Source organism: Cajanus cajan, chromosome 9 (genome assembly GCF_000230855.2).
Source record: "Cajanus cajan strain Asha chromosome 9, NIPB_CcT2T_4, whole genome shotgun sequence".
Lineage (NCBI taxonomy): Eukaryota > Viridiplantae > Streptophyta > Magnoliopsida > Fabales > Fabaceae > Cajanus > Cajanus cajan.
Window position 1 is genome coordinate 17,117,997 of NC_138525.1, and position 72,089 is coordinate 17,190,085.

Consider the following 72,089-nt stretch of genomic DNA (forward strand, 5'->3'; position numbering starts at 1 on the left):
ATTATTATTTTTGTGATTTATGGTCCCTTAAAAAAATTTAAAAAAATAAGAAAAAAAAGTGGTTGAACCGGTTTGACCCATCGGTTCATCGGTTGAACCGAAAAATTGACCGGTTCAATCCTGTTTGAAACGGGTCGACTGCATAACCGATCCAACTTCAGATTCGAACCGGTGGTCCAACCGGTCCGACCGGCCGGGTCGGTCCGGGTTTTAAAACATTGCTTCTATGTACTTCTTCCATCCTCACCTACCCATTCCTCCCTACATTTTCACAAAGAGACAAAGTTGGGATCGATGCCCTTTTTATTTTCTCTATTTTGTGAAACAGATGATTTTTTATGAAAAATTTGTTATATTTTTATTCACGAGTTTAATATACAAAAATTCAACTATGTTATTATCTTAAACTTACCTTATATGAATAACATCTTTACTATTACCTAAATAATATTTTAAAATTTTTAAAATATGCAAACTTTTTAAAAACTAAATTATCTTCTTTCTTCTTCTTCTTTTTTTCAAAGTAAAGATGCTTAAACGAAGTTTCGTCCATGATGAAATACAAAGTTGAGCCAATACTTTGTTATTATTGTGAATGTTTACAAATTGTATTGCTTATAAATTGTATTTATAAGTAACAGGCATATCAAGAAACACACACTTTATATGAATATAGAATCCAAATTATATTTACTTACTTGTTAAAGACATAATAAATCCCAAAATTTCTTATGCATTACACAAATCTTCGTGATTGAGAAACTAAGCTTTCTTTCACTCGGTGACATGCTCTCAAATTAGTTCACAATGAGATAAATCTAGTGAGTAAATTATATGTAGTGAAAGTAAAGAGGTTTGGTCATATTATTCATTAATTACAAGTATCTCTTCCTATGGGTCCAAAGATTAGACTCCCGTTATTCTAACCCAAATTCATATTAGCCTAAATCTAAAATCTTTTAGCATGACTTTACAAATTTAGCTCTTCAAAAGTTAAGGAGTGTACTTTAGAGATTAAAATGTACTCATAGTTGTTGATTATAAAATCAATAATTAATAATTATGACAAAATTATATATATATATATATATATATAATAAAATCTAAAATTAATTATAATATTTATTATTATTTTTTAATCAACAATTATTGTGAGATCCTATTTTTATTTTCCCATTTCACCCTTACTCACTTTTAGCCTCACTCACTTTTCCTCATACAAGACACTCTTTCCCCCAAAACTCTCACTTTTTCTCTCAAATTTCCGGATGGTGAATCTGGGTGGCCGTAGGTGCAATGTGAGAGCTGATTCCTTGTTCGTGAACTGATTCCTCAAGCTAGTTCTTCCTCTCCGTTCAAGTTCTTTTTCACTCTTCTTCTTCTTTCAAGCTCCCGGAAGCTCGGAAATTTTTGCCCGAGGTAAGGGAAGCTAGACTTTTGTGTACTTTGGGTTGAAATTGAGTCTTAGTACTCATTGAATGACTGTGAATAACTGATTCTTAACAGAAATTCGAAGGAAGTTGTTTTCGGGGTTATTCGGAGATTTGAGGAAAAATTTGGGGATTTCTTGATTTGTTGTTGCATGTTGAAAAAGATGGTATTTTTGAGATGTTTGATGGAAATGTGATACCTGGAACGGATTGCATGTGGAGTTTCCTGGTTGTTTTGCAGGTTTTGAAGAAATTTTCAAAAATAGGGGGTCTGTAGCTGAGCTCACGCTTAGAGCAGTTCTTCGCGCCGGGCGCATGGCCACCCGAGGGCAGCATTTAGGCAAGCCGCCGGGCGCAAAGATGTGTGCGTCGGGCGGGCTTGAGGATGTTAGCCTCTGGATGGCCCACGTCGGGTGGGACTTGAACCGCGCCAGGCGCGATATCGGTTGTGACTTGTTTTTGTACTTCTGGTGTGGCGCTGAGCGCGATCCTTGTCGCGCTGGGCGTGAGACTCTTTGGGAGTCTCTGCCTTGTGGGCGCTGGGCGCAATTTGAATTGCGCTGGGCGCGAGACCTAGGGAGGTCTCTGCCTTCCCCGCGCTGGGCGTGAGTTGGGCACGTCAGGCGCGTGAGACTCCTTGGAGTCTCTGCCTGGCATGCGCTAGGCGCAATTGGTTATTGCGCCAGGCGCGTGAGAGCCTGGGGCTCTCTGGTTGAGTCCCGCCGGGCACGGGCATGCTTGCGCTGGGCGCGATGACCCCCTGGTGCTCTCGGGTTGTACCGCGCTGGGCGCAACCACGAATGCGCCGGGCGTGAGGATGTGATTTCACTAAATATTGTTAGAAGTTGTTTTATGCTGAGTTTAAGTTGAAATTGATGATCATGAAGTGATGACTAGTAGATAATGTTGCATGATGATGTTGAGTTGTATCAGATGAATATTGTTGTAAGATGATATGTTGTGCTGTAAAGTTGTGTTGTGTTGTATGATGATATGAGTTGATTGTAGGCCGCAAGGCTGAGTTGATTGTAGGCCGCAAGGCTGAGTTGATTGTAGGCCACAAGGCTGAGTTGATTGTAGGCCGCAAGGCTGAGTTGTTGTAGGCCGAAAGGCTGAGTTGTTGTAGGAGATCTCCGAGATGATATGCGTGACGACGCATTGTGTGCTTATTGATGATTATGCTGTACAACTGATGAGATGTATACTGGCGAAATGTTGATAATTGTAGTTGTCCTTAATGCTTAAAAATTTTCTTTATGCTATTTTTTTATACTAGCTTACCCTTTGTTGGTTTCCATGTGGTTTGGACTGCGATGATCATACTATGTATGAGAGCAGAGCAGGGATAGTTGGTGGCTAGTGGTGAGTCTGTAGCTGGCAGGCGGAGCTGACTCTTGTTGATGTTTTGGTTTATTTCAGCTACTTGGTATAGTGGCTTTGGTTGTATTTTTTGTATTGTACACCCTAACTCTAGTCGGATTGGGACATTGGTATATATTTATATTCTAGATCCTATATTTATATACTCGTTCTATTCTGTCTAGTGTTTCCGGTGCGCTGTGATTGTGAGTGTAGTGGCCAGCCGGGTCGTTACACTTTAGTGGTATCAGAGCAGGTCGAGTCTAGTTGACACTCTTTGGGGGTGGTTCCTTTAGGCTTTTGTTGTGTTAGCTCTGAGTTGTGCTGTCTTGTTGTGTTGTTTGCTGTGTTGATTGATGTGAAGAATTGTTGTGTTGTTAATTGTCGTTTGGTTGAGTGGTAGTATACTGAAGATGCTGTTATTTTTGTAGACGATGACTAGAACCAACGAACAAATAGCCCGTGCCATAGAGATGATGGCTACGGCTATGCAGCAGCAAAATGCTTATTTTGCTAGGATGGAAGCTGAAAGAGCTGCAGCTGGTGCAGCAAGGCCCACGGGTCACAGGAGAGCCGGGACCTAGCTGAGTTCCGGAAGTGTCATCCTCCACAGTTTGCGGGAGATTCAGATCCAGAGGCAGCTGACTGCTGGATATGTGAGTTGGAGAAGATTTTTGCCGTTCTGGGATGTTCTCCAGAGAAGAGGTTGGCATATGCTCTGTATATGCTTGTGGGAGAGGTCGAGCATTCGTGGAGGGGCACTTATCAGATGCTTGTGGCGAGAAGAGTTATAGTTGACTGGGAGTGCTTTAGGACAGTGTTCATGGAGAAGTATTTCCCGGAGAGCGTGAGGCACGCCAAGGAGGCTGAGTTCATGCGGTTACACCAGGGAGGGCTATCTGTATCGGAGTATGCGATGAGGTTCAAGCACTTGGCTCGTTTTTATTCACAGGCTACTTCTAAGGCCTAGAAGTGCAGAAAGTTTGCTGAAAGTCTGAAGTATGAGTTGAAGAAGGTGGTGGTGCCTATGGCCATCACCGAGTTTTTGGCCTTAGTAGAGAAGGCGAAGATTATGGAGAGGTTAGAAGGGGGTAACTGTGTGATCAGAGGTACTGCGGGACCAACTGGGTCCAAGAAAGGAGGTGGAAGTCAGAGGAAGCCGTATGATAGGCCCCAACCACAGCAAGGGGGTCCTGTCATTAGGCAACCTACTGAGACTACCAGAGGAGGAGGACAGGGTGGAGGTGCTGCCCTTAGGTGTTACAGGTGTGGTGGATCCCATTTGATCAGGGATTGTCCACACACTGAGAGCAGATGTTTCAGGTGTCAGCAGATGGGTCATGTGTCTTTCAACTGTCCCACCAGGAGTAGACCGGAGAGGAGTACTCAGAGGAGTGATGCGCTGAGAGCTGATACTCAGAGGAGTAGTGTGCAGAGGGCTGAGACTCAGAGGGGTGACAGACCCACTACAGCTGGTAGGGTGTTTGCTTTGATAGGTGTTGAGGCTTCGACTTCTTCTGACCTAGTGAAGGGAAAGGGCAAGGCTGCTGGTAAGGATGTGATGTTTTTGTTTGACTCTAGGGCTTCCCATTCATTTATATCTTATGCTTGTGTTGCTATGCTGGGTGTGCTTGTGTGTGACTTGGGGTTGAGACTGCTAGTGTCGACGCCCGCTTCTGCTTCAGTAGTTGCTTCTGAGTTGTGCGCTAACTGCCCTATTATTGTGAATGGGAAGAAGTACAAGGTAAACTTGATTTGTTTGCCTTTGGTTGATATTGACATAATCTTAGGGATGGATTGGTTATCTGCCAATCGTATCCTTATAGATTGTGCCAATAGGCGGTTGATCTTTCCACAGGAGGAGGATGAGTTGTTGATTTCAGCTGGTCAAGCTGAATCAATGCTAAGGGATGGAGCGGAGTGCTGCCTTCTGCTTGCTATGATGAGTGAGGAGACTGAGAGGGTCATTTCTGAGATGGATGTGGTGAGAGACTTTGCTGAGGTGTTTCCTGATGAGGTGCCTAGGTTGCCTCTTGTTAGGGAGATGGAGTTTAGCATTGATCTGGTTCCAGGTGCGGGGCCAGTGTCGGTGGCTCCCTATAGGATGGCTCCTGCCGAGCTGATTGAGTTGAAAGGTCAGTTGGAAGACCTATTGGAGAAGTAGTTGGTGCGGTCGAGTGTTTCGCCGTGGGGTGCTCCTGTGCTATTGGTGAAGAAGAAGGACGGAGGTAGTCGACTGTGTGTTGATTACCGACAGTTGAATAAGTTGACCATTAAGAACAAATATCCTCTTCCCCGGATAGATGACTTGATGGATCAGCTGAGGGGAGCATCGGTGTTTTCTAAGATCGACTTGAGATCAGGCTATCACCAGATTAGGGTGAAGGAGGGTGACATACTGAAGACTGCTTTCAGGACTAGGTATGGTCATTATGAGTATGTCGTGATGCTGTTTGGTGTGACCAACGCCCCTGCAGTGTTCATGGATTACATGAACAAAATTTTTCGGCTGTTCTTGGATAAATTCGTGGTGGTGTTCATTGATGATATCTTGATTTATTCAAGAATCCAGGAAGAGCATGGAGAGCACTTGAGGGTAGGGATGGCAACGGGGCGGGGCGGGTACGGGTTTTATGATACCCGTCCCCGTCCCCGTACCCGTCGGGTATGGGATTTTCATCCCCATCCCCGTCCCCGTCGGGTATCGGGTATACCCGTACCCGTACCCGTACCCGTTAATTTTTTTATTTTTTATTTTTTATAAAAAAAATGATATTTTTAAATTATTTTTTTATTATATTATAATTATAATTAAATTATTTATCTATCTCATATTATAATAAATAATCACACATAAAAAAATATTAATATTTTTTAATATAATTAAATTAAAAGTGGGTATTAAATTAAAAATGGGAACGGGGACGGGTACGGGTACGAGTATGGGCGGGTAAGTACATACCCGTACCCGTACCCGTACCCGATTTAATATATCAGGTTTTACCCGTACCCATACCCGGTCAAACCGGGTATTCCCCGTCAAAATTGGGACGGGTTCGGGTATTACCCGCGGGTACGGGTATAGTTGCCATCCCTACTTGAGAGTGGTGCTGGAGATTTTGAAGGCGAAGCAGCTGTATGCTAAGCTTTCAAAATGTGACTTCTGGTTGGATGAAGTGAAGTTCTTGGGCCACGTGATTTCAGCTGAGGGGATTGTTGTTGATCCGGCTAAGGTGGAGTCGGTGCTGCAGTGGGAACGTCCAAGGACTGTCACTGACATTCGGAGCTTTGTGGGTTTGGCAGGCTACTATCGTTGGTTCATTGAAGGATTCTCTAAGATAGTAGCGCCTCTGACCCAGCTGACAAGGAAGGAGCAGCCGTTCATCTGGACGGACGCCTGTGAGCGGAGTTTTGCAGAATTGAAGAGAAGGTTGACTACTTCTCCTGTGTTGGTGTCGCCGGATTCTGGTGAGCTCTTTGATGTGTATTGTGATGCTTCTCACTAGGGTCTTGGGTGTGTGCTGATGCAACACGGGAAAGTAGTGGCCTATGCTTCAAGGCAACTGAAGAACCATGAGAGGAATTATCCCACTCATGACTTGGAGTTGGCAGCTGTTGTTTTTGCCTTGAAGATATGGCGACATTATTTGTATGGTGCTCGGTTCAGCATCTTTAGTGATCATAAGAGAATGAAGTATCTGTTTGATCAGAAAGAGCTGAACATGAGACAAAGACGGTGGATGGAGTTTCTGAAGGACTATGATTTCCAGTTGATGTATCATCCTGGTAAGTCTAATGTTGTGGCGGACGCACTGAGTAGGAAATTCATCCACATGTCGAGTTTGACGGTGAGGGAGTTGGAACTGATTGAGAAATTCAAAGATTTGAACCTCGGTGTGGAGTTAGCTCAGGATCACATTAGTTGTGGGACGGTCACCATAACTAATGAGTTCTTGAGGCAGGTTGGACTTAAGCAGTTGCAAGATGCTGAGTTGGTGAAGCTTCTTGGTTTGCTGGGTACCGAGAAGGCAGTTGGCTTCGAACTGGGAGAAGATGGAATCTTGAGGTTCATGGGCAGAGTCTGCCTACCTCAGGATGCTGAGCTGCAGAAAGCTGTGTTGGAGGAAGGCCACAAGAGTAGACTTAGCATACATCCGGGTATGACTAAGATGTACTAGGACCTCAGGAAGACTTTCTGGTGGCCTGGCATGAAGAGGGAGATAGCTGAGTATGTGACGGCATGTCTGACCTGTCAGAAGGCAAAGGTCGAGCACCAGAAGCCGAGTGGGTTGATGCAGCAGATTGAAATTCTGGAGTGGAAGTGGGATAGCATTACTATGGATTTCATTGTTGGGTTGCCTAGGTCAGCTAGGAATAGTGATGCTATATGGGTGATTGTAGACCGGTTGACCAAGTGTGCGCATTTCTTGCTTGTCAACATCAAGTGGTCCTTGGAGAAGCTGACACAGTTGTATGTGAGGGAGATAGTACGGCTGCATGGGGTGCCTTCCAGTATTATTTCTGACAGAGATCCAAGGTTCACTTCTAGATTTTGGCAGAGTTTACACCAAGCCTTAGGCACGAAGTTGAAGATGAGTTCTGCTTATCATCCGCAGACGGATGGTCAGTCAGAAAGGACAATCCAGTCCTTGGAGGATCTACTTAGGGCTTGTGTGTTAGACCACTTGGGTAGCTGGGAGGAGGTCCTACCGTTGGTTGAGTTCACCTACAACAACAGTTTTCATGCAAGCATTGGGATGGCACCATTTGAAGCGTTGTATGGCAGAAGATGTAGGACTCCTCTGTGCTGGTATCAGGATGGTGAGTCAGTGGTGGTAGGTCCGGAGCTAATCCTACAGACCACTGAGAAAGTGAAGATGATTCAGGAAAGGATGAAAACTGCTTAAAGTAGGCAGAAGTCGTATGCTGACAAGAGGCGGAAGCCTTTGGAGTTTGCCGAAGGGGAGCATGTGTTTCTGAAGGTGACTCCGACTTCTGGAGTGGGTAGAGCACTGAAGGCAAGGAAGTTGACACCGAGGTTCGTGGGTCCCTATCAGATCATACAGCGTGTGGGTCCGGTTGCTTATCGGTTGGCCTTCCCACCGTCTCTTTCAAACCTACACGATGTGTTTCATGTCTCCCAGCTGAGAAAGTACGTTCATGACCCGAGTCATGTGGTGGAGCTAGATGATGTGCAGGTGAAGGAGAACCTGACTTTTGAGAAGTTGCCAGTAGCTGTAATTGATCGTAAACTGAAGGAGCTGAGGGGCAAGTCTATTGCTCTGGTAAAAGTATTGTGGGATGCAGCTACTGGTGAGGCTACTTGGGAGGTGGAGCAGCAGTTCAGGGAGCGTTACCCGTTTCTTTTCCCAAGTAAATCTGTTTTCGGGGACGAAAACTTTTGTTATTGGGGAGGTTGTGAGGACCCTACTTTTATTTTCCCATTTCACCCTTACTCACTTTCAGCCTCACTCACTTTTCCTCATACAAGACACTCTTTCCCCCAAAACTCTCACACTTTTTCTCTCAAATTTCCGGATGGTGAATCTGGGTGGCCGTAGGTGCAAGTGGTGTGAGAGCTGATTCCTTGTCCGTGAACTGATTCCTCAAGCTAGTTCTTCCTCTCCGTTCAAGTTCTTTTTCACTCTTCTTCTTCTTTCAAGCTCCCGGAAGCTCGGAAATCTTTGCCCGAGGTAAGGGAAGCTAGACTTTTGTGTACTTTGGGTTGAAATTGAGTCTTAGTACTCATTGAATGACTGTGAATAACTGATTCTTGACTGAAATTCGAAGGAAGTTGTTTTCAGGGTTATTCGGAGATTTGAGGAAAAATTAGGGGATTTCTTGATTTGTTATTGCATGTTGAAAAAGATGGTATTTTTGAGATGTTTGATGGAAATGTGATATCTGGAACGGATTGCATGTGGAGTTTCCTGGTTGTTTTGCAGGTTTTGAAGAAATTTTCAAAAATAGGGGGTCTGTTGCTGAGCTCGCGCTTAGCGCAGTTCTTCGCGCCGGGCGCATGGCCACCCGAGGGCAGCATTTAGGCAAGCCACCGGACGCAAAGATGTGTGCGTCGGGCGGGCTTGAGGATGTTAGCCTCTGGATGGCCCACGCCGGGCAGGACTTGAACCGCGCCAGGCGCGATATCGGTTGTGACTTGTTTTTGTACTTCTGGTGTGGCGCTGAGCGCGATCCTTGTCGCGCTGGGCGTGAGACTCTTTGGGAGTCTCTGCCTTGTGGGCGCTGGGCGCAATTTGAATTGCGCTGGGCGCGAGACCTAGGGAGGTCTCTGCCTTCCCCGCGCTGGGCGTGAGTTGGGCATGCCAGGCGCGTGAGACTCCTTGGAGTCTCTGCCTGGCATGCGCTGGGCGCAATTGGTTATTTTGCCAGGCGCGTGAGAGCCTGGGGCTCTCTGGTTGAGTCCCGCCGGGCACGGGCATGCTTGCGCTGGGCGCGATGACCCCCTGGTGCTCTCGGGTTGTACCGCGCTGGGCGCAACCACGAATGCGCCGGGCGTGAGGATGTGATTTCACTAAATATTGTTAGAAGTTGTTTTATGCTGAGTTTAAGTTGAAATTGATGATCATGAAGTGATGACTAGTACATAATGCTGCATGATGATGTTGAGTTGTATCAGATGAATATTGTTGTAAGATGATATGTTGTGCTGTAAAGTTGTGTTGTGTTGTATGATGATATGAGTTTATTGTAGGCTGCAAGGCTGAGTTGATTGTAGGCCGCAAGGCTGAGTTGATTATAGGCCGCAAGGTTGAGTTGATTGTAGGCCGCAAGGTTGAGTGGTTGTAGGCCGAAAGGCTGAGTTGTTGTAGGAGATCTCCGAGATGATATGCGTGACGACGCATTGTGTGCTTATTGATGATTATGCTGTACAACTGATGAGATGTATACTAGCGAAATGTTGATAATTGTAGCTGTCCTTAATGCTTAAAAATTTTCTTTATGCTGTTCTTTTTATACTAGCTTACCCTTTGTTGTTTTCCATGTGGTTTGGACTGCGATTGTAACATTGTTAAAAAAAAAAAAAAAAAGGCTGATTCAGTAGCCCAGAAAGGGCCGTTCCCAAACTGGAACGGGCCGTTCCAAGCTATTGAATTGAACTACATATTGTAGTTGAGAACGGGCCGTTCTGGGAGGGAGAACGGGCCGTTCTGGAGGGAGAACGGGCCGTTCCGGATGAGTCCCGGAACGGGCCGTTCTCGGCGAGAATTTTGTGCGTGATTTGGGAGTTCGGAACGGGCCGTTCCGAACTCGGTACGGGCCATTCTGGGCCAATCCGAAAGTCTATAAATAGGGGGTTGGGGGCCTTCAGGAGTTTTGGAGTTTTTAGAGAGATGTTTTAGAGAGAAGGTCTCTGGGTCAGTGAGCTCCTTTCTCTCCCAAATTTCTCTGTTTGACTCCTTTTATCCTCTAGATTACTAACTCCTTCTGACTTTTCTTGAAATTCAGATTAGAAAGCTTGCTTTGGGAGGATTGAAGTTCCGGGTTGAGTTTTGGAAAGGAATTCTTTTTCGTCACAGTTGTTGGCCATTCTTAGCCAACCTTCAGGTAAGGGAAGCTAGAATGTTTGTTATTTAAGTTGCATGTGAGTTTAGAAACTCAATTGATGCATGAAAGTTGAGGATCCATGGCTGGATCGGAGAATTCGCTAATTGTTCTAAGTCTTGGAAAAAAATGGGGTTTCTGGTGAATTTGATGCATCAGATGGGTACATGTTGATTCTAGGTTTATTTAAGTTGTATGGAGCCTATGCATTGTATTTTGTGTTTGCATGTGGCTGGATTTGTTGGTGTGGATGAGAGTTTGTGAACTCTGTTACTGGAATTTAGGCCGGGCGCAGGTTGAATGCGCTAGGAGTGAATGAGTCTTGGGACTCTCAGGCTGGGATTAGGTTGGGCGAGCTCGGGCTACGCCGAGCGTGAATAAGTTTATGAATGAATTGATGCTTATGCATGTTTAAAGTTGAAGTTTTAGATCATGTATGTATGATATATGATGTATGGTGAGGTGTGATTCATATGTATGCTTTGTGATGATACGTATGAATGTTTGAATATGATATGACATGCGTATATGTTCATATGAGTATGACTGTTGATCATAATGGTAGGCAGACCATTATGATGTATGATGCATTATTGCATGTGATGTCTTATGACATGTGTATGATTGTTGATCATGATTGTGGGCAGACCATTATGATGTATGATGCATGATTGCATGTGATGCCTATGGCATGAGTCTAGCCTAGGACTTGAGGAGAGGAAAAATATTTTCGAACTGGAAGAGCTCACATAGAGTCTCTTGAGAGTGGTGCTTGGATAGGCCACTGATATATAAGAGTGGTGCTCTGGGAGGCCACTGGATTTGGGAGAGTGGTGCTCAGATAGGCCACTGGGTTGGGTAAGTCTCCTCTAAGTCCTTAGCTAGTGTTGGAGCGGGGTATGAGGTCGAGGGTTATTCTCTTAACCAAGTACTCGGGAAGGTGCGTGGATCCTTGCGGATAGTCGGTGGGCTAACTCCACAATTGACTTGGTTAATGCATGCCAAGGTCGTGGTAAGCCCGTACCCAGCTTTGCTATACCTGACGGTGGATCTGGACTTCCAATTGTGTAAGTGACATCATCCGAGTAAACCCGAGGGAGGATTATATATCCTGTTTAGCTGTGACCGAGCGGGCGCATTGGGCGTGAAAACGGTTGGGGTGGTTTCGGTAGGATGGAATGTCACTTATACAGCTCTATTGTTGTGGAGATCTCCTAGGTGTATGCGTGACGACGCATTAGATGATTGATATGCATTGATATCTGTCATGAGATGCATTTATTGCATGATTATTAATATGATGAAGTGTGGTGTTTGACTTCATGATTGGTGGATTGTATTTTATGCATGAGTAGTATTGGATAGAGTGTATGGTGTGACTCTATGAATACGATTGTGTAGTATAGATTATTATGATTCATTTGTGAATTCTAGCTTACCCTTCTGTTTCCATGTGGTGGAACTGCGATGATCATACTTGGTATGGGAGCAGGTCAGGGCTAGCTTGGAGTCGAGGTGACCGCTGCGAGACGGGGAGTTTGATCCTCGTGTTAGGGTTACCATTTTGGGTAGCGATTTTTGTCTGTTTGACCGGCACTAGGGAATATTATTTTTGGGATGACTGTACATATATGACATTTTATTTTGTATTTAAAGAATTTGGTTATTTTTATTCTTATCTATACCTGTATGTATGAGTTATCCAATTTAATATTTTCCTTAGTTCACTAGTAGTAGTGCGATTCCACTAAGTATAGAGACCATGGCGGGTCGTTACAGCGATGATCATACTATGTATGGGAGCAGAGCAAGGATAGTTGGTGGCTAGTGGTGAGTCTGCAGCTGGCAGGCAGAGCTGACTCTTGTTGATGTTTTGGTTTGTTTCAGCTACTTGGTATAGTGGCTTTGGTTGTATTTTTGTATTGTACACCCTAACTCTAGTCGGATTGAGACATTGGTATATATTTATATTCTAGATCCTATATTTATATACTCGTTCTATTCTGTCTAGTATTTCCGGTGTGCTGTGGTTATGAGTGTAGTGGCCAGCCGGATCATTAAAATTATTATTATATTTTATCTTTTAAAATAAAATCTTTTCACTTTACAGGAGTCATATCTTGAGTTTATATATCTTCAAATGATCATAATATTAACTTCTTTTTAGTTAAAACAAAAAGTTACAATCAATACCTATATATATAAAAAATATATGAAAAACTATCATTTTAGTCACCATTAACATTAATTGATTTTTTTTTTGAAAAAAACATTACAATACATTTTAAATAAAAACTATACCTATATATAAAACATTAATGACTATCATATACGTTAGTGTTTTAAGGAAAAATTTTAGGAATTCTTTTAATTTCATAATTAACTATTTATAAAATAAATTTTAATATTTTTAAAATAATTTATCAATAAATAAAAATAATCACGTGCTATAATATAAATTATTTATTATAAATTTAAAATATAATATATATATTTAAAAATATTTATTTATTCAAATTTTAAATATAATTTATATATTCAAATATAATATTACCTCTGATCCTAATTATAAACAACAAATTAAATTTTTTTTATTTCTAATTATAAAAGAACAATAATCATTTTTTAAAATCACCTAGGATTAAATGTCTTTTATATTTTTTATTTATTGTTAACTCTATTTATTATGTATTTACTTATAATTATTATTAAATATAACAGTCAATTAAAGTAAATGATATATTTGAAATAAAACTTAAATTTATGATAAAAATTAAAATCATATTCATTATTTTTATTGATCTTGAAAAATTATCCTATATTATTTATAATTAGTACCCACAATTGTATTTATTAATTTAATTTATATACATAATTTATTTTAAATTTTAATTATATATAATAATATATTTTTATCTATGAATATAATCCACATAATATTACAAAGTTAACAACTAAAGAATAGTCCGTCAAAAAAACAATTAAAGAATAAAGAATAATTTATGTTGACAAAATATACCTTCTATAAGTAACATTAATTAAACCCATATATTATACATGCTATGATATTAGTAACGAATATTAATTACTTTGTAAATACCTAAAATGAAGCTAGCGACGTTGATATTTTGTTAAATAATATGAATCCTTGTGATTAGAAGATATTAATCTTGGATGGGGCCTAAACAATTGAACACGTGATTTAGAGCACATTATTTTTAAACACAAGCTGCCAGCTTACGTCCAACCCATTTGTAAGTTGTAACTACTTTTTTTAATTGGAAAATGGCCTCTCACTTTTCAAGATAAGGATTTGCTACACATGGTTGAAATTCAAAACAAGTCATTTTATCATTTTAAAATTCCTCTTTATTTCTGTCAAATTTTTTTGGATTTCGATAAGTCTATAAGAAAATTTTCACTTTTTTTTTTTATAATAATTTTTAATAAATTACATTTTAATTTAAACAACTCTTTACCCGTTGGTGCATATACTCGTTGATCATTTTTTTTAGTTTAATATGTTGCCGGTGAAAAGAATTATATATTATCGATTGATAAGATACTACGTTAAGTATAATTTTTAAAATAATTTCTATAAAATTAATAATTAACAAACTTATTATATGTAGCTCGACAAAGTATAACTACTCTACGTTAGCATTGCTTCTATTAGTTCTTTTTTGGTATGAAAAGTTGATATGTAACTTCTTTGATTAGATAAAGAAGTACTATTTGATGAAATTTATTTAATGTTCCCGTTAAATATGTCAAACAGTTACCTGTCACCACAATAGAAGATGATGAAGACAGACGAAACAAATTTGTGAACTAAACTCAAAGTGTTGCAACCATCATTTTTTCCAAGCTACTATATAAGAAGATTCAAAAACAAGAAAATGAGACACAAATTATAATTGATACATATATATTTGAACATAAACACTCTATGAAAATCTTTATTTCTTGTATACAGTTATTGCTCTATAATTGGTTGTATAACATCTAAGTGAGATGAACACAATATTTGAGTAACCTTTATAACCATTATTATAAGGTTGAATTTGGAGAGACTTGTCTGTAAAAGGCTATTTGTTTTGAACTTGAAGAAACTTGTCTGTAAAAGAATATTTGTTTTGAGCCTAGAGAGACTTGACTGTAAAGGAATACTTGGTTGTTAAACCCATAAAAGGCTTGTTGTTAAAAGAATACTTGAGTAGTTGCTTGAAGAAGCAAGTCAAAGAATACTTAGGGTTAAGCTAAAAGTGGCTTGTTAAAAGAATACATGTATCTTTGTTTGAAGATACTGAAACCCAATTTTGTTGGATTAAGAATTAGACGTAATCTCCGTAGTTGAGGTAAATCAGTATAAAAATACTCAATGTTCTATCTGATTGCTCTTCTTACTTCATCTGACTAGTGTTACTACTTTACTATAGTAAATGTGCGAGTTTTTAGTATACACTACTCAATCTCTCTTCTAGTGTTTATCTTTTCTCCACATTCTCAAATCTTCTTTCTCATTTAATGCTAATGTCAACCCACTAGTTTACCAAAACTCCAATTCCTTAGAAAAAAGTTTAAATTTCCTTATTAAGCATCAACATCTTGAATACTTAATAAAAAGAAATGCATTAGTCAAAAGGGCTTAAGAAAACTAATGGTTCTAGTTCTATTCCTAGATACAAGCTTCATTAAGTATTTTGTTTTAGTTAAAAATTACAAAAGATATTTTCTAACACCCAATGCATCAAATATCAAGTTATGGTTGATCAATCCAAGCCAAACATTAAGATTAGAAACAAAATACTAACATTGAAATGAAAAGATGTATATATGTGTGTGTATAATGAATACAAGTTACATGAAAGTTTGGTTGGTTACATCTAACCCCAATAAGGATAAATTTAGCTCCTTATTGTTACAAAGAGCACACAAAAAAAAAAACAAATGGATTCATTAAAAATGGAGAGGATGAACTTGGAAGTGATGGATGAAACCCTAGCAACCTTAGGAAGTCTCCAAACTCGTCCTCAATGAGATGTGATATCCAACCTTCAAATAAAGAGGGATAAAATGAATCAAATGTGTCACCTAAATAAAATGGCACCTGACGCAAGATAACCCATGTCGGGTGCAAATATATGAGTAGAGTGGTGAGTAGAGTAGGGCGTAGGGCGTGAGTAGAGTGGTGCCTGACACGGTAGAATCTTCCAGATGGTTTTCACAAATTTTTCATTTTTCACTTTCATGTGTCATTTCTTACTTAACTTACTCCAAATCCACTTCTTGATCAAATGTTAGCCAAAAAATAGAGATTGATGGTATAATTAAGTAATGGTGACCATGTTCCAATTAATTACAAAAAAAAAATATTAAAAGGAAGACTAAAATAACTACTCACTTTTTTTATGTTTTCAAAATCAGACTGATTATTGAATCGGTCTAGCCACTAGTTCAAAACTCAATAGTTCAATCATGATTGAATCATAATTAAATCGGTATTAATAAAATGATAATTATTATTATAAATACAAAATACTTTTAAATAAATATAATTTTATAAAATTAAATATTAAAATAAAATATTATTTATAGATTCTTAACATTTAATATACACATGAAATTCTAAATCATATACAATATAATATTTAAATTTGAGTTTTAATAAAATATAACAAGTTTACATCTAGAATAAAAAAGTATCAAATTAATATAATATAAATTATATAAAATAAGGATATTAAAAATTATAAATTAACATAAATTATTAAATTATATATATGAAAAAAGTGTTAAAAATAAGTTTTCTAATTTATAATTTTTTTATTGAATATGATTTTTATTAAAATATTTTACATTAAACTTGAAGAAAAAAAATTAATTAGACTGATTCAAATCAGTTTGATCGATTTTTGGGCCGATTCTATCTATTTATGATTGATTCAATACAAAACGATTTTCTAGTCAAATTGAATTAGTTGAGAATCGATTTCGATTGAAGTAGTTTGATCGTCCGATTTGATCCAATTTTCACAACAATGTACTTTAGTAATAACTAGTGGGATTGGAACACTTTGTACCTCTATGTATTTTATTTAAGTAAAAGATAAAATGTAAAATAATTAAAATTGAATATAAATAATAAATAACCAAAAGTAAAAGAGTAGAATATTAAGACAAAAAAGTAATTATTTGCTATGATAAGATACTAGTGAAAATTTAACTTCAAGTTAAGGCTATTTTTTAAGTTAAATAAACGGAGTTAAAAAAAATGCGCAGAAGACGTGACTATGACATTATGGATAAAATTAAATATTCAAAAGTAAAAACCAAAATTGTGTATCTCTTGTTAAAAACAACTATTAATTTTTTCACAGAGCTAGACATTAAGTTTCTCTTTCGTTATTAGTTTTAAATAAATGTAACTCTAATTCAATTTGTAGATTATTGTGTTTATTTATATTTAGAAAAATAAAAATAAAAATTAGTTGGATCAAAATTTAAAAACAGAATCAAGTAAAAAATAATCCAGCTGAACCCATCCTTTACTGGTTTGGCAATTGGCATTATTGTGCCGTTAGAGTAACATGATGTGTACATAAAGGTTGCATCTGAATCACATGGAAATGATTTACACTTTTGCCAAATAAAATATTTATAAAGTATGTATCACAAAGACTGCCACACGCTTTATTATTTAATTTTTTCTCAGAAGGTATGACGCATTTAAATCCATACATAAAACTCTTATCAAGGCCCGAAATATAGATGATCCTCTATAGTACAAAAAATAGACAGCCCAACAATCATGCTGTATAAGAAAACAAATAGAGGCAATTTAGACAGTGTAGAGGCTAATAAAAGTGTATAAATAAAATATTTGCATAAAACTTTATAGTTATGTATTTAATCAACCATGGGTGTTTAATTTTTATTTTGAATATAGAGTGACAAGAAGAGGTGTTTAGTTATATTAAAAACAAAACACTAATAGAAGCAACAATTTTACGCATAATTATAAATACTATTTTGTTTATCAATGGAAAAACAATAAAAGAAAGAGAAAGAAAAATATAACTACTTGTAGAATACAAGGTTTCTATTGCATTCATAAGGACATAAATAAATAGTAGTCTTGAATACTTAGAAAAAACAAAAAATTTATCAGAAGAATTGACTCTTGATTTTGTCAACTAATCAATCTATTTGTTTTCTTCTTTATTAGTATATTTAAAGGAGATATACCAAGAGAGGGTGAAAAAAACTTTAATTTTAAAATTTAGAGGAACATACGGGTGAAATAGCGACATTCCTTGCTTGATAGGCAACCCCTTGCTTGATAGAAAACAATTCATTCATCGAGTTTAACTCATAAATAATAGAGTAGTATCCCACTTCATACACAATACGAAAACCATGATAAATGCTCAACAATTTTTCATACATATTAGTTGAAACATCATAATATCCTACAAATCCTTGAATCCATTACTCGAGATGATTTCGAAGAAGACCGCCAAAACTTGACTTGTTTAAATTTCTCAAAGAGTTCCCATCTGTGTTGATTTTGATAGTAGACTCATTCAGAGTAGTTCATCTAATTAGAAGATGGTCTTCTAATGAAAATTAACATCCTTAAGATCATTAAGATCAATTTAATAATGATGAATTAGAATAGATATATGAAAATTATTTTCAATCTTAATTGTAATCGATATAATTTTTTCTTAAAAAAATAATATATACATAATCAATTAGGGTGGAATGTAAGTAGTACACTTAAAGACCAACTTAGTATGTTGTATTAGAAGGTATAAGATAAGATAATATAATTAATATATTTTTTTTATAATTATTGTTTGTGGTATGCATTTGGTAAATATACCAATTATCGTAAATAGTAAATTAAATAGAAGTCCAAGTTATCAAATCTATAAAAACCTGAGTTATAATTGTTTAATGTAATTTTGGTACTAAACACATGATTAAAGAAATTTAAAATTGTTTAACATAAAATGCAACAAATTTATAGAATTATGGAATTAAAAAGCATGTAACAAAGTAATGAAGAATTTGAATTCAAATAATAATAAGAATAGTTAGAGATTGATTTCACTAACCTTCATCATGTAAATCCTCTCAAATTTTCATTTAATATTAAAAATTATAGTTAATTCAACAAATAACCACTACATATAATAAGTCTATTGACTTACACAATAACTAATTATAAATAATATCAATGATGATTTTTGACTATTTCTTGTATCAAAAGATTTTACATTTAGGCACACATCTAGAAATTCAAAATATGACCATGTCAATGTAATGAATCAAATGATGTAGTAAAATGATCGAATCTTATTAAATGTTTGGGTATGAAAAAATTTTATGAAGACAATGCATATAAATTATAAAAAAAAATATTTTGTTACTTACATTATGCATTAAGGATTCCAATCAAATGAATCAATAGAGTAGGTGTGAAAGTCTTCTATAGGATTGAACCAAAGGTAGAATTGTATCTCATGACTCCTAATACCATTGACATACAAATTGGTTGAAAGAATATAAAGGTCACCGGACAAGTTTCCCAAGAACTCTAAATCAATCTCATCATGGTGTATCCCAATAGAATTTAGTTGTATGCATATGAAATAATATTAACTAATTAAATGTGTAAATATTATAAAATGTGTGGCTGTGGATATGTGTATGCATAAAGCATGCATGGATATGGGAGAGAATATGCTAGTGAATGATGAGTTAATTTAGATAAGAGAGTCATACATAAAAAGTAGTGATGGTGCCTCCAAAGTTGCTTGGAATAAGTTTGATTTACATGTCAAATCGTTCAAACAAGTACTCGTTCTTAGAAGCTATGTCATAGACAAAATGTTGGTCCATTATAAGGGACATGCTTGTGCCTCCATCATATATATATTGGCTTGATTATCTCTAAAGATAATGTTAAAAATAGTATAAAAACTTGCAATTAAAGCAATTGGGGTCGAGGCTAAGTATAGAGAATGTAAGAATAAAATGATAATGGTATATTAAAAAGCCATGTTAATTTGATCACTTGAAAAGATATGAAATCGACTAATGATTTTAAAGTGTAATTACATTCACAAATTATGATAACATATAGTAAAATGAAGTAGATTTGAATCAATTTACTTGTCAAACATGGTTGTAATAACTACCTCAAGCGCAATATTATTATCGCAATAAATATTATAAAACTTTAAAGAATGAAAAACAAATTGTTTTTTCAAAAAAATAATTATGGTTGTAGGTTATTTCAATTCTTTTAGGCATAAGTACTTATGTTTTAAGTTCATTCAAATACATATGGTTACGTCTTGATGTAGTCTTTGTAATTTTTTTAATCATTTTTAGATTTTTAAAATTTTCTTAATGTTTTTTTTTTAATTCTTACTATTAATTTTGAGGTTTAAATAATTTTTTAATTCTGATAAAATAGAGTATTTTTGTTTTTAATCATTTTTACTTTTTTCCCTCATTTTTATCTATGTAAAAAAAAGTTTGTTTTATTATTTTTTTTTTTTACTGTGAGAAGATCAAAATAAAAATAACTAAATCTAAAATGATTACAATGAAATCAACCTTAATTTATAGGACTTAAATATTTGTTCAAGTTAAATTTATAAAATTTTAAATCTTTAAATATATAATAAATGTACTATATTTTTATTATATATATATCGTATAATAAACCTTATATAAATATACTATATATTCTAAGTGAAGGATATTTTCTTAAAAAAAATGTTATATTTTTTAATTCCATTACTAATATTGCTTTTATCCAAGTGTTACATTGACATGATAATTTTTAACCAACTACTACACAATTTATTCGATTGCCTCTTATCGATACCAACAAGGATCTTGTTTGTGCAGCGTATCTGTAAAGATTTTGACACCTAAGATAATGTTTAGCAAAATAACAATATTATTATAGACGATACAGTAAAAGTCTTAATTTATAGGAGTTTAAATTTGATAATGTAGACTCATTGCATATCACCTTAATGGTATGTTTGGACGAAGAATTTTACAAATTCAAGAAATTTTAAATTCTTGATATTTAAATTACTTTGATTTCAATTTCTATTATTCTTAAAATATTTTGTTTGGATAAGTCAATTCAAATTTCTCAAATTTTAAATTGTCGGGTTGGATATGATAATTTGATTCCACCATGGTAAAATTGATTTTAAAAATATATTTATATGTTGATATTTTTAAATTAAATTTTATAAAAATAAATATTAGCTAATTTTTAAATATTTATAATAATTTTTAAAATTAATATTAGATAATATTTAATAATTTTAAAAATATTTTTGAATATTCAATAATTAAAAATATGAAGAGATAAGAGATAAGATAAAATATATAAGTGAAATAAGAAAAAAATGAGAAATTTCAAATTCTTACTTTTTTGGGAGAATTTGAAATTCTACTATTACAAAGAATTTCACAAATGCTTGAACTTTAAATTCCTTATAAATTCTCCATCCAAACAAGGTATTTCACCTCAAATAATTTAAAATTCTTCAAATAAATGAATTACTCCATTTAAATTCTCAAATACAGCATTAGTGACCATTGTGTGATTTAATGATGAGTAAATACATTTATGGTGTGTTTAGATGAGGAATTTTACAAATTTAAGAAATTTTAAATTCTTGGTATTTGAATTACTTTGATTTCAATTTCTATCATTATTAAAATATTTTGTTTGGATAAGTCAATTCAAATTTCTCAAATTTTAAATTATAGGGTTGGATATGATAATTTGATTCTACCATGGTAAAATTGATTTTAAAAATATATTTATATGTTGAGATTTTTAAATTAAATTTTATAAAAATAAATATTAACTAATTTTTAAATATTTAATAATTTTAAAAATTAATATTAGATAATATTTAATAATTTTAAAAATATTTTTAAATATTCAACAATTAAAAATATTTTTAAATATTCAATAATTAAAAATATGAAGAGATAAGAGATGAGATAAAATATATAAGTGAAATAAGAAAAAAAATATGAGGAATTTCAAATTTTCACTTTTTTGGGAGAATTTAAAATTCTACTATTTCAAGAAATTTCACAAATGCTTGAATTTCAAATTCTTTATAAATTCTCCATCCAAACAAGGTATTTCACCTCAAAGAATTTGAAATTCTTCAAATAAATAAATTACTTCATTTAAATTCTCTATCCAAACACACTACTACACTCTTTATGGTGTGTTTGGATGAAGAATTTTACAAATTCAAGGAATTTTAAATTCTTGGTATTTGAATTACTTTGATTTCAATTTCCATCATTCTTAAAATATTTTGTTTGGATAAGTCAATTCAAATTTATCAAATTTTAAATTTATGGGTTAAATATGATAATTTGATTCTACCATGATAAATTTGATTTTAAAAATATACTTATATGTTGAGATTCTTAAATTAAATTTTATAAAATTAAATATTAACTAATTTTAAAATATTTAATAATTTTAAAATTTAATATTAGATAATATTTAATAATTTTAAAAATATTTTAAATATTCAGTAATTAAAAATATGAAGAAATATGAGATAAGATAAAATATATAAGTGAAATATGAAGAAAAAAAATATGAGGAATTTCAAATTCTTACTTTGGGAGAATTTGAAATTCTACTATTTCAAGGAATTTCACAAATGCTTGAATTTCAAATTCTTTATAAGTTCTCCATTCAAACAAGGTATTTCACCTCAAAAAATTTAAAATTCTTCAAATAAATGAATTACTTCATTTAAATTCCCCATCCAAACACACTATTAGGTTTTGTGAAATTGTAAATATTTTGTTTTGTTTTTTTAACATTTACAGCAATCAATTTTATAGTAGATACAGATTAATATTTTTCAAAATAATTAAAATATTGTATAATGTTTAAGGAATGTTAGAATAATATTTTTTAATAATTAAAGAATTAGTGACTTGATGTAGGGATATAAAAAAATACGAGTCACATAAATTCACAAAAGTTCAAAAGATATCAATAATGTAATTTACTATTTAACAAAGTGGGACCAACTGTCTATTGGATTGATTGAGTGCTCTCCAAAAGAATAAGTCTAAGCATAGAGTTGACATTAATGAGATATTTTGATTGCGGGATTGATTCTTGGGCATATTTAATTTAAATGATAATTTTAAGAAATTAATTTAAATTATTAAAAGTTTAATATTACTAAATTAATTAATTTTTTTAAAAGATGTAATTTAATTGAAAGGCCGTTGTAATTAGGGGATGGAGATGGTAATAAATATTGTAAAACCCCAGTATGTAATAAGTGTGAGAGCTAATCATCTATATATTGTTATTGTAAAATTTTTTACATTGACGACTAATTAAATCTTTTAAATTATTTTATTTTATTTTTATTTTATTAAATAAGTAATTGACATAATACTATTAAAAGATATGATTGATTGATAGTGTAAAAAAAATTTACGCTAACAGGTGATTAACTCTAAGTATGAACTCAAAAAAACGTTAACATAATAGTTATACTATGAGATCTTATTTTATCACGTGCAATAAACAAACCCTGTGCAGTGAAAAATTGAACAGTAATCCCATTTGCAAACTTGGGCCTTGGAACCCGAAGAGAAGGCTGATCATATATACGCATCCTTTTTTTATTATAAGTACACCTCCTTTATTTTTTTTTAATTTATAAAATATTGTAGTTTTTTGTAAAAATTTTCTAATTTTACATCTCCAACTTTTAATTTGCTACTTTCTTCTTTTTTTTTTTTACATTCTTTTTTAATTTTCACATACTACCAAAATAGGTGTGATGAAAAAAAGGTAAAGGGATGTATATAAAAATTAAAAGAAAGAGGGAAGATGTATGAAAAAAAATACTAAATTAAATATTGTAGATGTAAAATTAAAAATTAAAAACAAAAAATTAAAAATATTTTAGAAATTTAATTATTTAAAAAAAAAAAGAGGTATACTTATAGACAAAAGGAGGTGTATATATCATGAACCAAAAGAGAAGTGTAACTGTGGAATAAGGCCATCTGAATTAGTTGGGCCATCTTAAAGAGACGAAAAGGAAGAGCGAGTTTGACTGAACCGATTAAACTCAATCACACACACACACTCATCAATCATCATTTGATTTGTGGCCATGTATATTTTATGTGAAATTATGAAAATTAAATGTATTTAAGAGACTTTCTGTGAAATTAATTATTTATGTTTATATATAAATCTTGAGTAGTGTATAATTTGTTTGTTGGGGAAGTGAATTTACTCTGATGTATATAATGTTACGGGCGATCTCATCTCTACTAGGAACTAGGAAGGAAGAAAATGACTAGAAATAATTGGTGCTGTTAGATCGTGTTTTATGGTCTGTTTATATTGTATTTGATTCTTGTGCTCAAATGTCCTTTGGGCTTTGCTTCCTTCATGTTCTACATCTTCTATGATGTTTGTAAACAAATTACATTGTCTAAACGATATTATAGAGGGTGGCACGTGATTGGTGGCCATGACTGTTGGAGGAACTGAGAAGTTTTTCACCAGGCTTCATTAGCACTTAATAATAACAGTCCTGCACATTACAAATTGCAAAGCTACGCCATGAAGTGTACTTATTGGAAGATCCTGCTACTAAACTTTATGGTTATGGGCATTTAACGATTAGTACATAGTAGTTAGCATAAAAGATCAAAAGGAATAGATTATAGATAATTATGTGAATTTTTTTATTAGTAGTTATAGAGTTAAAATAGCTTTTTTTTCAACTTGTTACTAACGTCGTGCTTTATTTTTCTTTGAAGAAAAAAATCATCTTTACTAGCTCGTATGATATTGCACAGTAATTTTCTATTCTTTTAGTTTTGATAATATGATTGATATTATAAATAATCATCATTATGGTAATAATTTGTGTATAAAGACGTTCAGGAAGGTAGTGTCAGATGAGATTTCAATTTCCTGTGGAAGTGGACAGTAAATTTCCAGCTATTATATATTTGAGAAATTTATACTATTTATATGTTAATTATGTATTATTTATTTTACTTTTACATAATACAGGTCTTATATAATAGTTTTGGTTATTGTTTTCTTTAGAATGTCTTATTTCTTAATAGGCTTTAATTTTCATTCCTAATCATAATGTCTTTTTCTTCTTCTTCTTCTTCTTCTTTTTTTTTTTTTTTTTTTTACTAAAATGTCTTTCTTCTGTTAAATAGTTGAATATAATTCCTTTAAAGTGAATTTGTCTTTAAAATGTATTACTAAAAATGTGTGTTGACAGTATTTTTCTTAAAAATAATAAGTTAAGATGATAATATAATTTACATTACATTAAAAATATTTTACCTTTCTTTCCTCAATGTCAATTATAGGTTTGTGATCAAACATTTTTGTCATTCATGCATAATGAAAATATCTGTGGTTATATTTTATTAGTGATCATATTACTCCATAACATCCCTTGGAAGCTATATTCATAAATCAAGTTTAAACATGGAATTTTTCGTGGACGAGAAGAAATTTTTATGAATGGATTATTGCATTTGGATAGTTATAATTGCTGACAGATTATTGCATGTAGCTGGTGATGGACTTTTTTTTTTTGGCAGTTCTTGTTTTTCTTTTTTCTTTTTTGTTTCTCATGCATTTTAATTGAACAAAGAACAATAAACTTAATTAGTACGTCTTTTTCTCTTTGTTTTGTTTCTTTCCCTATTCACCGAAAAAACAAAATGGAATCAACTTTGTACGAGAAAGTATCATTCTTACAATGTTTGTATTCCACTGGACAGTGTTGCAATTAAGGCCTCTTACATTTTACACTACCAATCGATTTCTCACACTGAGCACAGATTTTAATACAAAACTTACGCTTGAATTTAGTTTAAAAGCAAGTTTTAATCACATTTTAACAATTTTAAATTAAATTTATTCAGCTTCAAAACAATCAAACAATCATTAAGTTGGTGTACATCAATATATGGGGCAAAGTAAAAAGCAATGGGTGTTGCATCGGGAACATGATGGACTTTACCCTCCAAAAGTATTTTAATACGATACTTTCCTCCCGTTGCTTGTCTTTGGGAGAGATTCATATTGGCAATACTTTGTTCACATAAATTGGTGAATTAAGCCAATAATAATCAATTGACATATTATATTTTAAATACAACATAATCACGTGTCAAAAAGGTTTAAATAATTATATAATGTCAAGCATATTATGTAAAATTATGACTTAATCCACACATATATAGATTCTTTTTTATTGTAATAATTTTTTAACCAATGAAGTTTCTCTAAATTTCAACAATAAATATTCTTTAAATAATAAAGTCTCTTCAACTTCAATAACCAAATATTATTTATAACAATTTTTTTTTTCAGATTTCAAGTTATAATACAAAGTTAAAGTTGAAAAATTATAATTGTTTTGTTTTATTCACAATACATGATACAACAACAATTAAGTATAGAGAATATTACTGAATGAATTTAAAAAGAATGTTTTCTTGTATGTTTGTGTCTCTTCACTTTGAATCTTCAAGCATGTTTGTAACAACTTGAATACATTGGAATGAAAAGAATCTAGAGATTTGTACAAGTATGAGTAGGGATGGGTATATGGACTTAAGCTCGCGAACTGGTCCATTTAGCCCGCGGTCCGTGCAAATATAGACCCAATTTTTAAAATTCATATAACTATAACAAAGTTTCTAGTCCGACCCCAAAGTTTGTAGACTTCATAGACTTAGCCCGCAAACCCTACGGGTAGCCCATGTAAGAACAATAATGCTATTGTTGTGCATTTTATTCCTTGCATGTTAAAACAACATTGCTAATTTTCTATATGTAAATGTGAAAAGTTGAAAACTTAATATTCTTTTTGTGCATTCCTTACTTCCTCCTCTCTATGTTGTGCGTTCCTCACTTTGCCCCCCTTTGCGACTTTGATGCTTTTGTTAGTATATGTAAGCAATTTAGGGATGGGTGATCTTTTAGGAAATTTCTCAAAAATCGCGAGTGATGACAAAACACGCTGAAAAGTCTTGTGTTGTTTTTCGAGGTCAATCGTTGATCCTAAAAGTGTACATACATCTCATAAAGGACTACCCACAGAGAGTTTTAACTGATGAAATGTTCTGACTAACGAGGAGTTGTATGAATTTTCACCGTGTGAAGTGTAGTCGAGTGAAGCCATTAAAACATCATATATTTAAAGGGTGTTACAAATAATTAAGTATAACCACTACTACAAAAACACTGTTTAACATCGCTATATTTACATCGATTTTAGTAGAATCGATGTAAATCATAAACGTGGTGGCAAACTTGTAAATAAATAAAAAATGCAAACATATTTACATCGATTGGGTGGAGAAACGATGTAAATATAAGCAATTCTACGTTGATTTTATGATTAACCAATATAGAAATGGAATCAAGAAGTTATTCTACATCGGTTTTGCTTATGACTGATATAGAAATGAGACTCTCATATGGGTTAAAGCATACCCTTTCACTCAGCAACGTCCCAGCTGCCGCGAGCAACGACAGAGAGCGAACCCTCTTCTCTTCATCTGGTGAAGCGCCGCCTTCTATCTTCCCCTTCCTCCTCCTCTTTCACTCACACTCACCAACTTGTTACTATCACAACACGCATCCTCGCCGGCGCCAACATGCACCACCAACTCCACCACCTCCACCACCTCCTCCTCTCCTCTCACCCCAACCACATGGCCCACTCTTCCATCACTTCCATGATCCGGGTCCTTCTTCTTCATCTCCGTCTTCGTCGTCCCCAAAATGGTCGTGCAAGGCCTGCACTTTCTTAAACCCTTACAACAACCCCTCTTGCCAGGTTTGCGGCACTCGCTGCCTCTCCAATCTCAAAGACTTGGATGACGCTACTGAACACGATTCTTCTGTTGGCTCTGTTTTCTTCCCTCTTCGACCCTGCAACAAGAGAAAGACCATCAACGACCATGATTCTTCTGAGAGGGTGAATCTGAAGCTCAAGCTATCCCAAAAGGCTACCGATATCACCGGTGATGGTGAGAGAGTGTGTTTCTATCATTCTATGCCTTTTATCGGTTATTTTTATAATTTCTACATTGTTTTTTTTTTTTTTATGAACAACTTTAATACATGGTAGAGGATACTGATTCAGAAAAAGATTTTAGTTCGTTTAAGATATTGAGTTACAATGTTTGGTTCCGGGAAGACTTGGAGTTGCACAAGAGGATGAAGGCTATTGGCGACCTTGTTCAATTGCATTCTCCTTATTTAATTTGTTTCCAGGTTTTACTCTTTCTTCTTTGTTACGGTTTTGAATATATGTGGCTTTGTCTAGTGTGGACCGCTATTGCTTCAGGAAGTTACTCCCAATATATATGACATTTTCAAGCAATCCACATGTATTCTTGACCATTCATTCTTACATGGATGATCAAGATTGATTTACTTAAATTTATTTGATATATTATTGGGAAATTTTTTTAGAATAGTAGAATTGGGATTTATAAGCTTCCATTCCAATGGCAACTCACTTCTCAATCGAATTAGTGAAATTTTGCACAGTGCAGTGCAAAGTTTATTTTGGATGCAAATATGAGGATGTGTGTTTATCTTTCATGTACGTTTCACATAGCTTAAACTTATGTCAATTAATGAGTACCAAAATATTTAGCTGCATTAATTAGGTATGCAAAACGGACATGGTGACAAAAGATGCAATTTTCTATTATGCTTTTTTCTACTTTTAAGAAGCTTCTGTGAAAAAGGCATTTGTGCTTATTGAAAGTGCAATTTATTTACTTATATGTGAACAACCACGAGTGTGTAGCTGTTGACAATAACGTGCTTGAGAATGTGTTCCTTTTTTTCTTTGCTTCTTGTGATACACCTGTCTTAAATTGTGATCATGAATATAGGCAAATAAGCTCTTTATGTACTTGGGATTCGTAATAGTAGATTAAAGAAGATTATAGCAGTTACAATTTGCCTAGTTGTTCTTTTTTACTTTTTATTACCTTTCCCTTGTAAATTAATGATGCTAACCTTATGTATAATCTATTCCAACTCTTGAGAAATTTCTTTACTATCTGAATAAAGTAATTACTGTGCCAGAATTTCTTTGTTGAAATTGCAGCTTCAGAAAATTAACACTTTGATCTTGCTTTTATAATTATGCATTTCTCTTTTCTTAGAAGGAAAATTTATATGACTATTATGATTAAAAAATTACTGTCTCACACTAATTTTTTCTTTATGGCTGATATTTCTTGAAAAATGTGTAGGATCCTAAACGTAAGGTGCACAAACCTGTCAAAGGTGTTTTGAGGCTGGAAATTGAAAGCACCAGATTTCCCAAGCGAATTTGGAAAACATGTCAGAAAGTGGTAGTATTACTAATGATTCTGTTGACCCTGGGGATCGAATTGCAGATTCACTGTCTGGAAAGTATCCTAGTAATGGCTGTGATGATCCTCAGGGTAGCATCCAAAGGGTAGTATCTCCAGTTTCAGGAAATGGAACAACTCAACATGGAATTTCAGATTTTAATGCCGATGATGTAAGTATCAATTCTTTTGACGAAGTTGCCTGCCTTTAGTTAGCCAATGGGGTTAATTGTTTTTTAGAGTAGAATTTACTTTTAAAAGGATTTAATTATAAACAAATTTTGTCTTAAAAGTGAATCTATATAGCTGACTTCTTGGTTGATATTTTAGACTTTAGATTCTTTGCAAGTAAGATAATGATAACAATGGGTATTTTAGTGTATGATCATGAAAACAACTTTGTGATGTAATGTACCTAGGTGACAAGTTTTATCATTGTTGAGTAGATTAAGAGAACAAAGTAACTAGCTGTTATAAGTGACTCTTCCATCATTACACCAAAATGCATTGATAATGATGTGGGTTGAATATACTAAAATTGTGTTAATACTTGTGTATAATCTTGAACCACTTAAAAGGAGGGTCTAATTTTTGAAACTTGATGTTTCTTAATTATCACTTCTCATGTTGATCACTTCGTGAGGCATCTGTGAATGTTGCTATTCTATGTTGTATTTGGTCAAGATAATAATGTTGATAGTGCTTAGTTTTTCTATATGGTAATATTTGGTCAAGATAATAATGTTGATAATGCTTAATTTTGTTATGGTAATGAAGATATTTCGTGATACTGTGGTTTTAAGTAATTCTCTTTATACATGCCATGCCTCTGCTAATGTGCTCTATTATTGATTAACATATAGTTCCATGCTTTTGACTTCCACACTACAACAAGAAACGAGCCTTTTTTGCAACTTTTTCACTGCCTGTATGTGTATCCGTTGACTGTAAGTTTGGGTAGGAAAGCTTCCGGCTACAAAATCCCATCTTCCTTTTTGTTCAGATGGCCAGTATTTATTGGGTCTTACGTCCTGCACACTGACTTGTATTTAACTTAAAAATAAGCATGATTTTTTTTAAAAAAAATGCAATCTACATCGGTTCTCAAGAAAACCAATGTAAAAATGTATACATTTTTTACGTCGCTCTATTCTACATCAGTTTTAGAACCGATGTAGATGACTTTAGAGAACCGATGTAGAATATGCATCTTGTAGTAGTGAACAATAATTAAGTACAAAGAATATTAAAATAATGTAATAATGTCATAGTTGTTTCATTTTACTCATAAGATGTAATACAATAACAATTAAGTATAAAGAATATTACATAATGAATTTACAAAGAAGATTTTATTGTATGTCTGTGTCTTTTCATTTTGAATCTTCAAGCTTCTTTATAAAAGTGCTTGGTGAAGATAACTGTTGCAAATCCTTGAGCTTCTCTCACGGGCTTGCTTCATCTATCATTTCCTTGTAAAGTGAAGTGTTTGTTGATGCATTAAATATATTTCACAAAATTTTCACTTTTTATCTGATCAAGGAAGCTACTTATCACCTTTAAAGTAAAAAAGGGAGGAATCATTACATCTGTCAATCAAAAATGCCTTTATCTTAGACTTTGCATACTTTGAGATATTTGCTCATCCTTTTCTTTGACAAAAAAAATATCTTCGTTCCTTTTTGATTTTCAAATACCAAAGAAGTTTTTATTCTTTTGATTTGTTAAAGAATATCATATACAAATATGGTTTGATTATTAGAAATCGTAAATGATATATTTAATGCATTTATCTTAAACAGACAAAGTAGTTCATTTGAAAATTTACACGTCATCATAGCTAATCATCTTTCTAATTTTTCTTTTTTATATAGTTTGAAAAATATTTCTTTATCAAAAACATTTAAGATTTTTAATATTAAAACTCATGTTATTGAGGGATCCAAGATCGTCCTTTGATCTAATAGACTTTAAACCAAAATAACATGAAGAACAAAATGAAAGGTACAATAATGGAACATTTTGTAGAAATTACTTGTTGCTCGAGAGTTTTCGCACGATAAGAATTTTTTTTGTATGACCTAGATTTGTACACATGGAATATCTTTTCCGTTGACCATGTTACCTCATCCATTTCAATGTGTATACTTGATAATTTTAAACAACCTTTTTTTAGTTCTTTTCATGTTTAGAGTGAGATTTTGTGGTTCATAATATTATGACCAATATTGTTTATTGTACAACTCTCAAAACAATCATTTTCACATATTGGAGATATATTTCAACTTGTGAACAAGATGAGTGTATGGCGTTTAATCATGGTAGGCATGTTTTCAAGCAACAATGATATGTGAGCAAAAGAAGTGTAATTTTAAAATTTGCTACAATCACACCACATTTCATCTAGTTTGACCATGAATTATCTAGTTGGATGTCTCTCACTTGGGTTAAGTGTCTCTTGCACAAGAAAATGTGTATCAGTTTTACCAAACTCAAACACATGTGGTAATGGTGGACATCGATGCTATTAGTTGTTATCTATGAATTTAATTTTTGAAGTATGTGTGATAGTTATTTATCTATTATATATATATATATATATATATATATATATATATATATATATATTTGCAATGTAATTCATCTTTTAGAATTTTTTTTCGATATTGTAAATGTACTCTTTAATTTGTGTTGCATAATGAAATTATGCATTTTAAATTATTTATAATTGTTTCTTACAAAATTTTTGAGTTATAAAATAAAAGTTATGAATTTATTTATTATATGTTAACTAATTTTTAAGATAATAAATTAAATAAAAAATATATATTAAATAACAAATAATAATAATATTACAAAAAAAGGAAATTGTAAAAAAAAATTGCAGTCAAAAAATTGATTACTAGTTAACTAATTTCTCAATACAAAAATAGAAAATTAAGATGAGAAATTGGTTGGTAGGAGATCAATTTTTCAACATAAATAATAAATGTAATACTTTGATAAATATATTTTAAAGTATGATATTTTGTTAAATTTATTTCTTTTTTGTAATATATATATGCTGCTTAGATTACTGCCGCTAAGGGAGATTCTGCTTGGGGTGCTTCAGACGGTGCATTTATTGTTAGTGTTGTGGTTGATCCTATGGGTGCACTTGCAGGTGCATCTGTTGGTGCCTCTGAAGGTGCATCTGTTGGTAAATTGTCTTCATCTTCATCATCAGGCGAATCTTCCGGTGCCTCAGCAGGTGAACCTCCACTGTTCACCAAATTGCTGATTTTTCACAACAATAATCACAATTAGTTTTTGAGTAATTCTGCATTTTAATCTTCAAAAGACATACCAACATCTGATCACATCACTTTTTTATTTAGAAATATTTTAAATATCTTTTAATATCACAGTTTTCTTATAAAACTAATGACACTAATTAATTTGAATCAATTTGATATTTGTTAGCAAAGAAAAAGTAATAATGTGTAATGTTATGTATTTTGGTAACTATGTTAATGGTACTAAATATCTATGGATTTGGATAACGACTAACTTTTGTCAAAATTTTATCTAATTACCTTTTGTTGTATCTTCTCAATATATTTTTTTTCATCTCAAACTTGAGACCTTTTTTAAAGGAAAGGAAATAGTTTGATTGGGACAAATGACTTATTGATGTGTTTCTCTTATATTAGTTTACAAAAAAGATTTTTTTTTTTATAAAAGAAACCATTTCTCAGGTAATTTAAATTGTTTAGTTAACATTTTTTTTAATAATAACTTTGTTAAAATAAAACAATTTTTAGCATATATAACAATGTTTATAATTAGTATTTTGCATGAGAAAAAGAAAGTTGAATGTGGTTGTGAAATGTAAAAAAGGGCACATGATCTTACTCGGCTTGTTGAACCCAATCATTCAAAGATGCTCCATCCAAGGCCTCCTCAGCAACCTTTTGGGCAGCACCATCTTGAATAGCCTTCTGAGCCTCAAATATTGATTCTTGAGAAAAACCTGCTTTGGTTGCTTCACTTGTTGCTTGGTCTATGACACTCCTCCATATTGGATCTGCATCCAGATCACACAAAACTGAATGCAATGGCACAGCCACCACCAATGCAAACACCAAACCTAACGATATCTTTGTCATTTCTTCCTTATATTATTGTTTCCTTAGAATTCAATAAGAAATGCCTTCACAACTTATAGTGATTGTCACCTCAAGGTTGCAATAATGAAGTGTGGCTTGTATTTGGATGAAACCAAGTGCTTATAGGGTGCAAAATGTTATATTTTCCACTCTCACCATGAAATTTAAAATGGGGTTCAGGAGTTGGTTTAAATGGGGTTCACACATGGTAGGGTTTTCAACTATTTAGGAACAACCATTTTGCTATATTTCTTTTGCAACCCTTCATTTGCGGATTTGCCAAAATATATATAGCAACAAATTGGTGGTGGCTTATTCTTCCTGTTAATAATCTTACACCAGTTTCAGTTCTTTTTTAGTACAAAGAATATAAATACTCGTATTTTTTTTCTTCTTTTCTTTAGTTAATTAGTTACAAGAAAAAAAATACGAATCAATTAAAATAGATTAATTTGATATATTGTGAAATTTGTTTGAATATCTATAATTAAAATAATTCAATTGTATAACTTATTTTAATATTTGTGTGTGATGGTTATAAAAATAAATAATATATTTGACTTAAAAAAATAAAAAGACAGAAATTTAAAATAGATTTATGTTAAATTATCTATAACCTTTAAATGAAATATCCTTCACAATTTTTTAAATATATAACCTTTTTGTTTTAGTTTAATTATATATATATATATAACTATATTATTGATGTCAAGTGTATATTATCTTTGATTTCTAGAGCAACTCCAATGAGAGTTGCTTGTCTCGTTTCTTATTTCAAGGCCTGGTTTCTTCACATTGGAGCACTTTTACATAGCAATGTGAGTTGCTTGAAGAAGAGAGAGTTGTTTCTGCAAGTAACCGTTGCTTACCAGATTTTGGTGGGGGGAAGAGATCAGCGAAGCGGGGGTGAGGCGAGGGTTGACGGCGGAGGCGCGAGATTTGACGGTGGAGGCGAGGTGTTTGACGGTGAGGGTTTGACGGCGGAGGTGCGGGGTTTGACGACGGAGGCGCGGGGTTTGACGAGGAGGGCGAAGCAGCGCGACGACTTTATTGAAGGCCTTGAAGCCTTACCAGAGCAACACCATGGCCTCCCACAGCAGCCAACAGCGCTTCCCACCAAGCATGAGACACGAGCGACGCCGTGTGGAAGTTGGGGTCGTCAAAGGAGGCGATGATCTTGGCCACAATTTCGTACGGAAGCAACTCAAAGTGGGTGGCAAGGAGATGGAGAGTGAGGGGAGGAAAAAGGAAAAATGAGAGAGGAAGAGAATGAGAGGAAGAAAATAGAGAGTGATGGCTGAGAAGAAAAAAGAGTCGTTGGGCTTAAAAAAAAATAAAAAAAATTACTTATCGTGTATTTTTTTCTCGTAATTTATTTTTTTTATTGTAATGCAATTGTCCTTTTTAATAAAAATTTAAATTTAGTTCATATGATTAGAAAAAAAAATTATAAAAGCTGAATTTCTTAAAGTTTCTTACCATTGGAATAAATTTGTGTTTGAGTTGCTTAATGATATAGCACACTGGGACCATTTTTTACATTTTTCAATGCATGAAGCAACTCATTTAAGTTGCTTCCATTGAAGATGCCCTAATTTTTGTCAAAAAAATTTGAATAGGTCATGAAGTCTCTCCTCTTAACTATGTTTCTTTCCATTCATAAAATTCTAATATGAGATAATTAAATCTTGACTATTCATACATACATACATATATATATATATATATATATATATATATATATATATATATATATATATATATATATATATAGATATATGAGAAAGATTCAAATACTATTTTATATGTTTATATCAAATTTTGTTATAATTAAACTATAACTTGAAATTAATCAAAATATTCATATTTTATTTTATTTTAAAATATATATATTACATTACTTTTACTTTATAAAAATAAATTATTAAATCATTATTTTAGATTAATATAAAATTTAATATATATAATTTAAAAATAAAAAACTTTTAATTTAATAATTAATTTTATAAAATTCACATTTAATATAAAATTATTGAATAATATAATACTTCATGAGTTGACCCAGTCTTCGTCTTTACTGGTATGGCGCATCTGCTAGCAAATTCTATTATAATTTTTTTAATTGATAATTTGATATACATAAGTTGTTGTCGCAGCATTTCTACATGCTACAGAAAAGGTCATAAACAATTCCATAAAGTTGCCTTTGGTCAAAACTTGAAAGATATGTTCATCACAAGAATCAAAATTAACCAATATCTTACGCGTTATTGTGGAAGCTCAAAATATGGAATAACATCAATCACACATTCAAGTAAAAATTGGATGGCGCTGCGAAAATTTGTAAGTTCTCTTTTTCGGGTGCGGAATGTGAATTTTTAATTTTTTCTCTTATTTAACTATTATGTTATATATATATATATATAGACAATAATGTGAGAGTAATCAAAGTGTACATATCTTAATATATTTTAAAATAAATATATTACGTTAATTTTATTTTATAAGAATGAAGTATCAAATCATCTTGAATTAATATAAAATGTATATATAATCTAAGAGTAAAGAATTTTTAATCTAACGGCTGGATTTTCAAAATTTATATTTAATATAAAATTATTGAGCGGTGTAACACTTAATAAAAATTACACCAGTATCGTTTAAACCTTCCTCGTATATATATATATATATATATATATATATATCTTTATTTATCTTATTTTATAAGATTTATTTTAAAATTGTGTTGTTGCATAAAATTTACCTTTTAATCTCTATAAAAATAGAGAATAAGAATTAAAAACGAACAAAAAAAAAAATCTGTAAGAACTATAAAATAAAATATCTTTAATCATAGAGAATAAAAGATAAAATTTATAAAATTATAGGATACTTAAGGGTAATCAAATATTTCCCCCCTAACTTTCTAGCTACTAAATAGATTCATTTTCACTCAATTTTGTAAAATCATAACCATTTGTAATTTTTTAGTTTTGAATAAATTTTAACTAATAAAATATAATTTTCCATCACTCCTCTTTGGCTCTTTTTTCTGGTGGACGACTTCTTGAGTTGGGTTGTGTTTACACTTTTGTTTCACATTTATGTTTGGAGGGAGAAGATACTTTTCTTGTGATTGTGATGGCTTCAATTGATCAACTGTACCAATCACATTTGCTCAATCATGTTATAACTTATAACTTTTTATCCGTCATTGGGCCGGCCTTGTGTTAAGACTTCACTATCACTCTTCCACACAACGACCAAGCCTCACACTAAATTGCTCTTACCACAAAACAAACCAAGTTTTTAACTGTCATAACTAGGATACGGTCAACGCCTGGTAAAAGCATTACATTTACAAATTACCCTTGTCATAAGGAACTAATTAATTTATTATTAAAAAGCATATCAATTTATTAGAAAATTCAAGTTTTACATCGATTAGAGATAAAACAGTTAAATAGTATATAAGAATGAAGAACAACCCTTATCTTATAAGTCGATTTTGTTTGATTGAGTTAGATTTAAATTTATTAATTTTATAGGATTAAGGGAGATTCAATTCCACTATTGTAAGGCAATTTCTATTAGAACCCAAAAAGCAAAGACGATGTCTCAATTATTATTGATTATTGATGTATGTATATACTGCTACAAACTGTGTCCTTTTAACGTGTGGCGGCTCAAGATATATGTTGAGTTCAGCAGCATACCCATGATGAAAACCTTTCTTCTTCTTCTCTTTCATGCTGCTGCCATATACTACTGTCTCAGAGTTCAACTCTACAGTTAAGATGTCCACAGTTTTGGAGATTCCAATTCCAAGCTATTGTGAAGTTAAGGTACCATCAAATCTCTGTTTTGGTTGCCATTTTCACCAACAAGTTTTAATTTCTAAGCAAAGGGTGTGTGTCCCAGTTATCAAATTTAGGACAAACAATCTTAAATGGCCATCTCATAATCCTAAATAGTTTTCTCATAACTCGTTAATATGGGCATCTCCAACTATCTTAAATGTGCACTGATAACCTCAGTTTCTTTTTTTTTTTAATTTATTTTTTTTGTCTTGTCACGATTATCTCTAACCTACTGGGACAGAGACTAACCCTGCTCGTGATACTTTAGATAATGAGTTTTATGTACAGTTCATAAGTGCTTTTAGCATTATTCTTTGATTAGAACTAGAATTTTATCTTGTTGGTTTAAGATGACTTTTAATGGAAGCCTTTATTACTAAAAATTGTTAGATAGTTTTGAATTATATGTTCCCTAATGAAACTCTTTATGATAAGTAACTCGGTATTATAAATATTATTCATAAATTGAAGAACTTAAATATAGTTTATGTAAAGACTGGTTGTGACCCTAGACACATAGTCATAAACATCCCAAAATATGATAATTTCTCCTTTTTTATTTTTTATGAATTTTGAGGTGAAACTCTAAGTTTTGTCCTTGAATTTCAAGATTGAAAATGACCGGTAGAAGGAAAAAAAATCATATAATTTGCTATGAATAGCAAAATTTTCATTGCCTGATGATCTGATCGCAGAAATAGCAGTTTTCAATTACTAATAATAAGTGCAGCTAAAATAGTAGATGAGTCAATTTTATATAATGAGAAAGTGCCATAAATCACCTTTATTTGATTATAATTTATTCATGTTTTCATTTGCGCAGGTACACCGTTCAATATGCTTAGAACTTCATAGACTCATGGAAAGAATTTTGCATGTAATTTTAGCCATCGAATCTGCCAGACCAAATTATACGTTAGCGATGCAGACATTGTGCTCATTACACTCCACTTTGGCTAAAGCCAAGTCAGTTATCAAACATTGTTCCGAGTGCAGCAAACTCTACCTGGTATCTTTATGATCTTGAAACCTTTACTCTCATACTCAGATCAATTGTCTGATATATAATCTTTAAATACTTCTCTATTATTTTTTCTCTGTTCTTATTCTTTGCATAGTAAGAAATGTTAATTATTTTGAAATGACTAACCTAAGATAATTTGCAAACTGGTTAGGCAATCACATCGCATAAGATACTTTCAAGATGTCAAAAAATAAGAAATGCTTTTGAGTTGTACTTGGCTCAGATTCAAAATGCAGTTCCAATACCATTGGCTTCTAAGGTTAGTTATACTTGTTAATTAGCCTTTTATAGCTTCTTAAGATCTGTTTGTGTAAATTTATCAAGAAGTACTTCTAGGAAAAAAAAATAAAATTAATTTCTTCATAAATTAAAATTAGTTTATTCATAAGCTAATTTGAAGATGTTCTCTTATATTAACTTCTCCAAAATCTTATTTTAAATTTGTGTGTAAGACTGTTTTAACTTATGGAGAAACTTATTTCAATTTTTTTTCTTCTAAAAGTACTTCTGAAAAAATTTGCCTTAGTATTTTTGCACCACATGTTTCACTTGTGATTTGTGCAATATCTGAGGCTGAGAATTGACCTACAGATTTCTGCAATACTACACGACCTTAGGGACATAGAATTTTCCCTGGAATTTGAAGAAGAGGAGGCTAGGAAAGTAGTACTTTCACTACTTGAGAAGAATTTTCCTGATTCAGCTTCTATGGAAAAGGAAGAGCTTGAAGCTATTCAAGATGCAACATCGAGGTTGGAGATCAAATCCCCTTTCTCTTTCTTGCTAGAGAAAGCAACTCTTAAGAGGCAACTTGAACAAGTCAATGGAACAAATCTAAAGGAGAAGCAGCTTCTAGAATACCTTTTGTATCTCTTGATCAAATATAGGAAATCCATTTGTCAGATTCAAGATGGAAGCCACTCTTCGAAAGATGAAAGTTTAAACCAATTATTTGAGCACAAGTTGGTTGTGGAGGAAGCAATGAGTGAGAATCAAGTAAATGACTCCCTTAACCCAAAAGTTGAAGATCTATGATTATTCATAACTTGAGGTTCTCTTGCTTGTACTATATTATTGTCCATTGTCCAAAGAAAGGTGATTTTTTACTTGAAAACTAGCATTTCTATTTATTTTGTTAGGACCCTAATTTATAGGAATGAGTTCATTAAAAACAAAATGTTGCAAGGGATCCAATTGGGAGTATGCTTAGGATTTAGGAGATAGTGAACTGATGTAGGAATTCTGAATTGTATTATAGGTTTTGTTTTCTTATTAGGCAAGGGGCAATATATATAGTCATGGGGACCTTAGTTCTCCTTCTCTTGATGTAATTATCTAATTTCAACCCTTTGAGTTTGCTTTTTATTCATTCTCTATCTGATTTTTAGAATTTAGAACTTGACATTAGAAGCTTTTGTATGTAGATTTGTCGGTAAAATCAGTAACAAATGGTGGACCAACACTCTTCCCCTTGAAAGGGCTGAACGATCTTGTATAACTAGAATTACTAGATGATCTAAATAAACTGAAAACAGTGCTTGAACTTGGGTGTAAAATGCATATATACATCCTTGAGAGTAGTGTCAAAGAACATTTAATAGTAAGGAACAACAGCTTCTATGAGAAACAGTAGCTTGCCTTGTCAAAAACAATCATGTCATAATGTGTTGAATACTCGTAAAGAAACTTGAGATGCAAGGAGATCACAAGTAAGCATGCTATAAATATATCATCGTGGGAAAGAATATATATATAAAAGAGAAAGAATCTAGCTAATTTAAGAATAAGTCTTACTAAATTTTATAACTCATATTTTAAATTAAATTTCATTTATTCAACTATTAAATTAAATTTTTTTACTGTATGTATAAAAAATGAAAAAATCATTTTTGTATTCTCATCTCCATTTATATTTCTAATAAAATATTTTTTGTTGCATAATTTTTTATGTTTAAATATTTATTTGTAAAACCGGAACTTTCTTGTTTATGCATTTAATAAATAGTTTGAAAACATCATTACAAATAGCTAATAAGCTATTTCTTTTTTTTTTCTTAAAAAAAGACTAATGTTTTGTATTTCAATAAATAAAGAGTTTAAATATGTTTTACTCCATATAAAATGAATTATTTTTTATCTTGAATTTCATTTTTTTTTATCTCTTTAAACTTGAAATTATTATTTTTGATTTCTTGTATTTTGTGATCTTTATTAATTACTTTTGTATTTATCATATAGTCAAATGATCGACACCTACATCAATTCATACCATATTATTACATGAACTAATAGAAAATTTTATAAATTCTTAAAACAAATTTTATTTATTTACTTTAAAATAAACATTAGGGACAAAAAATAGTGACTTTAAATTTTAGGGAAAGAAAAAAAAAATTATAGGAACTAAAACTCAAATTTATTTATTTTTTAAGGATAAAAAATAATGATTCCAAGTTTTAGAGAAATAAAAAGCAAAATTTTTTTTTTACAAGAATTAAAATCAAAACACATTTATTTTATATCGAATAAAAACATTTAATTATAAAATAAAATTTAGGAAAAGAGAATGATGCTCCATTCATTTAGTTTCTTTTTCCAATTATACTAATAGCTAAATAATGAAATGTTAATTTCATTCCAATCGTGAAAATAAAAATCCAATTCACTTTACATAACCACCATAAATCTAAGAGATTAATTAATCCCCACTTAAGGGAGTGTCAACTGTCAAGTTTCTCACACCTACAATAAATAATGGGTTCATGATATATACACTTCCTTTTTTCTATAAGTACACCTCTTTTTTTAAAAAAAAATAATTAAAATTTTAAAATATTCTTAATTTTTTAATTTTGTATTTTGTATTTTTTAATTTTTTAATTTTACATCCACAACATTTAATTTAATACTTTTTTTCACACATATTTTCTCTTTTTTTCAATTTTTATATACACTCCCTTACCTTTCATTCACCCTACTTATTTTAGTAGTATGTGAAAATTAAAAGTAAAAAAAAGTGTGTGAAAAAGAAGAAGAAAGTAGAAAATTAAAAGTTAAAGATGTAAAATTAGAAAATTAAAAAAAAAACTACAATATTTTATAATTTAAAAAAATAAATAAAGAAAGTGTACTTATTTAAAAAAGGAAGTTATATATCATGAGCCTAAATAATGTCATATTGGTTTGGGCTTTTTCTGGTTCTATTTTAATTTTTTTTGATTCAATCGTTGGTTTGGGCTTGATCACATTACAATGATTTTGGGCTTATAGTTTCATTCTTTGATTTCATTTCCTTCTTCATCTTGTTCGTGAGTATCAGTAACAGAGTTTGATGCCATAAACCTAAAACCCTAAATCTCACACACCATGAGTTGGAGAACCTTCGCTTCCACTTCGACTCGCACAATCAAAAAACTCAATGCACTCTTACGATCCCCTCCCCCTCCTCCGCGCCTCCCACGCGCCTCCTCTCACGCGCCATTCGCCACGCGCCTCCTCCATTCCGCAACACCCACCACCGCCCTCGTCGACCCCAAACGGCGCGCTCCGCGAAACGACGGCGCCGCCGCCGCCGACGACGACGGCGACGACACGACGAGCGAGTTTCTCTCGCGTTTCGTGTGGGTAATGCGGAAGAAGGTGAAGGAGGTGCACCCGGACTCCGACAAGGCCACCGTCGACGGCATGCTGGTGGCGATCGTGCAGAGGGTCACGGCGGAGATGGAAAGGGGCGGCGGCGAAACGGCGTCGTTTGGGGATTTCAGCGAGGATTTGTGGAGAACGGTGTGGGAGGTGAGCAACGAGGTGTTGGAGGACATGAACAAGGAGAGGAAGAAGGAGAAGATGAAGGGTTTCTTGCAGTGCGAGGAGGTTAAGGAAATGTGCCGATTCGCCGGAGAAGTTGGCATTCGCGGCGATTTGCTCAGGGAGCTTAGGTTCAAGTGGGCACGTGAGAAAATGGAGGAGCACGAATTCTACGAGGGTTTGGAGAAAATAAGGAAAGAGGCGCAACCTGAGAGTGAGAACAATGAATTTGATGTTAGTGAGGAGAAGGAAAAGGTTGTTGTTGGGCTTCCCAAGAGGAGGGGGAAGATAAGGTACAATATTTATGGGCTTGATCTGTCTGATCCCAAGTGGGCACAGGTGGCTGATAGGATCCATGAGGCAGAGCAAGTGTTTTGGCCTCAGGAGCCGAAGCCAATTACTGGAAAAGCGAAGATCGTTACCACGAAGATTCTGTCGTTGAAGGAGGAAGAGGAGAGTGGTTTGCAAAGCCTGTTGGCTGAGTGGGTGGAGCTTGTGCAACCTAGCAGGGTGGAGTGGATGGATTTGCTTCACAAAATGAAAGAACAGAATCCTGCTTTGTATTTGAAGGTATGCCAATGGTTTGTTTGGTTTCATTTCTCACTTATCGGCTTGATTAGCTTAATTACATATCCATCCTATATTTGGAGGCTGCATGAAATGTGTTCTGTGTGGTTCTTTGTTTTCGTTCTTACTCGACGTGGTGTACTAGCCTCCTAGGAGTATTGACTCATTGTGTGATAAATCCCTAGGCAGTAGCCGCTTGAGAATTGTTACCTTAGCATAGGAAGATTATGCTTGTTGATAGTGAACTATTCGTTAATTCTAGGAGGTAAAAGTAAGGCGACTATTTTGTCACATGTTTTATGGTTATTTGCTTTTATGGATTACTTATTTAAGAACATGAATGATCCCAAGAATATATTTCCATACTATGAAGCACCTACTCTGACCCGGACATCGGGACATTGCTAATGTCCAAAATATAGGACACTAGGGCACACACATATATAACATGACAAAAATTTAAATTGAGAATTAAGATTTACATATATTCACCTTCAAAGTTTGTTAGGCTTTATAAGTTTTATATGATAATGACCCTTTTAAGATGAATCATATCTCTTAAAAGTTAAACAACTTATAATTCTTATGAAAATAAGCCTTGCAAAAAAAATGTCATGAGCCTTGCAATATTTATAATTAAGTTGAGTTTTTAAGTTTTTTTTATTTTTTATTTTTTTTATTTTTATAATAGGAGTATTAGATAAGTATTAGATGTCGACTCACTCTGGTTCATGTCCAAGTCCTATTGGAAAGGTGTCCAAGTTATGTCAAAGATGTGTCCAAGCTGTGTTGGAGAGGTGTCCGAACAAAAAATATAATAATTTTTAATTATGACATAGTGGAGACGTGTCAAACATGTATCTTAGGCGAATCCAAAACGTGACGCCAACACAATATTTTGTACATGTGTTGGTGCTTCATATCCATATGCTGCTCATGAAAATTGTTGGAACTTTCATGTAATACATTTTTTTTTGAAGTGGATTACTGTGATTCAGCATGAGATGAATACTTACTTGGACTTAATTTTTTTTCAAAACCTATGCTTATAGGTGGCTGAAATGGTATTGACTGAAGATTCTTTCCAAACAAATGTATCTGACTACTTTAGGCTTATTGACATCTATGCTAAAGAGAACTACTTTGATGATGTTGAGAGAATCCTTAAGAAGATGAATGAAAATGGTTTACAACCAGATGCCTCAACAGCCAGTACACTGGTCCACATGTACTGCAAGGGAGGCAATCTTGCACGAGCAAATGAAGCATTTGAAGTTTTGAGGAGCCGGGGCTTCCAACCAGATATACAAGTCTACAACTCAATGATCATGGCCTTTGTAAATAACGGCCAGCCTAAGTTGGGCGAGAAATTGATGAGGGAGATGGAGACGAAAGATATTAAAACCACAAAGGAAATATACATGGCATTGCTCCGTTCTTTTTCTCAACTTGGTGATACTCAAGGAGCCGAAAGAATTTCAACAACTATGCAGTTTGCTGGAATTCAGCAAAGTATGGAGACATGCACTCTGCTTATCGAGGCACATGCACTTGCAGGTGACCCTGATCAGGCAAGAAGCCATTTTGACTACATGATGAAGTTTGGGCATAAGCCTGATGATAGGTGCACTGCTAGCATGATTGCAGCTTATGAGAAGAAAAACTACTTGGACAATGCATTAAATATTCTATTGGAGTTAGAGAAGGATGGGTTTGAGCCTGGGGTTGCCACTTATTCTGTTCTTGTGGACTGGTTGGGTAAGTTGCAGCTTGTTGATGAGGCTGAACAGCTTTTAGGCAAAATAGCTCTGCTGGGTGAGGCTCCCCCCTTCAAGCTTCAAGTGAGTCTATGTGATATGTATGCTAGGGCTAGAAATGAAAAAAAGGCTCTTCAAGCTCTAGGCGTTCTGGAAGCTAGGAAGGATGAATTGGGACCAGCTGAGTTTGAGAGAATTATAAGTGGCCTTATTGATGGTGGGTTTCAGAAGGATGCACAAAGAATATGTCGAATTATGGAGGCACAGGGTTTTGATGCATCAAGGGTTAAGGTTAACCTAATGAAACCTATCTCCAGAGCACCTAGTATGAGATAGTTTAGTGGTCACGAGTAGGGCCATTTTAGTCTTTCTCTGCCAAGTGACCAACAAATGCACTGCCTTATTAAAGGAAGCATGGTCTGCTGGATTTATCATACCATGTTACAAATAAGGGAGTTTATGCTTGTTTAGTTAGTTTTTCAATTGTAACGTTTATCAATTTTCCATGGTTACAGCTTTTTGCCAGTGCTCAGATTACTGATTTTTATCCCTCATTTTTTTTTTTCCTTTTGAATTTTAGTGTTTGTACATAGAATATCTTTGGTGGCATGTTTATGGCATTTACTTTTTCATACATACAATATTTTTGTGGTGTGTTTGTGTAGGATTTATTCTGATTTTACCCTCAGTCCTTGTATGCCTAGGACCAGTTGCAATTAGAGATGTCTGGAGAAATTTTCGAACCTATATATTAGTCTATGGATTGCAAGTATTCCATATGCTCAAACAAACTATAGTAATGACTATGTTCAGCATCATTTGAGGTATTATTTAATTGCATGCCATGTCAAAAATTTACATACTAGTATAAATTTTCAAATTGATAAATAAAGAGAATAATATATATTTTTATTATTTAATAATGATATTATAGATATAGCTTTTAAAGTTGGGTGCCTTGAGGTAGCCTGGACCCATGCTGTAGGGGTTGAGGAAGTACATGTTCTGTTTCTTGGAGTTGCCTAGTTGGTGATGAGTTATTGTCATGGTAGCCTGTGTGGTCTGAGATGATTGGGTTTGGAATGGTGCTGCATTATCGTTTTGGAGACTGGGAACACATAAAAAATGAGTATTCTTGTTCTAACATAATTTTTCTATACTCGGTCAGGATCCGTATTTTGATCAACTTAGATAAAGAATGTAAGTCGCTATTACTTGCGTCGATTATTGTTGGTACATACTAATAGTGGTTCGTATTCATTGAATAGTGGTTACATGAAAAATAAAGTACTATGTATTATGCTATTTTTACTGATAAGCAAATATTGCACGCGTGTTTTTGGTGTATTTCGGTCATGTATTGTGTAACTTGTGTCAATGTTTTGGGAAACGCTAACTTTTATTTAAAATTAATTTATGTATAAATTAATTTATAGAATTTAATATATTAATTTTTTAAAAGGTTAGCTTGATTTAGGTATAACTCAATTTAGTTTAAAGAAAAACTGTGTTTGTGGAGAAATTTATGTGAATAAATTTTTTTATCAAAACAGACAGTTTCTTTAATTTGAGATAGTGTATTGAAATTTAAAAATTAAAACTTAAATTGAATTTAAATTGGAATTAGTAAATTTAAATGATAATATATAAAAGAAGCTACCCTCTGATTGTACTACATTAAAAAAGATTACTTTATTCATCCGACGCACTCTGGTAAAATAAAGAGATTATGATATTCTCACCTCAAATGCGTGGCTGAACATGTGAAAGTTCAGAAATATATTCAATTAACATGCAGCAACTAATGACTAATAGGATTGTCCTCTGATGTTGGCAAGAAATATGGTCTTCCACACGGTTGGTATCTCATATTACCGGTGCCCACAAGGCAGAAGGATACCTTCCTATCATTCATTACTTCCCTAGTTGTGACTCTTGATCTTTTTTCTTAAAGTAGGATTTCAAGAAAGGCACCCTTCGGTCCCTTTTCCATGGAATTGGTTCCTAATAAGTCAATCAATGACTAAAACCAAGAGTTCAAGTCTTAGATTCAAGCTTTTTTTGGTATGGCGTAATTTTAATAAATAAACCAAGAGTTTCATAACCTAATATCAAGGTAAAGTATACTGGAATTCCTTTTCTCAAAGGCAAGACAAATTTCTTTCATCTGTGGTAACTATACTTGTTATTTGAAAATTGGTGGCAAACTTTTGATTGAAACATTAGTTAATAATTACTTGAGGAAAGACACAAAGGACAACTTTTCAAATGAATCAATGTGAAATGCTCCCAAAGAAGCAAAAAGAAATTGCTTGATCAAGCCTAATGAAAGCCCCATTACACATCCAAGGTATAAACACTTAAATTATATATACATATATATAAGTCTCTTAAGTCCTACCATTGCAACATGCAATATTGCATTCAGGTAGAATACCATAAAAACACCACCATCTTCCCTCTTGTGTAATCACATTATTAATTATTATGCCACAAAGAAGTAAGTCATTTCGTTTTAGGGTTCCATGGTTATCAGTGCCATCTGAATCATCCTCTCGTCGCACAAAAGATAGACCAAAATCTCCTCCTCACTCAGACACAAGTGTACCTATTCAAAGACCATTTAAGCCTTCTATGGTAGCCCCTTCAGAGTTATCTCCTCCTAGTCCTACCAAAATTGGAGAAGCCTTAAACGATGAACCTAAAAAATATCCAAAACAGACACCACCATCTTCATTGATCATTGAGTCTCCAGTTTCTACTCGGCCAAAACCCCCTTCTCCACAGACTCCACTTCAACCTTCACCTCATGCAAATTCTCCACCTCAAGTTCAAGTTGCATCCTCACCCCTCAAAACTCATTTGACTTCTGATAATGGAGCCATGAAAGTGTCAAAGCCTGTTGCTGAAAAAATCACTCCTGAATCATCTCCCTTTGAACAAGAAAAGGAAAAGATGGTATTGTCTGAACCACAACCAAAAGAAGCTGAGCCAAAGGTAAAATCACCATTGACAACAATCACCAAGTCAGCAGAAACCTCTTTTCAACCTGAGAGGAAGTCAACACAACCAGCAGACTCTGAACAACAAGTATCTTCTATGCCCACTTCATCCCCAGTTTCAAAAACTGAACCAACCACAACCACTCACCCATTATCTCCTTTGGCCTCAAAGGACATCAAAACTGAAGAAACCACTCAACCATCATCTCCTTTGGCCTTAAAGGAAATCAAAACTGAAGAAACTGCTCCTCAAGAAGAAAAAGAAAAGATGGAAGTGCTAACTCCACAAGAAGAAAAACCAAAGATAAAGTCACCTTTGAAAACCATCCCCAAGTCACTAGAGACCTCTTCTCAACCTGAGAATCTATCCACACCACCTACAAAAATTGAGCAAAGATCAACAACCCTAAAGGCCCCTTTGGAAACACAAAGCAAGTTCCTTCAACCTGAAGAAAAGGAGAAAGTGGTGCATGAAACCACCAAGGCACGAGGAAAAGGCAAAGACACAACCACCACAGCATCTGCTTCCGGAATAGCAACAACAAAGGCTAGAGATTCATCTGCCAAGGCATTTCGTGGTAATAAGAAGCATCATGGAGTGCGGGAAACTGTTGAGAGAAAAATAATGTTTGCCACAACCAACCCCATTGGGAAAGACACAAAAGTTATGAGCTCAACACATGAAGGGACAAAGAATACGTCAAGCTCAAGCATATCACCCGAAAAAACTACTTCCTTTAGTGGGGCAGAGGCTCCTCCTCTACAAAAGGGCATCAAAGATGATATCACAAAGTTTGTTCATAAACTAACAACCTCAGTGCACCCTACACAAGCCATGGATGAGAAACAATTTAGTGTCATAACCTTGGCTGGTGACAATAGAGGAGCCACAATGCACTTAGGTTCTGAGACAGTTAATAAAGAGGGTTCAATCCACATACATAGAGCCTACAAGAGTGATCATGAAGAGGCCAATGAGGTGACCACTGATGGAGACGAAAACACTAATGAAGAAGAAGATGAAGAGGTGGGGATGGCATATGTCAACAGCAACATACAAAGTATCAATAACTCACTCATGTTTAATGGTTCAATCAATGAAAGAGACCCTGGTGTTCAAGTTACTCTTCCACAAAAGCCCACTGAGCCCATTAGGCCTGATGATGAACCCAAGCCTAGCTTGGACACTCAGAAGACTCAGTTTAATATCAACCGGGCTAAGTCATCATACCAGCCCACGGTTGGAAGAAGCATCAGAGGTTGCAGGTTCAGTTGTGACCAGGATATTGAAGACATTGAGATTCTGTGAAGGAAAAAGCACAGAACTTCCCTTCTAAAATCCAAAATAACTTGTGTAGTCACAGTAACAAAATAAGTGTTATTAATAACATCCACATAGTGTAATTGGTCATGGCATTTTAATTTTTTTTATTATTTTTATGTTCTCTTCTTTTTTATTTTAAGTTGTTAATCTACATTAGAAGAAAATTATTATGGTGGTTCTCTCATGTGATTGATGCTTTGAGGAAATTAAGTTAACAAACTTGTTTACAGCATAATTGCCATTAAACACCAATCCTAACAGCTAGCATTACACAAATTAAACGTGCATGCAGAATGAAAATGCTCATTAGAATAAGAGTTGTTTAGTTCGCTTCTTCTCTCCTTCCTCATGAAAAATATGTACATTTTATATCAAGGAAGAGTGACATGACAGGACTATAGTCCACAATGGAAGAAATCATTCACAAGCTGGTTTTGTGTCAAAGCTGCTCAAGCATATTGCAAAGGCTTGGAAAGCTGAGAGGGGATATCGATAATCCATGGTGAATATGTCCTTCCCAATTTTTCCAAATTGTAGTATCACTTTTTCTTGTTCTATAGCTGAAACATTTTGGCATGGTTCAGCAGCTGCCACAAGCTGGAAGTTCTTCACAGAGGCCACTGTAACCCTTCCTTTGAAATTCAAGCACCAACATTGCAATTGTTCATGCCATCTAGGAGCTTTGTTTTTCAAAATCAATGGTTCACTTGCTCTCTGTGTTGATTCTTGAGTATTCTCAGTGCCAATTGAGTCCAACTCAACAACTTCTGGCTTCTTTCCTTTTGAGTCTGGGATAGGGGTAGATTCTTGATCATTAAGATAATTGGTAAACTTCAAAGGAGTAGGGGCAGTTCCTCTTTCTTGGATTGAAGATATAGGGATTAAGTGCATCATACACCGCATTCGCCTCGGACCTCTTGTTCGGAGGACATTGAGTTCGTAAGATACTGTGGCCACTTTGTAGTTAGCAACAGCAACCTTAGGAAGTACCTGCTTCAGATGGACTCTTTTCTGCAACTTGCAATTCGATGGAAGTGAAGATTCATGCGGGGGCTCGCCATCCATGATCGTAAACTTGGTGCCCAGAAAATTAGACCTGTTGTTTATTGCTTACACATCAAGTCAAGAGTAGACATGTAGAATAGTGTATTAGCGTAAAGACAAGGGGCAGAGAGATGTGAGACTAACCTCAGCTTTCCAATGTAAGTGTTGCTAGCCCGAGAGAAATCATCAGCAACCAATGATACAAAAAATTCTGTGCATGTTGCCCTTCTAATTTTCTTTGCTGCCAGTAACAATTTGCTCATATCACCAGAAAGAGCTGCAAATATAGAAATACAATTCTCAAATGAAGTGCAACAGGAGCATAGAAAGGAAAGTAGATTCCAGTCAAAGTGTCAAACATATCCTTGTAGCATTCAATATGAACATGTTTGAATATAAGCTTAGAATAATTTTTTAGTGTTTCTATGCTCAAAAGAAAGGTTTTTTTACACTAGACAAGCTCTCAAAAATTCTTTTAATCTTCTACCCAAGCAGTCTGTAATTCAATTTTGGATTTGGCTTTCTAAAGCAAGTATAAAGCAAGCAATCTCAATCATTGATGAGAAAATCAACTGTAATATTCCAACATGCATGCATGATTTGTTATGCATATAAATGTAATATTGACTCATGAGTTTCTATACAACTACTAAGATTACTTTCTTCAATCTAAAATAAGTTGCTCACTTTAAAGGAGTAAGATCCACTTCCAAAGTGATTGAACGAGAATATGAAGCAAAATTTAACTAGAACATTAAAGCAAGTCTCAAAATTTAAAATAGGATTTCATGGGAGGTAAACAGCCCAATCTTGTTAAACACTGCCACAGTACATTTATAACAAACATCCTTGAATCATCATCCATCAATTGAAGTGCTTTACAATTAGGAAACACAAGGGAAGCCTAATTATTAAGAATTTCTCCTGCCAAAGCAGAAGTTTCATGAATTGAAACTTGGATTAGAAAGCAGAATGATGAAAGATATCTCAAGGAAGAAGCAACTACCTTAAAAGAAATCCTCAAGGAGCAAAGAGGGTGTTTTAACAACCATATACCAATTTTAGATTCAAAGAGAAATCACATGTTATACTGAATTTCTATCAGAACTATTTCCAAATGAATAATAAATTATGTGAACATAAAGATAATTTTCATCAGTGGTGCTACAGTTACATTTTTAACAAATATCCTAGAATCATCATTTGTCAGTACAAATGCTATACAAAAAGAAGAAAAAGAAAAGGAAAAAGAAGTCTTCCCATTTATAAGAATTTATCTTGCCAAAGCAAATGATCCAACCTATAATCTTCATAAGCTTCGTGAATAAAAACTTAGAAAGTCATGCTTTACTAGAAACACAGAATGATCAAAGATCTCTCTAAGAAAGAAACTACCAAAATATAAGAAAAGAAAAGAAAAAAGATCTTCAAAGAGGGTGATTCAACATCCATAAACAAATTTTATATTCAAAGAGAAACCTCAATATTTAACTGAAATTCTAACAAAACCATTTTCAAGTGGAGAATAAATTATGAGAATTACCTGGGCTCAGACCGAGATATAAACAATATGTTGAAGTCACTCTTTCTCTCCTAATAAAACATTGGATTGGAGAGTCTCTTGGGCCAGGCTGATAAACAAGAGGGATCAACAAGATAAAAAGACAAAAGAAATCACATATTATATTAGTTCCATGTGCTTCCAAGATTACATAACCAGAGAGCAAAAATTACCTGTTTCAGTGATATGGGGAAAGTGAGCAAACCACACTCTTCTGGTGTCTTTATCACATCCTTTGTTATCTCTCTCCACACCCTACAAACTGAGGCACATGCCACAAGTGCTCTACGTGCAGGCCATGAAGTTTCACTGGCTTCCAACCTTTGAATTATGTCTAATAGCAACTCAGGTGGCAAATTAGCCCACCGGCTCTGCGATGATGACGACGACAATGAGGATGAAGATGGTGATGATGGTGGTGGTAGTGGCAGTGGCAGTGGTAAGGAACACTCTGGTGCAATGTGAGATTTTCCATGGCGATGCACATGCTTGGCCTCTCCCCCTCTTCTATACATGTTGCTGATGCCCTCTCCAATCTCCTTGAGCTCACGCACGATGCTCCTGAATGGCATTATGATAGGTGTGGAAGTGGAACTATCACAGCCATTATGTTTGAAAAGAAAAATCAGACATCAAACATGTTTGTGAAAGCATAACTTATTTGCATGAGTTGAGTGGAGTATTGATACTACTTATTACTAATAATAAAAACGATGGAATGAGAATAACATGGGAGGTTTAATTAACTTGAAAGAGAAGTTGTATTTCAAGATTCAAAGCATTGATCCAAAACACGGATTCTCATGTTGAGATTTTAAAGAAACAAAAAAGAAATGAATGGAAAGTTCAAAGATTTAGAGGCAAATGCGTGTACCGTGAGATAAGGGTCTAGAAAGTGAGGAAATGTTGCAGAGAAGTTGGAGGACACAAAGGGTGGTGAGGAATGTGGAGAATCCTTCCAAGATTGTACCTCAAACTCCAAAGCCAATGTCTTGGACAAAACAAAAGGAAAAGAGTGTGTGAGAAATGAGAGGGTGTGGTTTTGTGTGTGGTTTATAGGGTTACAAAGTCACAACTCACAAAACAAAGCTTGTGGATGGATAAAACTAAAACTAGAACAATGGGCATCACATCCTCATGCCTTTTGTTTTTGTTTTTCCAAGCATCAAGCAAAGCACCCCTTCTTCACAAAACAAGACTTTGCCCTTTGCAATGGCGCCACACCAGAAAGCAAATGTAAAATGCTATTATTATTGCTACCTAGCCATCCACTTCAATTAAATGGATACCACTTTTCATCTTCATCACTCATTGTTTTCAGTTGCACCATACAATACAAATTCCTTCTTTCAGTTTACCATTAAATGACTAGGATTTCACTATTACTTTTTCTAGCAAAAAAATTTGGTATACTAACATTTCTTTTCTTTTCTTTTTATTTTTTATATTGTCTTGCTTTAACTATGCTCAAGATCACCTAACAAGTTCTAACACAAAAATAGTTAATTTAAGAGGGACCCACATGGATATCAAATTTTCCAAGATTGCTACCAAGAATAATGTGAGTCAAACAAAGACCAATCCAATGACCATTGGCTCTCATAGCCAAACGTGCACCGAATATCTTAGTTCCATACTTTGGTCACAGTTTAGACTGTAAACAATTGTTTCTTTCTTTTTATATATATTTAATTTAATTTAATAATAATATTAAGGGTTAATTACCTTTTTATCACTCAAATTTTAAGATTTCATAAATTTTGTCACTTAAATTTTTAAAATATATATTTTATCATTTAACATTAATTATTGATGTGATATATTATCTCTCTCACATTAATTTTTTTTATTAAACTCAAGATTTGAATTTAAAATCTTAAAATTTGGGAATCAACACTTATTAGAATTGGTTGTCAACAGTCAATTAATGATGTAATAAAATATAAATAAATTTAAATTTTAAATGCCAATATAATTTTAAAAATTAAATGATAAAATATATGAAAAATAGTATAAAAAAAAAGTGGAATTAAACCTGCTATTAAATGGACTGGTTCATTTTATTCACCATGCTGACATTTATTGGGACTTTATGTGGCAGCAGGGGAAGGGAGTAAGTGAAGAAACTTTTGCAGTATTCTGATTGATCAAATAGACCAAGTGTCAAAATCAACCAACTACTACTGCCAATTCAATGTTATGTAGTACCACTACTGCATTTAAACAAAAACAATGGAAAACCGCTAAAAACTTCCCACCTTTATGGTCAAAAAGTAGAGACTGACCATTAACATGTTTGTATGCGAAAAGGTTGGGTGTGGAAAAAGATGGAAGCATATATATATGGACGATGATTGATGTCCCTTTCCCCTCTAACCTCTTCACTCATTCATTCTCAAAATTTCTTCTTCCTCCTGGATTTAGGTATTGTTGGTAGATGAATCTCATGGCTTCATCACATCGAAGGGACACGTTATCTAAGCATATTCAATCAGAAATTATTACGTGATCATGGTCTTGAGATTAATCTTTGCATGACACAAAATGTTAATAAAACTCAATTATACAACATTCATAAATTATTCAAGGCCATAATAATTCAGAATCATGTCATAAAATGTTTCCTATACAAATGACTATTAGTTGATGATAGCTGTGTCAATGTCAGTATTCCTTAAAATGTTTGAAGCACCGTCCCTAGCACACGTGCCCATGCCATACCCCACTTTATAATAATAATAAGTATTATTATTATAATTTTTTGAAGTTGGATTTGGTTGAAACACAAGGCAGTGCAGTGGAGTATTCAGAATGAACAAATATATATCATTTTGTGCAATATGCATAGCTATCTTTATCGAAAAGTTTGCAATGGTAGCTGACAGATAGATGAGTTAGCGTAATTGTACAGCATGGTCCACTCACCAACTTGCTCACTGCAATAATACAACTCAAATTCATTGATGGTCAAGTACTTGTTTTAATCACTATGGCCCGGCACAAACCTGTTATTCACACTCGGTCGTTATTTATTTGGTACATCCATTTTTTATGCATGTACCCTATTTCTTAATCTGACACACCATTCAATCAATTATTGCCTTCTAGTTCCATCTCTCCCCTTCAATTTCGTACCCTTTTTTATTTTTTATTTTCTCTTGTGCATGACCATTCTATTTGTTTGCACACTACATATATATTCTTTTTAGCGATAATTAGAGACTAATTCTTTTATGTTGATGTGTACAAATAAAGTTTCATATTGCTGAATTTTGAAAAAAAATAAAAATTTATAAAATACATGATATTCATTAGTATGAAACATTTTCGAAAATGACTAAAAGTAAAATCATAAGGATATAAGTCCAACATTTATAATATCATATCAATGTAGAGACATGTGTATAAACCCTTAATGTCCAATAGTAGTATCAGAATCGATGACTCAACCAAGAGGCTATATGCAAATATGAATGATAGAATTGGCAAGTAGATCTTGTAGTGTGAATTAACAATGGAGCAAGTGGCTATGCGAATATGAATGATGGAATTGGTAGGTGGATCTTGTATTATGAGTTAACGATGGAGTGATAATACAAGTACTTAAAGCATCGTTGAGCTATATAGGCCACCTATACTTGTGGATTGATAGTTTCCACTATAAAGAGGGGTAAACATAAGAGGCCTTTTTGTGGAGATGAAGCAAAACTATGAAGATTTAAATTCAAAGTGAACAATATCTTACCAATATGATGATATGTGTGTGTGAACTCCTAATGTCCAACTTTAGTGTATCAAAGTCGATAACCCGACCAGGCAAATAGAAATTGGTAGGTGGGTCCTATGTGGTGAGTTAACAATAGAGTGATGATACAAGTACTTAAAACATGCTTATACTTTGTGTACCACCTATACTCATGGACTGATGGAATCGGTAGGTGGACCTTATATGGTGAGTTATCGATGGAGCGACAATACAAGTACTTAGAACATGATTGAGCTCTCTACGGACCACCTATACTCATGATTGATGACTTTCGTTGTAAGGGTTGTACTTAGAGCATGATTGAACTCTATGAATCACCATTGAATATACTTGTGGACTGATAGTTTCCACTATAAAGAAGGGTAAGCCTAAAAGACCTTTTGGGACATGACCAAAAAGAAAATTTTGAAGACTTGGACTCAAAGTGAACAATATTTTATTAATGTGGATACATGTATGATGAACCATTGATGCCCAACTATGGTGTATCTGAGTCAATGACCCAACCAAATGACTAGGTGAGTATGATGGAATTGATAGGTGGATCATATATGGTGACTTAATGATGGAGTGTCCACTACAAGAAAAACGCGAGTTTTCGACGGATATGAATTTGTTGGAAATTTTATATTTTCCGACGGATATTTCTGTCAGAAATTTTTGACGGATTTATATTTCTGTTGGAAATTTCAGACGGAATTTTCCGTTAGAAATTTTTCGTCGGAAATTTCTGACGAAAATATAAATCCGTCGGAAATTTCTTATTTTTAATTCTTATTTTTAATTTTTATTTTTAATTCTTTTTTTAATTTCTTATTTTAATTTTTTATTTTTAATTCATATTTTTAATTCTTATTTTTATTTTCTAAAATTGGAATTTTTTTTTAATTCTTATTTTTTATGTAATCATTTTTAACTACTTTTTATTTTTTTTAAAAAAGATAAATAATTATCTTAGGTGTCACCTACAACAATTACGTATACGATATTTAACACCTCTAAATTTTTTTTGTTTTTTAAAATAAATATTATTTATCTACCTTAAAATAATCAAACTAGTGAATTTATATTTTAGAGGAATGAAAATCAAAGAAAATATTTTACTCATTTTACAAGTACGAAACAATCTTTATAAATCTTACAAGGATGAAAAATAAAGAAAAAAATTTACAAAGACCAAAATTAAAATCACCCATCTTATAGGGACTAAAATATATTTAAACCTTCTAAAACTAATATTTTTGATCTTAACAATTATTTTAAATAAATAATATTTATTTTTAAATATTTATAAACTACTTATAGATGTTAGTATATTATCTTTAAAATTATAGTAAGCAAGTTCAAGTGTGAATATTTTCATATTTGTGTGTTTCATGAGTTTTCTATTAAATAATTAATGCATATATTAGTTTATTTAACATAAATAGTAGTTTTATACTTTAGAAGAAAAAAAATAAATTTTTTATTTTCTAGAAGTAATAAGCTTAAAATTACACACACACACACACATACACACACACAACACACACACACACACATATATATAATATAGGGAGTTATAATTATACTGGTGTAACTTTTACTAAGTATTACGCCGCTCAATAACTTTATATTAAAGGTGAATTTTTTAAAACCAACCATTAAATTGAAAGTTCATATCACTTTATACGTGTATATCAAATTTTGTTAAAATTGAACAAATGAAAAGTAATCAAAGTGTTCATATTTTAGTGTATTTTGAAATGAATATATTACATCAATTTTGTTTTATAAAAATGAAATATCAAATCATCTTGGATTAATATAAAGTTTTGTATATATAATCTAAGAGATATAAACTTTCAATCTAACAGTTGGATTTACCAAATTCACATTTAATATAAAGTTATTGAGCAGTGTAATACTTAGTAAAAGTCACATTTAATATATATATATATATATATATATATATATATATATATATATATATATATGAGGGAGTTATAATTACACCGGTGTAAATTTTACTAAGTGTTACACCGCTCAATAACTTTATATTAAATGTGAATTTTGTAAATCCAACCGTTAAATTGAAAATTCATTACTCTTAAATCATATATACAAAATGTTATATTAATCGAAGATGATTTCTTATAAAACAAAATTAAATCTGTCAGAAAATTTATATTTTCGATGAGAAAAATTTTGTAGGAAAAGCTATATTATTAATGGAATATTTCAAACAAATTTATATTTGCCGAAAATGTAAGAACTGATTTTAAATTTGATATGAAAATATTATGATATAATTAGATAAGATTTTAAGTTAGTATTTTATTAATGGTTGATAATTAAAAAATAAAATAGGGATAAATACATTTTTTGAATTTTATATGTTTGATTTAAGATAACTTACAAAATAACTCTTGGTAAAGTTATTCCGCTCAATAACTCATGGTGTGTGTTAAATTTCATCGATCCAATTAATTGTTAAATTAAAAGTTATTAAATTTTACTAATAATTAATATATAAAAAATTAATTAGTTTTGGAATAAATTATTTTCTAATTAACAATATAATTGAAATATTAATTACTTTAAATTATTTAACTAAAATCTTATTGACAATTTACTATATGATCTTAATATTTTTGTATAACTAATAGCTGATTTTAAGTTTGATATGAGAATATTATGATATAATTAGATAAGATTTTAAGTTACTATTTTATTAATGGTTGATAATTAGAAAATAAAATAAGGATAAATACATTTTTTGAATTTTATATGTTTGATTTAAGGTAAATAAATATATTAAATTAATTAATAATTTATTTAAAATGTTAAAATTTAATTTATAAGTATGTAATAAATAAATATTTATAATTTTATAAATTATATTATCATTATAAATTATAAAATTAATTAATTTAAATTATAATTTTAAATAGAAATAAGTAGATGTTAATTATAAATGTGACACCCTTTACCCCAACATACATATACAGTAATTATAAAAAATATAAAAATTTTCATCAATAAAAATCAAATTTCCAACTACGTAAGGGTAAATAGTTCACATTCATAAACTTAATCCAAATAACATGCCGGTAAAATTACAAAGAAATAAAACTGAATTTTCCAAAATAATTTAATAAGAACATCTTAAACTAATCCTATCTATGTCCCGATGACACATGTCCTATCAGAGCAAAACCTAACATCGAAGCCTAAGCTTCATCACCAACATCCTCAGCCTCACACTGATGATCACCTGTATAATAGTCACAGCAAAATAACACGAGAAAAGGGAGTGAGAAACATCTCACTTTGGCTCACAGTGTAGAAATGTACGCCGAATAGCCAAACACACGAAGAGTAGTCTAGGAGTACATGCCGGGTCACACCCTCTGCGCACTCTCACTAGAATGATATACTACCAGAGTCTCGTCGGGATAGCTAAGCCACGCAAGATACATCCTATGCACACAATGGGCGAGACTGGGACTTCCAAACCAAGCTATCCTCAAGGACTAATCCCCAAAGCTTTTACACTAGGGGGCCTTCTCTGGCGGTGTATTCCATATCGTACCCTTAAAACACTTATGCAAATGATGCATGTCAATCAAGACTCTATGCATTCTCATATCACATTATCATTTCCCATGGTCATATCACATCATCGCATTTCGTCATCATATTTTATTATCACATTTCATATCCCATGTCTCAATCACATTTCACTTTACATCATCATATTCACAAAGCCTCCACAGAGTACTTTAATTTATATCAAAACTCGTTTATTTATAAAATTAAATACATATTTTTACATCTCATCAAACAAGGAATATAACAGAAAAATCAGAAATCAAAACAGAAAATATTTCATATTTTTCCTATTTCTCATAGGGTTTCCCGCAGGAACCCATAGAGCACTCTAGATCATATTAAAACATATTTATTTTCAAAATTAACCACATACTCATGCATCACATCCAACAAGGAACACAACAAAGTAATCAGAAGACAAAATAGAAAACATTCATATTTTGCCCGTTTTCTCATAGGGTTTCCCATAGGAACCCATAGAGATCTCAAGTCATACAATTAATTACATATAAGAAAAATAATAAGCAAAACAGATACAATTGGGAGAAACCCCTCATACATGAGCATACATAAAAATACAGCAAACACAGGATTGGGGGCCAATCCCACTACCCAGCATACAATCCCACACCTAGAGCGAGGTTTCTCACTCCCCCCTTACCTGGATGAGCAAAAGACAAAGGTGTGATCTAAAATCGTTCTTGAGTACTCTTCCTTAGAGTTCTTTGTTTCTCCTTTTTTTTTCCAACCCTTCAGAACGCAAATGAGGTAGATAGGGTTAACGCTACCTGACTCCTTAAAATTAATCCATTGGGCTGGGTCAACCCAACCCATTTTCCTTCTCTTCTAACCCACTTCTCTTTTTCCTCAAAATAATTAAATAAAATAAATACATGTATATTATAAAATATTTTTCCTCTATAATAATAATAATATATTTCTAACCCAAAATATAATAATATAATTTCAATAACAAAATATCATATAAAATCAACATTCTCTTAAAACATATAAATATTTATTTAAATATGCTAATAAAAAAATACTTATTTAATACGTACAAAATAATTATCCAAAACAATAATTATTTAAAACGTACAAAATAATATTCTTCTATAATTATTAAAATAATTATGACCAAATACCATATAATAATAATAACAATTATTATAATAATAATAATAACTTTATTGAAAACTGGGGTGTTACAATAAAAGTAAGTACATATAAATAAAGAATAATAAAATATATTATTATTATTATTATTATTATTATTCATAATATAAAATTATTATATATTATTATTATAGTACAAGTATGAGATTATATACTTGAGGATGACTTAAATGAATTAATTTGTATAAGTTATACTGACAACATACATATACATTTCGGTAGCTTACTCCTTGGAACTTCACAGTTAAGTGTGCTTGACCTGAAGTAGTACAGGAATGGGTGACCTTCTAGGAAGTTTCCTAGAAATTGCACAAGTAAGGATAAAACACGCTAAACAGTGAAATATTGTGAAATAGAATCCTTGAGAGGCCAAATATGAGGGTTGTTACATTAATAAATTTATTAAAATTGAAAAATAATAATAATTTTCGACGGAAAATTCCATCGGAAATTTTCTATGGATATTTTCGTCAGAAATTTCTGACGGAATTTTCTGGCAGAATTTTTCATCAGAAATTTTTTACGGATTAAATTATTTTCGACAGATTTTTTTTTTCGATGCCACTTTTTTCTACGGATTGAAATCCGTCGGAAATTTACCTGTTTCCATAAAAAAAATTCCGTCGAAAATCAGCATTTTTCTTGTAGTGGTCGATGCAAGTACTTAAAATATGATTGAACTCTATGGGTCACCTATGCTCATGGATTGATAGTTTTTTTGTAGCAAGGGATAAACCTAAGAGGCTTTTTAAGAAATGACTAAAAATAATCAAAAGAGCTTAAGTTTAAAGTAAACAATATCTTACTAATATAAAAATATATGCGTATGTGAACCCTTTGGTGCCCAACATTTTTTAGAAGTAGAAAGCATCGCAAAATGAGTTGTGTTTTTCTTAACAAATGAAGTCTTCTCCATATGTATTTTCCATTTACAATACATATATAATATATATCCTCTAACCGACAATCAAAGATTAACTCCTTTCTAAAAATAGGGATAAGAATGGTAAGTTTTGTTTTTCTTAACAAAGTTTTTTTTATATGTATTTTGTTTATTTACAAAGATATACTCTACCCAATGATTAAAGACCAATTCCCTTCTTAGAATAGAAATTAACAAAATGAGTTTTGTTTTTTTTAACAAAACCTTCTTTATATATATAGAAAAAATTGAACAAACATTTATCAACATACATTAAAAAAAAAAAATTATCTATCAGTTGGGTTTGATGGAGATGGTTTTATGCATTACCATTTATCAAGCTTAAAGTTGTCTAGCTGGGGCTTCATAGGTATCTACAATTCAGCAAATGGATGTCACAAACTAAAATACAGACATTACAGTCCACCAACCAACTGGATCATGTGTCAGTTCTGCATGGAGTGAAATCCTAATATACGGATCAATCAATCATACATTTGGCGAATTACGCTATCCAGTTTTGGTAAATGATTTCCTTTTCTCCTTTCCTTTCTCCCCTAACCTTTTGTTATTTTTTGGGTAAACTTCATCAAAGTGACCACAAATTAAGCGGTGAATATGACATTCAACTTAAACAGCCTAATTTGATCCTAACGTTTTTGCAGCTAACAAAAAAAAAAAGTGCTATATGCTAGCCATGACACTTAACTAGACAAGTTGGTTTAGCTAGCACCTAGGGACAATGATAATGGTACTGTTATGAGTAAATCCTAGTTTTGTGAACTTTTGGGAAGTGCTCGATGATTCTATTTGATCAAAATACATAAATCAATTAATAAAACTAGATGCTTTTGCTTGTGTATTAGGTTACTCACCCACTCGTCTTGTAGTCTTTTTGCAACTTACTTTGCAATTGATACGTGTTAGAAATCAAACTATATATCGATCATGTGTTCAAGTTAAATTATTGATTAGTCTTGGTGCGTTTGTGATGATGAATGTGCCTGAGGTTAATTTCGTTCTATTGTTAATTGATTTCCATTATTTACACCTTTTTTTTTTTTTATAATCGAACTAAATCATTTTATTTTCTCAAAGCATTCCAACACATCTCATTAGAAGAATAAGATTTAATGTACAATAATACCAATATTCATCTGGGCTTAGACCTTTCTCTCTAAGAAAATAAAATAAGACGACGACTTAGATCTTATATTAAAAATATGGAATCTGGTGTTCAGTTAAAAAGTTTTATCTTCTCTAGTTAACTACTTTTGTAGTATAGTAATTTTCATCAGAAGACTTTTCTTAGTAAAAAAATTAATTCAATGTTATGCATGAAAAAATGCTAATCATATTGTACTTGACTACTTATATATTTGGTTATAGTATAAGTGAAGTTTAATATATACGTGCTAGTATTCGTAAAATTTTATATATAGATATTTTTAAAATTGACTTATATGTACATTTTTTAATTAATATTTTTTGTTTTTACTTTTTTTATAATTAAGTAGAATTTTGTTTTATTTGTTTATATACGAAATATACAAAGAATAACATATTTTATTAAATTAAAACTAAAAATAAATTATTAAGTGAAATAATTTTATCAAGAATGTTAAGTGAAATAAGTAGATCGTTGTAAAAAAAATTATAAATTTAATATATTTATTAAGAACTTTTAATTAAGTTTTATCCTTCATATGTTTATGTTTAGAATCTCCATATATATATAATTGATTTTCTAATATACATATAATTAATTTTTTTTATAATAAAAACAAAGTATGTGGTTGTGGACAGAGAAATTAAGTGATTCTTATTCTTTATTTTTTTTTATATTTTTTTTGTTAGATTTTGTTATTTTTTTTTATTATTACTTTTCTAAAATTAATGACTTATTAATTTTTTTTCCATTTTTATTTTTGATAATTAATGCATGTTTACTGAATAATGTGTCTATTTATTTTTTAATGTATATATTTTTTCTGTAATCACCTAAAGAGTATAACAGAAAATATGTAATAAATATTTTAAAAAATTAAAATATTAATTATTATCTTAATTATTGTGCAGAAAATATGTAATAAATATTTTAAAAGTTTAAAATATTAATTATTATTTTAATTATCGTGCATAACTTAAAAATAATGATAGAAAATTGAGGGAGTATTTTTTGAAAGGGATTGAGGAAGAGTTATTGAATTTGTTTTAAAGGACATAAGTATCGAGATTGTTGAGCACTCAAGTGTCCCATGGCATGCATTGGCATTTCCATAAATGATTGGTCCTTCATTTTGAATTTCATACGTGTCATGGATATGATTGGGCAGTCAAACCCTCATTTATTATTTTTCATAAACCCTTTATCAGTCATCCCGGATCGGGTACGGGTTTTATGATATTTATTTTTGTTCTTGCGATATAAACTCATTCTCGTACTTGTACTTGTACTTGTTAGGTATGTGATTTTCATCCATCTCCGTTCCCGTTGAGTATCGGGTATATCCGTAGCCGTAGCTGTACTCGTACTTGTAAATTTTTTTTATTTTTTATTTTTGCAAAAAAGATATATAATATTTTTAAATTATTTTTCTATTATATTATTATAATTATAATTAGATTATTTCTTTATCTCATATTTTAATCAAGAAATTTTTTAATAATTACACAATTATAAATATTTCACATTATAATAAATAATTATACATAATAAAATATTAAAATTTTTTAATATAATTAAACCGGGTACGGGTACGGGTATGGAATAGGTATGTATATACCTATACCCGTATTCATACCCAGTTTAATTTATCGGGTTTTACCTGTATCTATACACGTACCTGATCAAATCGGGTATTTTCCATCAAAGTCGGGATGAGTTTGGGTATTACTCAAGAGTATAGGTTTATTTCTCATCCCTAATCTCGCCTGAACAACTCTCTTTTTTTTTTTAAAATTTTTTTTATAGTACTGTTGATGGTTGCAACTCCGTATCTCTCAAAACAATAATTGCATGCACAAACTGTTCCCCACACCCATCTAACTGAATCATTACCTATAATTAATTTCCTTTTTTAATGCCACTCTTCATTATAACTCTTTTATTTAACTTTTTTTTTTAAATATTACGCATGTTATGTCATTTAAATGGTAAATATTAAAATTTAACGATTAATTTGTGATGAATTAAATTTTTTTAAAAAATTAGAAAAAATTTTAATTTAGAAAGACTAAATTTGTAAATTAATAAAAATTAAAAAATTAAAAATAAAATTTAATTTAATATTTATTTTTGGTCCATAGATATAATTCAAATAATATCCTAGATCTAACAGCTAATGTAACATCCTAAATTTTTTTTTACATTTATGAAATAAATAATACTGTTCTTATTTGAATTTTTGTGTATTAAAATATTATGTTAATTATAAGAATATAAAATAATAAAATATCATATATATATATATATATATATATATATATTCAGTCATATTTTCCAATAAAAATAATTAATATTGTTTTTCACGTTAGCATTTCATAAAACGTTAAATTTAAATGCTTTAATGTTAATATAAAAAATAAATAAATATTAACACTAATTCTAGTCTATAATCTTTTAAATATAATTGTTAAAAATAGTAATAAAAATTTTAGTTTAATAATATTAACCAAAATTAAGTAGAATATTAACACTAATTAATTATTATTTTTAATTTATTAATATATATATATATATATATATATATATATATATATATATATATGTGTGTGTGTGTATGTGTATATATGTGTATAACAAATAGATTATATATGCAAATATCAATATTGATTAACATAAATGATCGATAACGATTTGTATCTTTTAACTAAGATGTATAAGATTTGAAGCATGTCGTTAGGTATGAAATAAAATATAGAAAATATTCATCTTTATGTACACTCATAATCTCCAATAAAAAATAGTTATTACTTCTCGCAATAATACTTCGTATTAATAAAAAAAAAAACTACGTATATAAATATAATCATCAACGTACGTAAGAATGAAATATGAGTATATATATATGTACAGTAAATGAGTGAATTCAAATATACATAAAACACGAATGTCCCATAAATGAATATGTAATGCAGATTATATCATATGGAAGAAAAACAAGATAAGAGAGGAACGTGAAGCTTTTAAATCAAGTATACATCAATCGGAATATTTTCTCAAGCTATAATATAAGGTATATGATTATCATTTGGGTAATGATCACATTTAAGGATAGAAATATAGTTGGAGAGAAACTGAAAAAAAAAAACGTTGCAAACAAATGAGGTGAGTATAACCAAAAGTTAAAAATTAACTGAAAGTAATATCATGAACATGTGTCTATAAATAGATTCCTAGCTGATAAGTGGATACAAGTGTGAAGAATTCTCTTTGTGGGTGTGAAAGTTATGTGTGAGAGAGAAAAAGTTGAGCTTCTCAAAATATTTTCACTGCTAAGTTATCTATTAGGATTCTAAAATATCATTAAGTTTTACTTTTAGAATATTTTATTGTGACAAATTGTATGTATTATTAATTATGTAAATAATAATCTTATTTCCCTTTACTCAAGATATTTCAACTTTGTTAGCCATTTTTGTTCAATTGGTATCATATGTTTAGTTAAAACGTTATATATATAAATATATATATATATATATATATATATATATATTAAATACAATCTGACATTATAGCTAATGATTAATCTCACTTGTGTAACATAACTTTTGTTATCTAAATATTATTTTAATATTAATAAAAATTGATTACAAAAACATCAAATCCACCTCTCGTGTCTCCTTAAATTTTATAACCATTACATCAAAGGAAATATTATAATAATTATATTACCAAATAAGATATTTATTTTTACTTAAATAGACTTATTTATTAAGATTAAATGACTAGAGAGTATTATAAAAATAATAGTGCATGAATAGTATAACTTTAGAAACAAATTCTACTTCACTCCACTTAAAAAAAAAAAAGTGTATGAATAATGTTGAAAATAAATTCTATTTCACTCCACTTAAAAGTTTAAATATTTTGTTTTTGTCAAAGAATTTTTTTTTCAAAGAAATAGATTGAGTTGTTTAGTCCATTTATCGCAGTTAATAGTAATATATATATATATATATATATATATATATATATATATATATATATTATATATTTGAGCTGATTTTCTCATGCTAAGTGTTGGCCCATGCAATAAATTTAAAACAATTGTCTATATTTGATCAAATTAAAATAATTATCTTTATATATATATATATATATATATATATATATATATTTTAGAGTTGACAAAATAGATTAATGACTCATTACGGGTTGGCCCAATACTGATTATAAGTTATACAAACTAGACCAAAAAAAATTCTGATTAAATTTGATCTTTTAAATTAATGGGTAGGTCCAACCCTGAACATGTTGCAACTCAATGTTAGTTACGATCGAATGCGAATTACAAACTAACCTATTTTTTTTCTTTTTAATTAATTATTTTTCTCCAAAATTTAATATTAACTACTATTGTCGTAATTGTTGTAGCAACCTCGGTCGCGACGGGACGGTGAAAAATAAATTGAAAAAGAGGGAGTCGCCACCAATGTTGTTTTTTTACGGAAAAACATTAGAAAAACTATAAAATAAAAAATAGTCTACGAAAACCAAATTTTTTAGTTTGGGAATCGATTACGTGTGAGGAAGGTATTAGCACCTCACAACGTTCGTCCTAAGACGAATACCTTTAATTAATTAAACTAATTATTAATAATTTATAAAATATTTATCTCACTAAAATGATCAAATATATTTTATTTAACTAAACTATCATTGTATATATATATATAAAGGTTAAAATTATTATTGTTATATAAAAAGGAAAATAATATTTTTTATTTTTTGGCTCGACAAGATTTATTTCTTGCTCCTACGTATCTTCATGTGTAATGAAGAATCAGAGTCACGTAGTTCTTTGATAGAAAATATTTGTGAGTTGATATTTTTTAATTAAATTTTATTTTTGTTAAATATAGGATTCTTGAACTGTCTCAGCTCATTCACCCTAAAAATATAAAATTGACTAAGGCGTACACCAAAGTCAATTCAATAAAATTATAATTATAATTATTGTTATAGATGTTATAATCTTAAAAAATTTCTTGGCTGGACATTTTTGTTTTTGGAGAAAAAATTTAAAGATAAGTTGTCACAACTTGTACTTTAAATTCAAAGGTTAAAAAGATGTCATATCTAATTAACCATTTCTTCAAATAAAATTTTTAATGCAATAATTTTAAATATTTATATTGAATATTGTAACAATATATTTTGATATATAATCACATTTTGAATTTAAATAAGACTTTAAGATGATAAATAAACTTTTTAAAATAACAGATATTACTAATAAAAAAAATAAAAAAAAAATAAAAAGAAAGTGAGTTCGATATACTCACTATTCTTCGCTCAAGAAGTGATAACTTGTTGGTTTCTCCTTCTGAGCTCCCTCTGGTACAAGGTGGAGATGTGTGTGTGTGGGTCTCTTCCTCTGGGTTCCCTCTAGTCCAAGGTGGAGATGTGTGTGTGGGTGTCCTTTGGGAAGGGCAAGGGCCGCTATTTATAGACTTTCAGGAGGGACCGGAACGACCCGTTCTGAATCCGGAACGGCCCGTTCCAGGGTTGCAATTTTACTCACAACGGCCATTTTTGGAACGGGTTGTTCCAGTTTCGGAACAGCCCATTCTAGACTAAAATTTTTAGGTATTTTGGTAGTTCGGGAACGGCCGTTCTGGCCTAAAAACTATAGGTCTTTTTTGAAAATTGGAACAACCTGTTCCAGTTTGGGAACGGCCCGTTCCAGTCGTGGGAACGGCCCGTTCTGGGCTAGAAATATTAGGGCTCTTTGGAAGGTTGGAACGGTCGTTCCAGTTTTGGAACGGCCCATTCGGGACTAGAACTTTTAGGGCTCTTTGGAAGGTTGGAACGGCCCGTTCCAGTTTTGGAACAGCCCGTTCTGAGCTAGAAATTTTATGTCTTTTTCAAGGTTGAAACGGTCCGTTCCAATTTGGAACGACCCGTTCTAGGCTAGAAATTATAGGTATTTTTTGAAAGTTGAAACGGCTCGTTCCAGTTTGGGAACGGCCCGTTCTGGACTATTAAAATCATATGAAAATTACTAAATTACCCTCTACAAAAAGTATGAAAATTAAGGTGTTATATTTTTCCTTCTATATTTTTGTCTTTTTTATTCTTTTTTGTATATACCTTTTTTGCTATTTTTTTAAACAAAATTGATATTTCCCGGACGAAATTGGGTTACTACAATTGTCCCCCTTTACTTAATTTTACTAGATAATATAAACAACTCTTGTTTCCATATTATCGTAGTAAAATATAAGTAAAGAAAATACCAATTTCGTCTAAAGTTTAGAGATGTGAACGTAGGGGTTCGAAATATTAAAAAACATGAGCGCGGGGGCTCGAAACATTAAAAAGTGAGCGCGGGGGCTCGAACATTAAAAAAAGGTGAGCGTAGGGACTCAAAAGATTGATAGAGTGAGCATAGAGGCTTGAAACATAAAAGAGTGAGCGCAGGGACTCGAAAAATTGATGGAGTGAGCACGGGGGCTCGAAATATTGAAAAAAGTGAGCGCGGGGGCTCGAAACATTAAAAAGTGAGATCAAAACTCCAATTTTGTCCCAATAAAAGGTTTGATTTAGAAAAGACTTTTAAGACATCAAATTGTCACAACTTGTGTCTCCCTTACTATGATTAAGACGATGTCGCATCCACTTAATCCTTTATTTATTTATAGGATAATATTTTTAGAACGTGTACTTTAAACTTTAGCATGAAGATGAAGATAATTACTACAGAAGTCAAGAAAGGAATTTATATGAAACACAAAGACCAAAAACAATTGACGTGAACCTAATGGAAACATTGAATGCAAAATTCAAACGCAGAAGATCCCTGACATAAAAATCATGTGCATATGAAGACACTAATCGTGAATAAGTATTCATAACTCAAAATGAAACATGCAGTGAGTGTTGTCACCCAATATGAACGAGTATTGGAACCCAAAAATGTGAAATGTGATGAGTGTTGGAACTCATATTGTAAAATGTGATGGGTGTAGTAACCCAGAATGTAAAATGAAATGGGTGTAGTAACCCAGAATGTAAAATGTGATGGGTGTCGTAACCCAAAATGTAAAATGCAATGGGTGTAGTAACCCAAAATGTGACACCCTTCTACCCCAACATTAATATACAACAAATGTAATAATAATAAAAAAAAATTCTTTCTTTTTGAGTAAATAAAATCTTTCATAGTTGACAAATGTCTCAAATATCACAAGGTAGAAGATTCACATTCATAACTTATAAATCATAACTCCAATGTAAAAATTACAAAAGAAAAGAAGTTAAGATTTTCAATACAATTTAGTGACAACAAGAAATCATATATATATATATATATATATATATATATATATATATATATAATAATAATACAGGAAATATAAATTAACTCCAGTAAAGGTGGCAGTGCCTCCTAGTTAGGAATTTATTTATATTTACCAAATCATGTAATAAAAATATAACAAAGATATTCATTATGGTCTTTTATCAAGAACGTTCAAATTACAATTCTTAACATACATTTTCCATGGATTATAAACTTTATCTACGTTATCTCTTCGTTAGAAATTACAAAAGAAGAGAAACTAAAGTTATTAAAATAATAACATATTAAACTAAGCTAACTATGCCCCGATGTCACATCCTATCAGAGCATGCCCAACTGAAGCCTTAAGCCTCATCACCAACATCCTCATGATGTTGATCACCTGCATCATAATTTAAACATATACAAGAACAACAAGGGAGTGAGAAACATCTCACTCAGTTTCAGGTGCAGAAATAAAGGTTAAATAGCCCACACACACACAAGTCACATGTAAATAACATACATAAATAATCAATATCACATATATATTCATTTATCATGCTATGATGTCATGGATTCGACTCATAAATGCATGCATGTGACGCCATAAGGAAGTTTCACATATCATCATTGGTGACCCTAAGGTACACCTTGTTAGCATGTTACATCATGGGTGACCCTAAGGTACACCTTGTTAGTCGTGGGTGACCATAAGGTACACCTTATTAGCATGTTACATCGTGGGTGACCATAAGGTACACCTTGTTAGTCGTGGGTATGCGGCCTCAGCGGCACACCTAGAGTAATATATGCATATGATGCATGTCATACATTTATAATCTCATTGACTCAACATTTAACTTATTACCTAATTTCATTTAGTACATCATGTCATTATTTTTCATATTCTCATAATCATAACTTGTCTCAATAGTCCATTCTTAGGTCTCATATCATTTGTCCATATTTCACATGGTTATGTCATAAATACTCCTCATAAGGTCCGCATAGGTATCCATAGAGAACATTATCATTCATATTAAAACTTATTTATTTTTAACGTTAATGACATATTCATTTATTATTTTCAAGGAACAAAGTAACAAGAAACAAAGTAACAAGGAACAAAGTAACAAGAACAAAGTAAAAGTAACAAGAACAAAGTAAAAGTAACAAGAACAAAGTAACAAGAACAAAGTAACAAGAAATAAAGTAGACCAAACAAAACCACAGGCAAGGGATTGGGGGCCAATCCGACAAACAGACTATCCAACAATTATCCCCACACCCCTGAGCGAGGTTTCTCACTCCCCCCTTACCTGGATAAGCAGGAGCTGGAACTTGGGCAGGGCCTCCTCCTCTGGATTCTCTCTTTCTTCCCTCTCTTTCTTTCTTTCTTTCTTTCTCTCTCTTTCAAAAAGCAGAACGGCCCGTTCTGAAGTTCACGTTAACACTGATTGACCATAGTTGGAACGACCCATTCCCAACTAAGGTCTTTAGGCAATTTTAGAATTTCGGAACGGCCCGTTTCCCTTTGGGAACGGTCCGTTCTGGAAAAACCTACAGAGGCATTTTTCTTCTTTGGAACGGCCCGTTCCACTTTTGGAATGGCCCATTCTGCTGCTACAAAAATAACTTATTTTCTTCGTTTGGAACGGCCCGTTCCACTTTTTGGAACAGCCCGTTCCAGGGTAAAAAAATAGAATTTTTATAAAAAATTTCGTAAATAATTTTAAATTAATACAAACCTCTATAAAACCCCTTTAATTAACAAAAATAACTATATAAAAATAATTAATAATCAAGTAGCAAATTCGGGTGTTACAATTCTTCCCTCCTTTTAGAAATTTCGTCCCCGAAATTTACCTGAAAACAGAAATGGATAAGCTTCTCGCATCTTGCTTTCTAACTCCCATGTAGCACTTTCTTCAAAATTTCCTCCCCAAACAACCTTAACCAAAGGAATTTTCTTTCCTCTTAGTTGTTTCACCTTCTTGTCATCAATCCTTAAAGGAATCGTTTCATAGGTGAGATTATCCTTCAACTGAATGTTGTCAGACTCAATGATATGGGAAGGATCATGGACATATTTTCTGAGTTGGGAAACATGAAAGACACTATGGAGATTTGAAAGAGATGGAGGCAAGGCAATTTGATAGGCTACTTCACCGATCCTTTTAAGAATTTGATAAGGACCAATGAAACGTGGAGTAAGCTTACGAGATTTCAGTGCTTTGCTTACTCCTGTCCAAGGAGTGACTTTAAGGAATACATGATCACCTTTTATAAACTCAAGGTTTTTTCTTCTCTTGTCATTATAACTCTTTTGCCTACTCTGGGTTGCTCTCATCCTTTCTTGGATCATCTTAACCTGTTCAGTAGTTTGTTGAACTATCTCAGGTCCTAACATAGCATTCTCTCCAGGTTCTACCCAACATAAAGGTGTTCTACATCTCCTACCATACAAAGCCTCATAGGGTGCCATCCCAATACTAGAATGGTAGCTATTATTGTAGGTAAACTCTATCAAAGGTAGGAAACTGTCCCAACTACCCCCATGTTCTAAGATGCAAGCCCTCAACAAGTCTTCCAAAGACTGTATGGTCCTCTCAGTTTGACCATCTGTCTGGGGATGGTAGGCTGAACTCAATCTAAGCTTAGTGCTTAAAGCCTTATGCAAACTCTCCCAAAATCTAGAGGTAAACCTAGGATCTCTATCAGACACTATACTAGTAGGAACTCCATGCAACCTCACGATCTCACTGATGTACAACTTGGTTAACCTCTCTAGAGGATACCTAATATTAATGGGAATAAAATGGGCAGACTTAGTCAATCTATCCACAATGACCCATATAGCATCCAAGTTCTTCACAGTCTTAGGTAATCCAACTACAAAATCTATAGAGATGCTATCCCACTTCCACACAGGCACATCTAAAGGTTGCATCAGACCTGAAGGTTTTTGGTGTTCTACCTTAGCTTTCTGACATACTAAGCAAGCATACACAAATTCCTCCACTTCCCTTTTCATCTTAGGCCACCAAAACATCTTTTTAAGGTCTTGGTACATCTTAGTGGCTCCTGGATGGATACTAAGGCTACTCTTATGACCTTCTTCTAGGATTGCTCTCTTAAGCTCTGGCACACTAGGAATGCACAACCTATCTTTAAATCTCAAAACTCCAT

At 32.4% G+C, this 72,089-nt stretch overlaps 6 protein-coding genes across 10 annotated transcripts; 4 read left to right on the plus strand and 2 right to left on the minus strand.

Moving 5' to 3' along the window:
* The first annotated feature begins 26,895 nt into the window (after window positions 1-26,895).
* LOC109811978 (uncharacterized) lies at window positions 26,896-34,418 on the plus strand. 5 transcript variants are annotated; one of them, XM_083063288.1, is made up of 4 exons: window positions 26,902-27,494; window positions 27,596-27,741; window positions 28,740-29,014; window positions 33,726-34,418. In XM_083063288.1, exons 1-3 carry the CDS (start codon window positions 26,912-26,914, stop codon window positions 28,950-28,952), a joined length of 942 nt encoding a protein of 313 aa, XP_082919414.1. In that variant the 5' UTR covers window positions 26,902-26,911; the 3' UTR covers window positions 28,953-29,014; window positions 33,726-34,418. The 5 variants fall into 5 exon arrangements, with proteins under 5 accessions (XP_082919416.1, XP_082919414.1, XP_082919415.1 ...); XM_083063289.1 differs by having other exon boundaries at window positions 33,769-34,418; XM_029274113.2 differs by lacking the exon at window positions 33,726-34,418 and adding an exon at window positions 29,705-31,402.
* Window positions 31,653-32,989, minus strand: LOC145951654 (uncharacterized). The gene is made up of 2 exons (XM_083063291.1): window positions 32,736-32,989; window positions 31,653-32,117 (listed from the first exon to the last, which is right to left on the minus strand). The coding sequence occupies exons 1-2, from the start codon at window positions 32,987-32,989 to the stop codon at window positions 31,910-31,912; spliced, it is 462 nt and encodes a 153-aa protein (XP_082919417.1). The 3' UTR covers window positions 31,653-31,909.
* A 2,205-nt stretch (window positions 34,419-36,623) lies between the features above and the next one.
* Window positions 36,624-39,242, plus strand: LOC109811990 (U-box domain-containing protein 6). The gene is made up of 4 exons (XM_020375844.3): window positions 36,624-36,834; window positions 37,673-37,858; window positions 38,025-38,132; window positions 38,465-39,242. The coding sequence occupies exons 1-4, from the start codon at window positions 36,739-36,741 to the stop codon at window positions 38,906-38,908; spliced, it is 834 nt and encodes a 277-aa protein (XP_020231433.1). The 5' UTR covers window positions 36,624-36,738; the 3' UTR covers window positions 38,909-39,242.
* A 1,868-nt stretch (window positions 39,243-41,110) lies between these two features.
* NFD5 (pentatricopeptide (PPR) repeat-containing protein) lies at window positions 41,111-44,642 on the plus strand. Its single transcript, XM_020375858.3, has 2 exons — window positions 41,111-42,247; window positions 43,297-44,642. The coding sequence occupies exons 1-2, from the start codon at window positions 41,240-41,242 to the stop codon at window positions 44,335-44,337; spliced, it is 2,049 nt and encodes a 682-aa protein (XP_020231447.1). The 5' UTR covers window positions 41,111-41,239; the 3' UTR covers window positions 44,338-44,642.
* A 991-nt stretch (window positions 44,643-45,633) lies between these two features.
* LOC109811991 (uncharacterized) lies at window positions 45,634-48,443 on the plus strand. Its single transcript, XM_020375845.3, has one exon. It carries the CDS (start codon window positions 46,489-46,491, stop codon window positions 48,310-48,312), a length of 1,824 nt encoding a protein of 607 aa, XP_020231434.1. The 5' UTR covers window positions 45,634-46,488; the 3' UTR covers window positions 48,313-48,443.
* Window positions 48,444-48,603: 160 nt separating this feature from the next.
* TLP6 (tubby like protein 6) lies at window positions 48,604-52,367 on the minus strand. Its single transcript, XM_083063849.1, has 6 exons — window positions 52,013-52,367; window positions 51,807-51,923; window positions 51,106-51,526; window positions 50,915-51,002; window positions 49,516-49,648; window positions 48,604-49,423 (listed from the first exon to the last, which is right to left on the minus strand). The coding sequence occupies exons 3-6, from the start codon at window positions 51,502-51,504 to the stop codon at window positions 48,745-48,747; spliced, it is 1,299 nt and encodes a 432-aa protein (XP_082919975.1). The 5' UTR covers window positions 51,505-51,526; window positions 51,807-51,923; window positions 52,013-52,367; the 3' UTR covers window positions 48,604-48,744.
* Between the last annotated feature and the right edge of the window lie 19,722 nt (window positions 52,368-72,089).

Excerpts from the sequence above, each read along its gene's own strand:
- LOC109811978 (XM_083063288.1), top strand. The coding sequence starts at position 26,912 with ATGACTGATATAGAAATGAGACTCTCATATGGGTTAAAGCATACCCTT. Across the intron at positions 27,495-27,595 it reads TACCGATATCACCGGTGATG|AGGATACTGATTCAGAAAAA; the intron begins GTGAGAGAGTGT and ends AATACATGGTAG. Across the intron at positions 27,742-28,739 it reads CTTATTTAATTTGTTTCCAG|GATCCTAAACGTAAGGTGCA; the intron begins GTTTTACTCTTT and ends AAAAATGTGTAG.
- LOC145951654 (XM_083063291.1), bottom strand. The coding sequence starts at position 32,989 with ATGACAAAGATATCGTTAGGTTTGGTGTTTGCATTGGTGGTGGCTGTG. Across the intron at positions 32,118-32,735 it reads GATTGGGTTCAACAAGCCGA|CAATTTGGTGAACAGTGGAG; the intron begins GTAAGATCATGT and ends GTGAAAAATCAG.
- LOC109811990 (XM_020375844.3), top strand. The coding sequence starts at position 36,739 with ATGCTGCTGCCATATACTACTGTCTCAGAGTTCAACTCTACAGTTAAG. Across the intron at positions 36,835-37,672 it reads CAAGCTATTGTGAAGTTAAG|GTACACCGTTCAATATGCTT; the intron begins GTACCATCAAAT and ends TCATTTGCGCAG. Across the intron at positions 38,133-38,464 it reads CAATACCATTGGCTTCTAAG|ATTTCTGCAATACTACACGA; the intron begins GTTAGTTATACT and ends ATTGACCTACAG.
- NFD5 (XM_020375858.3), top strand. The coding sequence starts at position 41,240 with ATGAGTTGGAGAACCTTCGCTTCCACTTCGACTCGCACAATCAAAAAA. Across the intron at positions 42,248-43,296 it reads ATCCTGCTTTGTATTTGAAG|GTGGCTGAAATGGTATTGAC; the intron begins GTATGCCAATGG and ends CTATGCTTATAG.
- LOC109811991 (XM_020375845.3), top strand. The coding sequence starts at position 46,489 with ATGCCACAAAGAAGTAAGTCATTTCGTTTTAGGGTTCCATGGTTATCA.
- TLP6 (XM_083063849.1), bottom strand. The coding sequence starts at position 51,504 with ATGCCATTCAGGAGCATCGTGCGTGAGCTCAAGGAGATTGGAGAGGGC. Across the intron at positions 51,003-51,105 it reads TCCCCATATCACTGAAACAG|CCTGGCCCAAGAGACTCTCC; the intron begins GTAATTTTTGCT and ends CTTGTTTATCAG. Across the intron at positions 49,424-49,515 it reads ACTTACATTGGAAAGCTGAG|GTCTAATTTTCTGGGCACCA; the intron begins GTTAGTCTCACA and ends AATAAACAACAG.